Source organism: Rhinoraja longicauda, chromosome 38 (assembly GCF_053455715.1).
Source record: "Rhinoraja longicauda isolate Sanriku21f chromosome 38, sRhiLon1.1, whole genome shotgun sequence".
In the NCBI taxonomy this organism is placed as follows: domain Eukaryota; kingdom Metazoa; phylum Chordata; class Chondrichthyes; order Rajiformes; family Arhynchobatidae; genus Rhinoraja; species Rhinoraja longicauda.
Window position 1 is genome coordinate 7181315 of NC_135990.1, and position 72089 is coordinate 7253403.

Here is a 72089-nt window from a genome sequence, read left to right on the forward strand (position 1 = left end):
ACTCAGGTTCGATCCCGACTACGGGCGCTGTCTGTACGGAGTTTGTACGTTCTCCCCGTTACCTGCGTGGGTTTTCTCCGAGATCTTCGGTTTCCTCCCACACTCCAAAGACGTACGGGTATGTAGGTTAATTGACTGGGTAATATGTAAAAATTGTCCCTAGTGTGTGTAGGATAGTGTTAATGTGCGGGGATCGCTGGGCGGCGCGGACTCGGTGGGCCGAAGGGCCTGTTCCCGCGCTGTATCTCTAAATCTAAATCTAAAAATAAGTCGGTTGAGGTTAGACTCTGTTTAGTGATTAAAGCTGATATGGCCTTGCGCTAATTCTCCACCAAAAGTACACCTCCTTGCTGACAGGTAGTGTAAGAAAATAACTGCAGATGCTGGTACAAATCGAAGGTATTTATTCACAAAATGCTGGAGTAACTCAGCAGGTCAGGCAGCATCTCAGGAGAGATGGAATGGGTGACGTTTCGGGTCGAGACCCTTCTTCAGGCTGACCCTCAGACTAACTTGATCTATGTCTCGAGGTATTTGCCACTAGACTTGAGATGGATGGTTAACTAATTTTCCAAAATTAATCACCGGGAGAGCTGAAATGATAGTTTTTAACCATACAGATTTATGCATAAAAGAATATAAGGATGCACTTACTAACTTCATACCAAATATGTTTAATAATCGCTCCTTCCCATCCATTTGCAAAATGTAACCACTTATAACCCTGAAGAGCTAATTACAGCAAATCAACCATGATATCCCTGTTGTGAAAATCGTTGCTGTATCTGATTTCCATTCATAATACATTTAAATGGATCTAATTATATTTGTCTCCCTGAGAATGATAACCAGCAGTCTGCAAATACGGGACAAAATTTCACAAAGACTTTGGGTAATACGTACTGGGGATTGAATAGCTTGCTGCTTTTTGTCAGACATACTTTGGGGAAACACCAATTTATTACCAGGCTCTTTTGCCTTTGCTTCTGGGCATTGTGCAATCTGGGTCAAGACCTTTTTGGGGCCAGCACTGCTAAATCCAGTCTAGATGGGCAGGTTAAAAATGTCTCGTTTCTGCTTTCCTGACAGCTGTTAAATGCATCGTGGAAATATTTGGACAGTTTTAAATGAATCCCCGGGGACTGCTTTATCGGAGTTCCATCTGGTCTATAACTGACTTAGCTATCTTGCTTTGCAATGTAGAGCCATTAAGTATATTGACAAGGGAAGTAAAGTTCGACTGCTTTTCCGAACCTTTCGCGCAAGTTGTTGAAAAGAAGCCAGTGTCTGCTGTGGGCGGACGAATGTGTGTACGTGTACGTGACCAAAATGCACGCATGTGCACACATCCATGCCTCCGATTGAAGGCCTACACACTCTCATTTTGTTACTACCATCGGGGTGAAGGAACAGGGGCTTAATCCCTTCGATGGTGGGGAAGTCGATCCCAGGATTGGACCGTGCAACGTCTACCACCTTCTGAAGCCACCTTCGTTCTTGAGTGTTCAGATTACCAAAGCAGGCCCTTAATACAAACGGTCAGTGTGCTTGCTGGCCACCGTACAGCTAGAGAAATTCAATGGATTATTTGATGACATTCAGAATCTCCTCAAACCTTTGAGGAAGTTGAGGCATTGGTAAACTTTCTTTGTGATTGCAACTTTCGTGTTGTGTAAGAAAATAACTGCAGATGTTGGTACAAATCGAAGGTATTTATTTCACAAAATGCTGGAGTAACTCAGCAGGTCAGGCAGCATCTCAGGAGAGAAGGAATGGGTGACGTTTCGGGTCGAGACCCTTCTTCAGACTTTCGTGTTGGTTAGTCGGCTAACTGGGCGCCACGGTAGCGCAGCGGTAGAGTTGCTACCTTACAGCGAATGCAGCGCTGGAGACTCAGGTTCGATTCTGACTACGGGCGCCATCTGTACGGAGTTTGTACGTTCTCCCCGTGACCTGCGTGGGTTTTCTCCGAGATCTTCGGTTTCCTCCCACACTCCAAAGACGTACAGGTTTGTAGGTTAATTGACTGGGTAAATGTAAAAATTGTCCCTAGTGTGTGTAGGATAGTGTTAATGTGCGGGGATCGCTGGGCGGCGCGGACTCGTTGGGCCGAAGGGCCTGTTTCCACGCTGTATCTCTAAATCTAAAAATCTAAAAACTGGCTGCTGTGAATTGCACTTGGTGTTGGTGGGTGGTTGAAGAATCATGAGTTAATGTGAGAGAGAGAGAGAGAGAGAGAGAGAGAGAGAGAGAGAGAGAGAGAGAGAGAGAGAGAATAGGTTAATGGGAAATGGAGGTGGGAGAATGGGACTGCCCTGAAAGCTGGCATAGATTTGATGGGTAGAATAATCCTGTCCTGTGTCACAAGGAAATATGAGGAGAGTGGAAACAGAAATGGTTGCCATTTTGGAAAACACAAGAGACTGCAGTGGCTGGAATTTTGAATCAAATAACAAGGTGCCGGAGGAACTCAGCAGTCAGGCAGTAACTGGGGAAGGAATGGACAGGTGACGTTTCAGGTCGGGACTCGTCCTCGGAGAGGTGACCCTCAACATCGACTGTCCTTTCCCTCCCCAGATGGCAATAGACAATAGACAATAGGTGCAGGAGGAGGCCATTTAGCCCTTCGAGCCAGCACCACCATTCAATGTGATCATGGCTGATCATTCTCAATCAGTACCCCGTTCCTGCCTTCTCCCCATACCCCCTGACTCCGCTTTCCTTAAGAGCTCTATCTAGCTCTCTCTTGAATGCATTCAGAGAATTGGCCTCCACTGCCTTCTGAGGCAGAGAATTCCACAGATTCACAACTCTCTGACTGAAAACTTTTTTCCTCATCTCCGTTCTAAATGGCCTACCCCTTATTCTTAAACTGTGGCCCCTGGTTCTGGACTCCCCCAACATTGGGAACATGTTTCCTGCCTCTAACGTGTCCAACCCCTTAATAATCTTATACGTTTCGATAAGATCCCCTCTCATCCTTCTAAACCCCAGTATATACAAGCCTAGTCGTTCCAGTCTTTCACATACGACAGTCCCGCCATTCTGGGAATTAACCTAGTAAACCTACGCTGCACGCCCTCAGTAGCAAGAATATCCTTCCTCAAATTTGGAGACCAAAACTGCACACAGTACTCCAGGTGCGGTCTCACTAGGGCCCTGTACAACTGATGCTGCCTGACCCGCCGAGCTCCTCCAGAACGTTACGTTTCCCGGTTTGCTTGTTAATTAATTCTACTCCATTGTGACAGTATTATCTGATCTCTTGCCACTGGATGGTGCTGCAGGAAAGCGTGCTTTACAGTATCTTGTACCACTTGTAACACTAGAGGTTATTTCAGTGTGGAAGGTTGCCACAGTGCTGCTCACAATCAGAGTGTAGTTACCACTGCAAATGAAAATCATCTGTGATTGATCCTGGATTTTCTGTTTGTAATAAAACTGGGTCATTTCGAGCCACAAGAAAATTGCTCAGTAGTTTTCTCCTGTTCTCTGCAGGAGGGAAAAGAAGAATTGCATTCCTACAATACCACATCTCTCAGGCTTTTCTATAGTGTCACATCTCTCATTCTTTTGCATACGGTGAATTTCTTTGAAGTGCGTGTTCTGTCATGTGATCTGGCAGTCATCTAGCATTCCCTGAGAAACATAATTCATAAAGAATAAGACAGGCATGTCACAATTGCTCTCTCGAGCAGGCACTGAATAATGGAGGAAGGAAGGACTGGAACAAAACGCTTGAAATTCCCAGCAATTTGGGTGGAGTGAGAACGGGGCAAATGTTAACATGAAACATTAACTCTCTCCCTCCACAGGTGCTGTTCAACCTGCTCAGTTTTTCCAACGTTTCCTGCTTTGGTTTCAGGTTACAGAAAGGCTAAAATAGAGTGGATGTGGAGAGGATGTTTCTATTAGTGGGAGAGTCCAGGACCAGAGGCCTCAGAATAAAAGGACATACCTTTAGAAAAGAGATGAGGATATTCTTTAGCCAGAGGGTGGCTAAATGAATCTGTGGATTTCATTGCCACAGACGGTGGTGGAGGACGAGCATTGGGTATTTTTAAAGCAGTGATTGATAGGTTCTAGATTAGTAGGGGTATCAAAGGTAGGATGGGGTTGAGGGAGAAAAATAGATCAGCCATGATGGAATGGCTGAGTAGACTCGAGGGCTGAATGGCCTAATTTTGCTCCAATGCCTTATAGACAATAGACAATAGGTGCAGGAGGAGGCCATTCGGCGCTTCGAGCCAGCACCGCCATTCAATGTGATCATGGCTGATCGTTCTCAATCAGTACCCCGTTCCTGCCTTCTCCCCATACCCCTTGACTCCGCTATCCTTAAGAGCTCTATCCAGCTCTCTCTTGAATGCATTCAGAGAATTGGCCTCCACTGCCTTCTGAGGCAGAGAATTCCACAGATTCACAACTCTCTGACTGAAAAAGTTTTTCCTCATCTCTATTCTAAATGGCCTACCCCTTATTCTTAAACTGTGGCCCCTGGTTCTGGACTCCCCCAACATTGGGAACATGTTTCCTGCCTCTAACGTGTCTAACCCCTTAATAATCTTGTACGTTTCGATAAGATCCCCTCTCATCCTTCTAAACCCCAGTGTATACAAGCCTAGTCGCTCCAGTCTTTCAACATATGACAGTCCCGCCATTCCGGGAATTAAGCTAGTAAACCTACGCTGCACGCCCTCAATAGCAGGCTCCGCTGTGCATTGTATTTGCATTTATAAATGGATATATGTCTTTGAGCTAAGGCTGAACGTATTGCTTTTTATTTAATGCAAAATAAAAGAGAAGTTAGTGCCCCATTAATATGGGGTTTTTTTTCTCTGAAATCTGTTGGCCTGATTGGGTAGACACTAGGAATTCAACATCATTGTCAATGGGGTCCTCCAGGTGACTAACTAGTGCTTTTCTTTGTGATGGGTAGAGATACACAGTACCTGTAAAAGGTTAACTGGATTGATGTGCAGGAAGGAACAGCAGATGCTGGTTTAAACCGAAGATAGGCACAAAAAGCTGGAGTAACTGGAGAAGGCAGGAACGGGGTACTGATTGAGAATGATCAGCCATGATCACATTGAATGGCGGTGCTGGCTCAAAGGGTCGAAGGGCCGAATGGCCTCCTCCTGCACCTATTGTCTATTGTCTAACTCAGCGGGATAGGTAGCGTCTTTGGAGAGAATGCAGAAAGATTTACTGTAATCCAAGCATTCCTTCTCTCCAGAGATGCTGCCTGTCCCGCTGAGTTACTCCAGCTTTTTGTGCCTAACAACTAGATTGATGTTGCTGCCAACTGCATTGCACGAACTGTTATATGTGTGGTAACACCTAATTGTCTACAAATCTACAACGCCTTATTGTCTGCAAAGCAGTGGTCCTGACTAACATCACCGGAAGACTGATTACCCATGCGACCAAACCTTACGAATGCCCTGAAGCTCACGGCACGATTAAGATTTTTATCGTTTGGTTTTTCCTCTCCTAGGTCTTCATGATAACCCAGACCTACGCACTGTCCTCCTGTTTGGATACAACACTTATAAGCCTCCGGCAGCTGATTTCATACAGCAACTCACCAAGCCTATCAACGTGAGGAACACCATTGTAGTAGGCGGTCTTGTCGACCGAGTCTTTTCACCCAGTTCTGAAAGGTGGGTTTAATGTTAACGGCGCGGCCTTTGTCTGTCCTTGTAGCTTATTAACATTGAAAAGAAAATGTTTCTCTTCAGTCTTCATGCAATTCATCCATTCCATTCCTGAAAATGAACCGTGTGTGCAACAGGATGATTCCTTTTAGTATTTTAGATTTAGAGATACAGCGCTAAAAACTAAACTGAACAGTCATGTTGAATCCACGAGGAATGTAGAAGTAAGGAACTGCAAATGCTGGTTTGCGGGGAAGAAAGGCACAACGTGCTGGAGTAACGCAGCAAGTCAGGCAACATCTCTGGAGAACGTGAATGGGTGATGTTTCGGGTCGGGATGCTTCGACAGAGTCCATAATATTAAGGTACCCGGTTTGGAAATAACCAAGGAAGAGTTCGTTTTTTTTAGATTTAGAGATACAGCGCGGAAACAGGCCCTTCGGCCCACTGAGTCCGCGCCGCCCAGCGATCCCCGCACATTAACACTATCCTACACACACTAGGGACAATTTTTACATTTACCCAGTCAATTAACCTACATACCTGTACGTCTTTGGAGTGTGGGAGGAAACCGAAGATCTCGGAGAAAACCCACGCAGGTCACGGGGAGAACGTACAAACTCCGTACAGACGGCGCCCGTAGTCAGGATCGAACCTGAGTCTCCGGCGCTGCATTCGCTGTAAGGCAGCAACTCTACCGCTGCGCCACCGTGCCGCCTGGGGGAAGCAAGATGCCCCCAGCCTGGAATTGCGGCTGTGTTCAGCTAAGTCGCCTGAAGAAGGGTCTCGACCCAAAACATCATCCTTCCTTGTCCTCCAGAGATGCTGCCTGACCCGTTGACTCACTCCAGCACTTTGTGTTCTTTTCTGTAAACAGCAACTTAGTTCTACTGTTTATTTAGTTCGATTTGGTGTGTTTATTCAACTGCTTGTTCTAGGCTCAGTGGTTTATGTTTTGTGTTCTTTATTTTTTAATTTATCGTGTAATAATAATTTTACATTTATTATGTTGATAAAGTGATCAACGTGTCATCATTAACAGTGTAGCCTTTGAAAAGGTTTGCTTCAGTATAGATCTGCATCTTAAAGCTTTAAAGAGCCTCCTTTCACAATGAGATGTTCCCATGTTCGTAGGTACTGCTCCCATTTTGTGGGAAATGTGGTCATCGTGTTTTTAAATGTCAATTGCTTGTTAGAACTTGCTCAAAAATGAGTCAGTGCACCTTGCACCTAATGGAATGGGAACATCCAGTGAATGAACAAACCTTAACAGTACAAGGCAGCAGTTAGAGTTGATGGTTTCAAGTGAAACATTTTTTTTTGTAAGTGGAATTACTTTCTTGACAATAAGCAGCCGAATCTGTAGATAAGAGATGGTCTTGGCATCATGTTCGGCACAGACATTGTGGGCTGATGAGCCTGTTCTTGTGCTGCACTGTTCTACATTCTATATCTAGTATTCTTTCTAATTCATAGCCATACTTACATGTGGTTATCAAAACAAGGGACACGGAATGCTGGAGTAAATCAAACATCAGGCATCATCTCTAGAGGACGTGGATGGGTGACATTTTGGGGTTGTGCCCTTTTTCAGTAGTGGTTCATGTTCCCCAAATTTTTAGTTGATGAGGAAAGTCATTTTCCAAGTTTGTTTCAGATTCTTTCCTGTCTGGGATCACCTATTTACTTTCTTCCAGTGTCTCAATGTGATGCGAATGTTGCCTAAAGCAGGGAGGTTTTGTTATAAACTATTCCCCTCGACCACTTGCTGAGTGGGGTGACGTAGATTCAGCAGGTAGCTTGGACTAGAGAAGTAGTCTAAGAAGCAAGATAGCGATTGGAAATTGCTGGTCAAGATGAGAGATAATAGACAATAGGCGCAGGAGGAGGCTATTCGGCTCTTCGAGCCAGCACCGCCATTCAATGTGATCATGGCTGATCATTCTCAATCAGTACCCCGTTCCTGCCTTCTCCCCATACCCCCTGACTCCGCTATCCTTAAGAGCTCTATCTAGCTCTCTCTTGAATGCATTCAGAGAATTGGCCTCTGCCTTCTGAGGCAGAGAATTCCACAGATTCACAACTCTCTGACTGAAAAAGCTTTTCCTCATCTCAGTTCTAAATGGCCTACCCCTTATTCTTAAACTGTGGCCCATTATTCTGGACTCCCCCAACATTGGGAACATGTTTCCTGCCTCTAACGTGTCCAACCCCTTAATAATCTTATACGTTTCGATAAGATCTCCTCTCATCCTTCTAAATTCCAGTGTATACAAGCCTAGTCGCTCCAGTCTTTCAACATATGACAGTCCCGCCATTCTGGGAATTAACCAAGGGGATGGGGAGTGGGATTTCATTCTGAGGAGAGCCCATGGTCTTCAGAAAACCCTTTAGATGCCATGCATTCAGATGAGGAAGACTTCCTTCCACTCCCCCCAAAACAATGAGCTTCACCTCTCCACAGAGCACCTCTTATTTCGAAAGTAGGCAATATTTCTAGCGGATGGTTGCAACCTTTATTGCTATTGAAGATAGACACAAAAAGCTGAAGAGGCAGAACAGGCAGCATCACTAGACAGAAGGAATGGATGACGTTTCGGGTCGAGGCCCTTCAGACTGAGCGTCAGGGTAGAGGGAGTTACAGAGATAAGGAAGTGCAAGAGATCAAAAGAGATGCAGATGAAGGCAAATGTAGAATAGACCATTGTTAGCTAGGACAGTGCTTCTTAAACTGCTGAATGGTTCACCCAAGGGTGAATGAAATTATTTGGGGGTGAATGAAACTAGAAGGGTGAATGACTTAATATATATAAAATTATACACAATGGAGAATAAGACGAAAATTACCAAAGCACATAAGAAAATTTAGTCGAGGGTGAATGAGATTTTGTGATTAAAGGGTGAATGACACTGAAATAGTTTAAGAAAATAACTGCAGATGCTGGCACAAATCGAAGGTATTTATTCACAGAATGCTGGAGTAACTCAGCAGGTCAGGCAGCTTCTCAGGAGAGAAGGAATGGGTGACGTTTCGGGTCGAGACCCTTCCTCAGTCTGAGGAAGGGTCTCGACCCGAAACGTCACCCATTCCTTCTCTCCTGAGATGCTGCCTGACCTGCTGAGTTACTCCAGCATTTTCTGAAATAGTTTAAGAAGCACTGGCTAGGAGAAGGTGTCAACAGAGCAGACATCTAATGTAATCAGAGGTACAATCAGACTTGTCGGAGAACTGGGAAGGGGGAGGGGTGGTTGAATGGGAAGGGGGAGGGGGGGATGAAGGGGGAGGGGGGTGAATGGGAAGGGGGAGGGGGGATGAAGGGGGAGGGGGGTGAATGGGAAGGGGGAGGGGGGATGAAGGGGGAGGGGGGTGAATGGGAAGGGGGAGGGGGGGGTGAATGGGAAGTGGGAGGGGGGGTGAATGGGAAGGGGGAGGGGGGGTGAATGGGAAGGGGGAGGGGTGGGTGAATGGGAAAGGGTATTACTGCCACATGTTATTCTCTTTGATTGGGACTCTGCAACCAGCCTGTCATGCCTCAGAGAGAGATTGATTCTAACAGCGGTCTCTGATGTGAAAGACAACAGCCTCTTGATTGCAAGAGACTGTTCCTCTTTAGAAACGCTTTTGCTTGGACCCAGCGCAGTGCAATCAGTAACTCACCACAGAACCATTTTCCATCTCCGCGCATAAAGCAATGAGCATCTGGTCAGTTATTTTACAACTGCTTGTACTTGGCTCTCTCTGGATCAAGTTTCGATGATCTATATTTTGATGATCTATATTTCGATGATCTATGATCTATATCATCCACACCTTCATCACCTCCCGTCTGGACTACTGCAACAGCCTCCTCTATGGCGCACCCTCAAAAATCATCAGTAAACTTCAATACATTCAAAACTCCGCTGCCCATCTACTCACCCACACCCCGATCCGTGACCATATCACCCCCGTCCTTTACAAACTCCACTGGCTCCCCATCCCCCCAGAGAATCCAGTACAAAATCTTCCTCATGACCTACAAAGCCCTCCATAACCTGGCCCCATCCTACCTGACTGACCTCCTTCACAGGCACACTCCCACCTGCACCCTCCGCTCTGCCGCTGCCAATCTCCTATCCCCCCCCCCTCCGGACCAAACTCAGATCCTGGGGGGAGAGGGCTTTCTCCATCGCTGCTCCCACCCTATGGAACTCACTACCCCAAACCGTCAGAGACTCCTCCTCACTCACCACATTCAAAACATCACTGAAGTCTCACCTGTTCAGTACTGCCTTCAACCACTGAAGGTCACCTCACCTTCTGTCTCCTTTCTCTGTTCGTTTACTTATTTATCTATTTATTCACTTCCCTATGTTCTTTAAATCCCTGTAAAGCGTCTTTGAGTATATGAAAAGCGCTATATAAATGTAATGCATTATTATTATTATTATTATTATTATATTCTACTTTTATCCCCCAACTCCTTTCTAGTATTGATGCCCGGCACATGTATGGCACAGTGGGCCTGTCGTTCAGTGGCAAGCAAATCCAGGCAGCATCTATTCTCCTCGACGAGGACATGGTGTCGCCCGAGAACGTAGAGGCTGCGATGAAGCGCCTCAAGGCGGCCAACATCCCCGAGCACAACACGGTGGGCTTCATGTTTGCCTGCATTGGCCGGGGCCAGAACTACTATTCCATGATGGAGAACGTGGAAGCAGACGCATTCCGGAAGCAATTCCCAAACACGCCGCTCTTCGGCTTTTTTGGTAATGGAGAAATTGGCTGTGATCGTATCGTGACTGAGAACTTCTCACTGAGGGAATGCAGCTGCTCTCTGGAATACGATGAGTTAATTCATGGTTACACAACCGTCATGGTGCTTCTTCACCTTGGCCCTCTTAAATAATGAACGCCTTCACGAGGCCCGCCAAGGATTGATGATTGCCCAAGAACAAGCAAATTCGGGGTCATTCTTTCCCCCTCAAATACTCACGTGCAGCGATATAAATTTGCTCAGGCCAAGAACATCTCCAAAGTTGGCCTGTAGAGTAATCGTTTAGTAATCTCTAAAAAATCTGTTCAAACATTGAGTAGGAGCTCAACTCGACTTTCTCAATTCAATCAATTATGTAGTCTTTGGTGATCTTGTTTTTCATCAGTATTACAATAAATGTAAGACTAATCATGGTTAAATAATCCAATGATTGTTTCATGACCTCTGTGAATGAAAACAATGCAAAGGGGCTGTGAGATGTGAGATAGGAGGGGCATTTTAACGTTGGAAAATGACGGTCGGTTGAGTCTTGGCTGTATAGCCACGTTGCCCTGGTTTGTTTGGTCTCGCTCGGTAAGGCTTCAGTCAACTGCAACTGGGCACAGTAGTGAAATACTTCAGATCCATAGACAATAGATAATAGGTGCAGGAGGAGGCCATTCGGCCCTTTGAGCCAGCACCGCCATTCAATGTGATCATGGCTGATCATTCTCAATCAGTACCCCGTTCCTGCCTTCTCCCCATACCCCCTGACTCCGCTATCCTTAAGAGCTCTATCTATGGTTTAATGCTGACCATGGATGCTCAGTGCATGCAGTTTGCACATTCTGTGCCTTGACAACCATATAGTCATAGAATCATTGGCCCTTCGGCCCAACTTGCCCATGCCGACCACATGCCACGTCTATACTAGTCTACCTGCATTTGGCCCACGTCCCTCTAAATACCAGGAGAGCAGCGGAAGGTTCTCCTCAAGGGTCCAGGGCTGTGGCAGAGGCTGCAGTCTTGCCCTGTGTGTTGGTCATGACTGGGGTGGGGTAAGAGTGATCCACGGGTGGTCCTGAGGAGCACGGGCAGCTTCGCTGTGGAGATTGGGGAGGGGGGGGAGGGTGCAGTTTTGAGTGGTGGGGAAATCAGGAGGGGTAGGGCTAGATAGAGCTCTTAAGGATAGCGGAGTCAGGGGGTATGGGAAGAAGGCTGGAACGGGGGTACTGATTGAGAATGATCAGCCATGATCACATTGAATGGCGGTGCTGGCTCGAAGGGCTGAATGGCCTCCTCCTGCACCTATTGTCTATTGTCTATTGAGATGCTGACTCAATACTGAGATGGTTAGACACCACGTAACGCTTTGTCCTGCCTCTCCCCTCTTCCAGTTATCTTCCCCCCCCCCCCCCAATCAGTCTGAAGAAGGTTCTCAATCCAAAACGTCACCTATCCATGTTCTCTAGAGATGCTGTCTGACCCGCTGAGTCACTCCAGCACTTTGGGTCCTTTTGTGTATTAACCAGCATCTGCAGTTCCTGGTTTCTACAGGTGAGATTGTGTTTTGGGTCAGGATACGGTGGCACAGCGGTAGAGTTGCTGCCTTACAGCGAATGCAGCGCCGGAGACCCGGGTTCGATCCTGACTACGGGCGCCGTCTGTACGGAGTTTGTACGTTCTCCCCGTGACCTGCGTGGGTTTTCTCCGAGATCTTCGGTTTCCTCCCACACTCCAAAGACGTACAGGTATGTAGGTTAATTGGCTGGGCAAATGTAAAAATTGTCCCTAGTGGGTGTAGGATAATGTTAATGTGCGGGGATCGCTGGGCGGCGCGGACCCGGTGGGCCGAAGGGCCTGATAGCGGAGTCAGGGGGTATGGGGAGAAGGCAGGAACGGGGTACTGATTGAGAATGATCAGCCATGATCACATTGAATGGCGGTGCTGGCTCGAAGGGCCGAATGGCCTCCTCCTGCACCTATTGTCTATTGTAGGGTTCAGCTGGAAGCAGGGTGAGGACTGGGGAAACCGGGGCACAGGTAGAGAAACTGAGGGAGAAACTAATTAAAAAGGAACTGCGGTAAAAAATCTGAGAGTGGGGAACAAAGAAAAAAACAGAGGATAAGACTGACTGTCTGCAGAAAGGCACAAAATGCTGGAGAAACTCGGCATGTCAGGCAGCATCAGTGGAGAACATGAATAGGTGACGTTTCAGGATGGGAGCTTTCTTCAAGAGTTAGATTTAGCTCTTAGGGCTGAGGGAATCAAGGGATATGGGGAAAAAGTCGGAACGGGGTACTGATTTTGGATGATCAGCCATGATCATATTGAATGGTGGTGCTGGCTCGAAGTGCCGAATGGCCTCCTCCTGCACCAATTTTCTATGTTTCCCACTGATGTCTGTCTACACCCATGTATGTGGTCAGAGTGCATCAGCGTGTGCTTGGCATGTGTGTGTGTGTCCATGCAGGTGTGTGCTATGACGGGTTGCCCATCAACTTGGAAACCGAGACACAAAATGCTGGAGTAACTCAGCGGGACAGGCAGCATCTCTGGAGAGAAGGAATGGGTGACGTTTCGGGGTCGAGACCCAGCAGGCCCTCGGTCTGAAGATGGGTCACGCCCGGAAACGCCACCCATTCCTTCTCTCCGGAGATGCTGCCTGTCCCGCCAGCATTCTGTGTCCATCTTCGATGGTGGCGCAGCGGTAGAGTTGCTGCCTTACAGCGAATGCAGCGCTGGAGACTCAGGTTCGATCCTGACTACGGGCGCCGTCTGTACGGAGTTTGTACGTTCTCCCCGTGACCTGCGTGGGTTTTCTCCGAGATCTTCGGTTTCCTCCCACACTCCAAAGACGTACAGGTATGTAGGTTCATTGACTGGGTAAATGTAAAAAATGTCCCTAGTGTGTGTAGGATAGTGTTAATGTGCGGGGATCGCTGGGCGGCGCGGACTCGGTGGGCCGAAGGGCCTGTTTCCGCGCTGTATCTCTAAATCTAAAAAAAAAAAAAATCTAAACCAGCATCCGCAGTTCCTTCCTACACATCTTGGAAACGTACATGCCTCTCCCGCTCAAGACTGCACAGTTTATGCAGAGCACTGTGTGTTAAAATGAATCACAAACAAGAATCTTCCACTCCACAGAACTGGGGAGGGACTGACTGTTTGCCCTGCCATCCTTCGTACAATTCTGGTCCTTGTGTGAGCAGGTGGAGGTGTGTTGTGATGAGTTAACTACTTGCGTTAGTGCAGGTGTGACCACTTTGGTGTTGCATGAGGGATCATTATCTGAATTGGAAGAACTTTTGTTCCTGTAATTAAAGTTGCTAATTATATTCATTAAATTTATTTAATAACAGTGAAAGATCTAAAATAAATGCATGCAAACTGACAATTATCACTGCCTTTTCTCGCTGTAGAAAATTGAAATAATGGTGTCAACACACGAATATGATTCTTTCCCAAAAATAAGAACACAGATTCACAGACACTGATTGAATTAGTGGTAAATCCCTTGGAAGGAATGGCAGATGCTTGTTTAAACCGAAGAATAGGCCTTAGACAATAGGTGCAGGAGGAGGCCATTCGGGCCTTCGAGCCAACACCACCATTCAATGTGATCATGGCTGATCATTCTCAATCAGTACCCCATTCCTGCCTTCTCCCCATACCCCCTGACTCCGCTATCCTTAAGAACTCTATCTAGCTCTCTCTTGAAAGCATCCAGAGAATTGGCCTCCACTGCCTTCTGAGGCAGAGAATTCCACAGATTCACAACTCTTTGACTGAAAATGTTTTTCCTCATCTCCGTTCTAAATGGCCTACCCCTTATTCTTAAACTGTGGCTCCTGGTTCTGGACTCCCCCATTGGGAACCTGTTTCCTGCTTCTAATGTGTCCAATCCCTTATTAATCTTATATGTTTCAATAAGATCCCCTCTCATCCTTCTAAATTCCAGTGTATACAAGCCTAGTCGCTCCAGTCTTTCAACATACGACAGTCCCGCCATTCCGGGAATTAACCTAGTGAACCTACGCTGCACGCCCCTCAATAGCAAGAATATCCTTCCTCAAATTTGGAGACCAAAACTGCACACAGTACTCGAGGTGCGGTCTCACTAGGGCCCTGTACAACTGCAGAAGGGTCTTGACCCGAAACGTCACCTATTCCTTTTCTCCAGAGATGTTGTCTGACCTGCTGAGTTACTCCAGCTTTTTTGTGTCTATCTTTAGTGATAAATCTTGTAGTTTGCAAGTGAGAAGGAATCGTTTACGGAAAGGTCGGTCTAGTTTGCTGGAGAATTTGTTCCTTTCACAGGCTGTTTATTTACAGTGGGAACTAAACTGTGCAATAGGAAGTCTGGATTTTATTAACGTAGTGTATATATAAGCAGGGAAGTCATGCTTCGAAAGCATTAGCTCAGCATCAACTGGAATATTGTTTAATTCTGATGGCCATTTTGTAGGCAAGATGTAAAGGCGTTAAAGAGGGTCCAGAAATGATCTCGAAAAAGAAAAGACTAGACTTACAGTAGATTTGATCGACATTTATCACATGCTGAAGTATGTGGACATAGTGGATAATGGGAGGCTTGAGCTAAACACTGAGCTGAGGAAATCAGTGGGTCAGGCAGCTGCTGTGGAGAGGGTGGACTGGACCTGCCTATTCAGGTCTAAACACAAAATGCTGGAGTAACTCAGCGGGACAGGCAGCATCTCTGGAGAGAAGGAATGGGTGACGTCTCGGGTCGAGACCCTTCTTCAGACCAGAAACGTCGCCCATTCCTTCTCTCCAGAGTTACTGCCTGTCCCGCTGAGTTACTCCAGCATTTTGTGTCTATCTTTGGTTGAAACCAGCATCTGCTGTTCCTTCCTACACCTTTTCGGGTCTGGACCCTTTTTCAGGCTGGTTGGTGTCGGTGGGGGGGGGGGGGGTGAGAAAGAGGTGGAGGAAGCTGGAAGAGAAGGCGGTTTGGACAAAGCCTGGCAAGTGATAGGTGGATACAGATGAGGGAGGGGTTTGTAGAAACAAGAAACTCCCGATGCTGGTTTACAGTCGGCCACCCTTTTATCTCCTTTTAGTTAAGAGTTAGCTCTTCGGGCTAACGGAATCAAGGGATCTGGGCAGAAAGTAGGAACAGGGTACTAATTTTGGACGATCAGCCATGATCATGTTGAATGGCGGTGCTGGCTCGATGGGCCGAATGGCCAACTCCTGCACCTATTTTTGTATGTTTTCAAGTCTAGCCTTTGTCACTTACTCCACATATCTATCCTTTAACCCTCTCCCTCAGAAGAATACATGGAGTGCCGGAGTAGCTTAGCAGCATCCCAGGACAACATTGTACCGGTAACGGTTCAGTTCGGGACCTTTCCACATACTGATTCAGTCTGAAGAAGGCCCCCAACCCAAAACGTCGCCTATCCATGTCCTCCTCAGATGCTGCCTGAGTTACTCCAGCACTTGGTGTCTTCTTTAGTAAACATGCATAGTTATGGAGATACAGCTCCAGAACCAGGGGCCACAGTTTAAGAATAAGGGGTAGGCCATTTAGAACTGAGATGAGGAAAAACTTTTTCAGTCAGAGAGTTGTGAATCTGTGGAATTCTCTGCCTCAGAAGGCAGTGGAGGCCAATTCTCTGAATGCATTCAAGAGAGAGCTAGATAGAGCTCTTAAGGATAGCGGAGTCAGGGGGTATGGGGAGAAGGCAGGAACGGGGTACTGATTGAGAATGATCAGCCATGATCACATTGAATGGCGGTGCTGGCTCGAAGGGCCGAATGGCCTCCTCCTGCACCTGTTGTCTATTGTCTATTGAAACAGGTCCACTGGGCTACTGAGTCGAAGGTGACCATTGACTACCCACGTACACTAATCAATACAATTTTATACTCTTCATATTATCATCCCTACTCCCCCTTCCCCAATCAATCACCCACCTGGACGTTACGGGCAATTTACAGCGGCCAATTAATTTACCAACGCACGTGTTTGGGGTGGGGAAAAAACTGGAACACCTGGAGAACATTGGAAACTCCACACAGACAGCAGCTTGCAGAGATATTCAAAGAGGAAACCTACACCGTATACGGTATGATTTTATATATACTGCAGATGCAACAAAATACTTTGAATATATATTTTTTTGCAAGACATATTGTCCTTTTATTTAGCAAAACGACTATTATGGAATTTAAATATATATTCGCAAGCAACCGACGCAAATGGAAGCGTTCACGGTGGAGTTGCAGTAATCAAAATGGCAGTGCGTGCTGGAGCCGAGACCCGAAACGTCACCTGTTCCGTGTCCTCCAGAGATGTTGGTTGACCTGCAGCAGGTTACTCCAGCACTGTGTGTCCTTTTGAGGTGTGGTAATGTAAGCTGGCGTGCGCAATGCTGGAGTAACTCAGCGGGACAGTCAGCATCTCTGGATAGAAGGAATGGGTGACGTTTCAGGTCGAGACCCTTCTTCTGACTGAGAGTCAGGGGCGATGTATTCAGCTAGATATAGCTCTTAGGACTAACGGAATCTGGGGATATGGGGAGAAGGCAGGAACGGGGGTACTGATTGAGAATGATCAGCCATGATCACATTGAATGGACGTGCTGGCTCGAAGGGCCGAATGGCCTACTGCTGCACCTATTTTCTTTAGATTTAGATTTTAGATTTAGAGAAACAGCGCGGAAACAGGCCCTTCGGCCCACCGGGTCCGCGCCGCCCAGCGATCCCCGCACATTAACGCTATCCTACACCCACTAGGGACAATTTTTACATTTACCCAGTCAATTAACCTACAAACCTGTACGTCTTTGGAGCGTGGGAGGAGACCGAAGATCTCGGAGAAAACCCACGCAGGTCACGGGGAGAACGTACAAACCCCGTACACACGGCGCCCGCAGTCAGGATCGAACCTGAGTCTCTGACGGCACTGCATTCGCTGTAAGGCAGCAACTCTACCGCTGCGCCACCGTGACCGCCCTTTGTGACGGCTCAAGGAAACAACACCCGAGCAGATGGGCCCGAGGTTTTAGTGTCCGCTGAGCGATTCGCATTGAGAAACGCGTGATCCCTTTATGGATGCCGGATCAACCTGTTCCATAACCACTTGAACCGCCTTGGTATGGTTCTGGTTCTGGTTGATTACTGCGCAAACACCTCATAAGTTACTCGCGCAGGTCGGAGTGGAGTAGCGACTACATTTTGAAGTAGACAATAGACAATAGGTGCAGGAGGAGGCCATTCGGCCCTTTGAGCCAGCACCGCCATTCTATGTGATCATGGCTGATCTTTCTCAATCAGTACCCCGTTCCTGCCTTCTCCCCATACCCCCTGACTCCGCTATCCTTAAGAGCTCGATCCAGCTCTCTCTTGAATACATTCAGAGAATTGGCCTCCACTGCCTTCTGAGGCAGAGAATTCCACAGATTCACAACTCTCTGACTGAAAAAAGTTTTTCCTCATCTCAGTTCTAAATGGCCTACCCCTTATTCTTAAACTGTGGCCCCTTGTTCTGGACTCCCCCAACATTGGGGGCCTTTTTGACCAAGTTAAGGAGATCCAGTTGCTCAATCCCCTTTTTAAATGACTTAACATCGGGAGCAGCACCCATTGTGTTGGGTGGTAACAGATTCCATTCCCTTATCACCCTTGGGGGAAATGGAATATTGGTAGCAAGGTTTATTGAAATTTAGCGAGTCGATGATGTCGAGATGATGTCTTGTTTCATGGCGGTTGGTGCTCTGGGATGACGGAGGATTCACCACCGCTTATTCAATAACATTTTGACCATGTCTATCTGACCCACCTCCTGTAGAATAAATTAAAGAAGAAACAGTGGCTTGGCCTGCATTCTTGCACAGCACGGACGAGTTTTATCGTTGGAGGGAACTGTGTCACCCTGTTGCTAAGGCTGAAGCCACCAATAACAGTAGTAATGCAAAGAGCAACATTGTTCCCAGCGGCATCGTTAACATAGAAACATAGAAAATAGGTGCAGGAGTAGGCCATTCGGCCCTTCGAGCCTGTACGCACCGCCATTCAATATGATCATGGCTGGTCATCCAACTCAGTATCCCGTACCTGCCTTCTCTCCATACCCCCTGATCCCTTTAGCCACAAGGGCCACATCTAACTCCCTCTTAAATATAGCCAATGAACTGGCCTCAACTACCCTCTGTGGCAGAGAATTCCACAGATTCACCACTCTGTGTGTGAAAAAAAACGTTCTCATCTCGGTCCTAAAAGACTTTCCCCCCTTATCCTTAAACTGTGACCCCCTGTTCTGGACTTCCCCAACATCGGGACAATCTTCCTGCATCTAGCCTGTCCAACCCCTTAAGAATTTTGTACGTTTCTATAAGATCTTAGCATGCTGTGAGAAGCCCAATTATAGTACTTCCAAACAGTAATCATTATAATTCAGATGGGGAGGAACCTGGTTGAATACTCCACCATAGTCATCCTTTCAGGCCCCTCCCTGTGTTACTTTGAGATATGGAGGAAGGAACTGCAGATAGACACAAAATGCTGGAGTAACTCAGCGGGACAGGCAGCATCTCTGGAGAGAAGGAATGGGTGACGTTTCGGGCCGAGACCCTCCTTCAGACTGAGATTCTGGGGGTGGGGGTGGGGGGGGAGACACAAAGAGATAAGGAAGGGTGTGGTGTGAAAACAAGGCATCAAAGGGGATGCGGAATTAAGGAAAATGTAGAATAGATCATTGTTAGCTAGGAGAAAGTGACAACGCAGCATACGGAGATATAAATTTAATCAGGGGAACAGTCAGACTGGTCGGAGAACTAGGAGGGGGAAGGGGGAGGGATGGAGAGAGAGGGAAAGCAAGGGTTCCCTTAACATAGCCAGGGTTCTGTGGGTAACGAAGGAGCAACGCTACAAGGACACAAAATGCTGGAGTAACTCAGCGGGTCAAGGAACATCTCTGGAGAAAATGGATGGGTAACATTTTGGATCCAGACCCTTCTTCAGACTGATTGTAGTAGAGAGTATACCAAAGACAGTACCTTTTACAGACAAAAAAAACAAACTGCTGGAGGGACCGTATCAGTCTGAAGAAGGGTCAGACCCAGATCGTCGTCTGTCCATTTTCCTCCACAGATGCTACCTGACCCGCTGAGATCTCCAGCATTTTTTCGTGTTGATCAAACGTCCAGCACATGCAGTCTCTAGTATCTCCTAAGCGTTCAGATAGAGCTCTTAAGGATAGCGGAGTCAGGGGGTATGGGGAGAAGGCAGGAACGGGGTACTGATTGAGAATGATCAGCCATGATCACATTGAATGGCGGTGCTGGCTCAAAGGGCCGAATGGCCTCCTCCTGCACCTATTGTCTATTGTTCTTGCGTTTGTTCTTGCGCTTTGGAGATGAGTTCTTTTCAGTCCAAGGTCCCAGCTGGACATTTCACTTTATTGCTGAACGGAAGGATCTGAGGATCTGTGCTTAAAACGGAAAGGCCCGGGGTGGAGATTCCTTCTGATCCGGTGGTTGGCTGGAGCTTTGTGTGTGTGTGTGTGTGTGTGTGTGTGTGTGTGTGTGTGTGTGTGTGTGTGTGTGTGAGAGAGAGAGCTCGTCCTTTCAGTCATCTCGGCGATGAGTTTATTGTTTATTTGGCTCGTGCTTCCTGGCGGCGAATGTCTCCTCGATGTCGATGCTTCTGTGCCTGGCCACGACGTGGTACACACTCCGGCCCTGCTCCTTCATCCTCTTCAGCCTCTGCTTCCTGAAACACAACAGCAAGCCCAGAGTAACGTGGGAGCACCACTCGCACAATGGATATCTTTAAGGCAGAGATAGATAGATTCTTGACTTGTACGGGCGTCATGGGGTTAAGGGGAGAAGGCAGGAGAATGGGGTTAGGAGGGAGAGATAGATCAGCCATGATTGATGGGTCGAATGGCCTCATTTGCTCCAGCACTTATATATATGGGGGGTAATTATTCTCAAAATGCTGGAGTAACTCAGCAGGTCAGGCAGCATCTCGGGAGAGAAGGAATGGGTGACGTTTCGGGTCGAGACCCTTCTTCAGACTGAGAGTCGAGGGGGGGGGGGGGGGGGGGGGGGGGGAGACACAAAGAGATAAGGGTCTGAAGAAGGGTCTCGACCCGAAACGTCACCCATTCCTTCTCTCCCGAGATGCTGCCTGACCTGCTGAGTTACTCCAGCATTTTGTGAATAAATACCTTTGATTTGTACCAGCATCTGCAGTTACCTTCTTATATATATGGGGGGGTTGGGAGGGAGACTCCCGGCTATTTTCATTACAGACAATAGGTGCAGGAGGAGGCCATTCGGCCCCTCGAGCCAGCACCGCCATTCAATGTAATCATGGTTACTCCAGCATTTTGTGATACCTTCATTGTGGTGTCCAGTCTCCTACAGAGAAACCCTGTGGAGACCAGTTTCCAGAGAGTTGCCTAGAAATTCCCTCCGGTTGCTATTAAACACACTACAGTAGCGTTAATGTTAATAGACAATAGGTGCAGGAGGAGACCATTCGGCCCTTCGAGCCAGCACCGCCATTCAATGTGATCATGGCTGATCATTCTCAATCTGTACCCCGTTCCTGCCTTCTCCCCATACCCCTGACCCCGCTATCCTTAAGAGCTCTATCCAGCTCTCTCTTAAATGCATTCAGAATAGACAATAGACCTCCTGATTAATTTGACTGCTGGCTCCTTGCCACCTCTTTGCCCCACCGAGTCCAGGCCGACCATCGGTCACCTGTTCTCACCAGTTCTGTTCTTCCACTCCCTGCACACTCGGGGCCAATTTACAGAGGCCAATCAACCTGCGAACCTGCATGCCTTTGGATGTGGGAGGAAACCGGAGCACCCGAAGGAAGCCCTCGCAGTCACGGGGAGAACGTGCAAACTCCACACAGGTAGCGCCCAAAGTCAGGATCGAACCTGCGTTGCTGGCGATGTGAGGCAGCAGCTCTACTATCTGTGGCACTGTAATGGAGAAACTAGAACTGCACACAATTTTCCAATGTATTGGGAGCTTGCTGTGTACAACCTGGATGCACTATTCCCTATATTACAACAATGATTACACCATAGTGTGGAAATGGCCCTTCAGCCCAACTTGCCCATGCCGACCAACATGCCCCATCTACACTAGTCCCACCTTCCTGTGTTTGGCCCATATCCTTCTAAACCTCTCCCATTCATGTACCTGTCTAAATGTTTCTTAAAAGTTGCGATAGTCCCTTCCTCAACTACCTCCTCTGGCAGCTTCTTCCATACACCCGCCACCCTTTGTGTAAAAATGTTACCCCTCAGGTTCCTATTAAATCTTTCGCCCCTCACCTTAAACCCAAGTCCTCTCATTCTCCATTCCTCTGGGTGAAAGACTCTGTGCTTTTACCTTAGCTATTCCTCTCATGATTTTGTCTACCTCTATAAGGTCGTCATCCTTCATCCTCCTGCGCTCCAAGGAATAAGGTCGCAGTCTGCTCAACCTCAGGCCCTCGAGTCTTGGCAACATCCTCGTAAATCAACTGCACTGCATTTTATTTAGATAAGCCAGCCTGTATCTGGAAATCTCGGAAGGCACATTCGGAATGTACGCCCTGTCACACGCCCAGATGAACAAATTACGAAGGGCAAAATACCAGCCAAAGTTGTAATTTTTGTCCAGTGATCTAGCAAGATATGTCTGCACCAGACCTACATGATCGAACATGGACAACTACAGCTACATATAGAGGTGGAGGAGAGTTGGTAACATCGTTATGACCTCAACAAATGTTTCTTGCCTTTGGAAGACTTGGAAGAGCATTAAAGATCAAGGCAGATCATTTTGCCTCATTCCTTGCTTGATTTAGACTGAGGCCATTTAAGTCCATAAATCACTATGCATGGCAGATGCAATATAATGTGGATAAATGTGAGGTTATCCACTTTGGCGGCAAGAACAGGAAAGCAGAGTATTACCTGAATGGTGACCGATTGGGAGAAGGGGAGATGCAACGTGACCTGGGTGTCATGGTGCACCAGTCATTGAAAGCAAGCATGCAGGTGCAGCAGGCAGTGAAGAAAGCGAATGGTATGTTGGCATTCATAGCAAGAGGATTTGAGTTTAGGAGCAGGGAGGTTCTGCTGCAGTTGTACAGGGCCTTGGTGAGACCGCACCTGGAGTATTGTGTGCAGTTTTGGTCTCCTAACCTGAGGAAAGACGTTCTTGCCTTAGAGGGAGTACAGAGAAGGTTCACCAGATTGATCCCTGGGATGGCGGGACTTTCATATGAGGAAAGACTAGATAGACTGGGCTTGTACTCGCTGGAATTTAGAAGACTGAGGGGGGATCTTATAGAAACATATAAAATTCTTAAGGTGTTGGAGAGGCCAGATGCGGGAAGATTGTTCCCGATGTTGGGGGAGTCCAGAACCAGGGGTCACAGCTTAAGGATAAGGGGGAAGTCTTTTAGGACCGAGATAAGAAAACATTTCTTCACACAGAGAGTGGTGAGTCTGTGGAATTCTCTGCCACAGAAGGTAGTTGAGGCCAGTTCATTGGCTATATTTAAGAGGGAGTTAGATGTGGCCCTTTTTGCTAAAGGGATCAGGGGGTACGGAGAGAAGGCAGGTACGGGATACTGAGCTGAATGATCAGCCATGATCATATTGAATGGCGGTGCAGGCTCGAAGGGCCGAATGGCCTACTCCTGCACCTATTTTCTATGTTTCTATGTTTCTATCACAGGAGCAGAATTAGACCATTCGGCCAATTGAGTCTACTCCGTCATTCAAACATGGCTGATCTATCTTTCCCTCTCAACCCCATTCTCCTGCTTTCTCCCCATAACCTTTGACGCCCTTACTAATCAAGAACTTGTCAATCTCCGCTTTAAAAATACCCACTGACTTGGACTTCACCGCTGTCTGTGGCAATGAATTCACCACCCTCTGACTAAAGAAATTCCTCCCGCATCTCCTAAAGGTGTCGGAAGGAACAGCAGATGCTGGTTTACACCGAAGATAGACACTAAAGCTGGAGTAACTCAGCGGGACAGGCAGCATCTCTGGAGAGAAGGAATGGGTGATGTTTCGGGTCGAGACCCTTCAGGCTGATTGAAGTAAGAAGTGTACGAAAAATAGTGCCATTCACAGACATAAACCAAAACGCTGGAGGGACTGAATCAGTCTGAAGAAGGGGCAGACTCCTTTAGACTCCTTTCAAAAGACACGTCCTTTTACAGTGAGCCTGTGCCCTCTGATTGTAATTTGGGGCAGCACAGTGTCGCAGCGGGGAGAGCCACTATCTCTCAGCTTCAGAGTCCCAAGTTCGATCCTGACCTTGGGTGCTGCCTGTGTGGAGTTTGCACATTCACCCTGTTTCCCCCCACATCCCAAAAATGTTCACAAGTTCATTAGTCATAGGAGCAGAATTAGGTGCTTCGGCCCATCGAGCCTAGGCACTTTGGCCCATGCGGTGCTAGCTCGAAGGGCCAAATGGCCTCCTACTGCACCAATTTTCTATATCTACTCCGCCATTCAATCGCGGCTGGTCTATCTCTCCCTCCTAACCTCATTCTGCTCCCTCCTCCCCATAGACCCCTGACGTGTGGGTTTGTGGATCAATTGTAAGAAACCACTAGTACGTAGTAAGTGGATGAGAAAGTGGGATAACATAGAACTCATGTGAAAAGGTGATCGATGGTCGGCATGGACTTAGTGGGTACCTCAATGGGCACCTCAACTCTGTCTCCTTACTTCGGTTCAATTGCAGTTGATTTTTTAGATTTAGAGATACAGCACGGAAACAGGCCCTTCGGCCCACCGAGTCCGTGCCGCCCAGCGATCCCCGCACATTAACACTATCCTACACACACTAGGGACAATTTTTACATTTACCCTGTCAATTAACCTACAAACCTTTACGTCTTTGGAGTGGTCCGAGACTCTCCCACTGCTGGAATAATCCTCTCCACATTCACTCGATCCACGCCTTTCCCTATTTGGTAAGTTCGAATGAATTTGGGCCACCCTCATTCTTCTAAACACCAGCGAGGACAGGCCAAGAGCTGTCAAACGCTCATTATTTTGGTCCACTGAGTTTATTCCAGCTCTCAGAATAGTCTCATTAATCCTCCCACACCCCCGGCTTATTTCTGAAGAAGGTCTCGACCCAAAACATCAACAATCCACGTTCTCCCGAGATGCTGCCTGACCTGCTGAGTTACCCCAGCACTTTGTGTCTTCTTTTGTAAACCAGCATCTGCAGTTCTGTGTTCCTACATCCATCTGCCTATTCCCTTGGAGTCTCTTCTCTCATACATTCCCTTTAACCCGATTTCTCCGCCAGACACCTCCACCAATTTGGTGGCCAGTCAACATGCCAGCATGTCTTATGTATGTAAGGAGACCTGGTCAAGCACCTGGAGAAGACACCTGGGCAGGTACATGGATAGGAAAGGTTTAGAGGGATATGGGCCAAACACGGGCAAATGGGACTCGCTTTGATGGGGCGTCTTGGTTGGTATGGATGAATTAAGCTGAAGTGCCGGTTTCCATGTTGTTTGACTGAGGTTGACCAGATTCTTGATGAGAGCGGGTGCCGGGTTATGTGGAGAAGGCAGGAGAATGGGATTTTTAGACATAGAGATCAGCCGTGATTGAATGGCAGAGTAGACTCGATGGGCCAAATGGCCTAGTTCTACTGTAACCCGTGAACTTGTGAATGGCGGAGTAGACTCGAAGGGCGAAATAGCCTAATTCTGCTCCTAAAACTTATGAACTGGTCATGCAGGAAAAAGTGCACACTGCACGTAGACCACACACAGATCGTTGGACGTGAGAGAAAGCTGCACTACCTGCAAGTAGGACGCCGAGGGGCTTATATCGTTCCTCCTTTCCTCCGCTCCTCCCCAGCCCCCCCAACCCCCAGCTTGTCCTTGGGCAGATGGTCAGCTGTGATTGATGTGGGCTCACCGGCAATAGCAGTAGGTCCTTCCCGTGACCACAAGTAAGACGATGAGCAGGGTGACTGCAATGACAATGACCAGCCACGAGCTCCCAACTGTCCTCTCCGGCTGCTGGCTGAGCAGCAAGAATTCCTGGCATCGGTTTCCTTTGAAGCTGTCGTTACACCTGCGCAAGATAGAAGGGTCACCCGGTCACACAACAGGGAAATTGGGCCAATTTCCCCTGAGGATTAATGTCATCGGAAATATCCCACACAGTAAGGGTGGCGGATTTACGTCTCTGCGATTTGATCCCACCGTTCAATTTACTCCGACCAAGAGAAAAGTCGGAGGATAAAAAAAAATTCCATCAGAGTGCTGCAACCCTCTTTCAGTTTAGAGATGCAGAGTGGAAACAGGCCCATCGGCCCACCGAGTCCATACTATCGGTATAATAAAATAACTGCAGATGCTGGCACAAATCGATTCATTCACAAAATGCTGGAGTAACTCAGCAGGTCAGGCAGCATCTCGGGAGAGAAGGAATGGGTGACGTTTCGGGTCGAGACCCTTCTTCAGACTGACAGTTGGGAGCTCGTGGCTGGTCATTGTCATTGCAGTCACCCTGCTCATCGTCTTACTTGTGGTCACGGGAAGGACCTACTGCTTCTTCAGACTGAAGAAGGGTCTCGACCCGAAACGTCACCCATTCCTTCTCTCCCGAGATGCTGCCTGACCTGCTGAGTTACTCCAGCATTTTGTGAATGAGTCCGTACCATCCTTTGATCACCCGTTCTACACCCTGTTCCTGCACTCTCCCCATATCCCTTGATTCCGATAGCCCTGGGCTAATACCTAGTTGAATAGCTCAGCATAGAGTATCCCCCAGCCAAAAACCAGGTGTAAACTCAATATGTGAAGGATGGAACTGCAGATGCTGGTTTACACTGAAGATAGACGCGAAATGCTGAAGTGCTCAAAACTTCCAGTACTCAATAACCTATCGTCAATAGATGGTGTGTGTCACTGGCTCTTCCATCCTCTGTATCTGAAACAGACGATAGGATGAGGTGGTGGGAGAGGATATTATGGAGTGCGAGACCCATAGCTGCCTGCCCCAGCCGGTAACAATGCAACAAACTCAATACTGACGTGTGGGGAAAAAAAAACTGCAGATGCTGGTTTAAATCGAAGGTAGACACAAAATGCTGGAGTAACTCAGCGGGTCAGGCAGCATCTCTGGAGAGAAGGAATGGGTGAGGTTTCGAGTCGAGACCCATCTTCAGACTGTGAATCTGTGGAATTCTCTGCCTCAGAAGGCAGTGGAGGCCAATTCTCTGAATGCATTCAAGAGAGAGCTAGATAGAGCTCTTAAGGATGGCGGAGTCAGGGGGTATGGGGAGAAGGCAGGAACGGGGTACTGATTGAGAATGATCAGCCATGATCACATTGAATGGCGGTGCTGGCTCGAAGGGCCGAATGGCCTCCTCCTGCACCTATTGTCTATTGTCTATTGAGATGCTGACTCAATACTGAGATGGTTAGACACCACGTAACGCTTTGTCCTGCCTCTCCCCTCTTCCAGCTATCTTCCCCCCCCCCCCCCAATCAGTCTGAAGAAGGTTCTCAATCCAAAACGTCACCTATCCATGTTCTCTAGAGATGCTGTCTGACCCGCTGAGTCACTCCAGCACTTTGGGTCCTTTTGTGTATTAACCAGCATCTGCAGTTCCTGGTTTCTACAGGTGAGATTGTGTTTTGGGTCAGGATACGGGCGGCACGGTGGCGCAGCGGTAGAGTTGCTGCCTTACAGCGAATGCAGCGCCGGAGACCCGGGTTCGATCCTGACTACGGGCGCCGTCTGTACGGAGTTTGTACGTTCTCCCCGTGACCTGCGTGGGTTTTCTCCGAGATCTTCGGTTTCCTCCCACACTCCAAAGACGTACAGGTATGTAGGCAAATGTAAAAATTGTCCCTAGTGGGTGTAGGATAATGTTAATGTGCGGGGATCGCTGGGCGGCGCGGACCCGGTGGGCCGAAGGGCCTGTTTCCGTGCTGTATCTCTAAATCTAAAAAATCAACGGCAATTGAACCGAAGTAAGGAGACAGAGTTGAGGTGCCCGTTGAGGTACCCACCAATTCCATGCCGACCATCGATCACCTTTTCACATGAGTTCTATGTTATCCCACTTTCTCATCCACTTACTACGTACTAGTGGTTTCTTACAGACAATTGATCCACAAACCCACACGTCAGGGGTCTATGGGGAGGAGGGAGCAGAATGAGGTTAGGAGGGAGAGATAGACCAGCCGCGATTGAATGGCGGAGTAGACATAGAAAATTGGTGCAGTAGGAGGCCATTTGGCCCTTCGAGCTAGCACCGCATGGGCCAAAGTGCCTAGGCTCGATGGGCCGAAGCACCTAATTCTGCTCCTATGACTAATGAACTTGTGAACATTTTTGGGATGTGGGAGGAAACAGGGTGAATGTGCAAACTCCACACAGGCAGCACCCAAGGTCAGGATCGAACTTGGGACTCTGAAGCTGAGAGATAGTGGCTCTCCCTGCTGTGACACTGTGCTGCCCCAAATTACAATTATTTTGTTATTGTCCTTTGGTGTTGTTACTTAAGGGTGGCCCTTCTGTGGGAAGTTGTTTCCACCAGAACTGCGCTTATCCAGCCAATTTCACTTCAATCCTTAACAGTAAATGGAACACGCAATCTTTCAACTGAGCACAGAATCGCAATTCCAAAGGGGGTCGTCAGTGACTGCAGTTTTGATCTGCAGTGTGGCCTGGCTGATTTAATTTAGTTTAGAGATACAGCGTGGAAACAGGTCCTTTGGCCCACTGAGTCCGCACTGACCAGCGAACCCCGCACACTAACACCACCCGACACACACACACCAGGGACAATTTTTATCAAGCCAATTAACCAGGGCTTAACCAGTTCCAGTACCAGGGGTCGCAGCTTAAGAATAAGGGGGAAGTCTTTTAGGACCGAGATGAGAAAACGTTTCTTCACACAGAGAGTGGTGAGTCTGTGGAATTCTCTGCCACAGAAGGTAGTTGAGGACAGTTCATTGGCTATATTTAAGAGGGAGTTAGATGTGGCCCTTGTGGCTAAAGGGATCAGGGGGTATGGAGAGAAGGCAGGTACGGGTTACTGAGCTGGATGATCAGCCATGATCATACTGAATGGCGGTGCAGGCTCGAAGGGCTGAATGGCCTACTCCTGCACCTATTTTCTATGTTTCTATGTAACCTACAAACCTGTACGTCTTTGGAGCGTGGGAGGAAACCGAGGATCTCGGAGAAAAACCACGCAGGTCACGGTGAGAAGGTACAAAACCCCGTTTATTCACAAAATGCTGGAGTAACTCAGCAGGTCAGGCAGCATCTCGGGAGAGAAGAAATGGGTGACGTTTCTTCAGTCTGAAGAAGGGTCTCGACCCAAAATGTCACCCATTCCTTCTCTCCCGGAATGGCGGGACTGTCGTATGTTGAAAGGCTGGAGCAATTAGGCTTGTATACACTGGAATTTAGAAGGATGAGGGGGGATCTTATTGAAATATATAAGATAATTAGGGGATTGGACACATTAGAGGCAGGAAACATGTTCCCAATGTTGGGGGAGTCCAGAACAAGGGGCCACAGTTTAAGAATAAGGGGTAGGCCATTTAGAACGGAGATGAGGAAGAACTTTTTCAGTCAGAGAGTGGTGACGGTGTGGAATTCTCTGCCTCAGAAGGCAGTGGAGGCCAGTTCGTTGGATGCTTTCAAGAGAGAGCTGGATAGAGCTCTTAAGGATAGTGGAGTGAGGGGGTATGGGGAGAAGGCAGGAACGGGGTATTGATTGAGAGTGATCAGCCATGATCGCATTGAATGGCGGTGCTGGCTCGAAGGGCTGAATGGCCTCCTCCTGCACCTACTGTCTATTGTCTATTATTGTCTCCCGAGATGCTGCCGGACCTACTGAGTTACTCCAGCATTTTGTGAATAAATCGATTTGTACCAGCATCTGCATTTATTTTCTTATAGGTACAAACTCCGTACAGACAAGCGCCCGTAGTCAGGATGGAACCCGGTCTCTGGCGCTGTAAGGCAGTAGCTCTACCACTGCACCACCTTTGGTTCGTTACACTGCAAGAATGCGACTTACCAGCAGAATGGAGTGGATATTAGAATGTAGCAGGTGCCTCCATTAAAGCAGTAGGAATTGTAGCTGTCTGGACAGAGTTCTCCATGTGCTAAGAGGATTAAGAAAGAAGATCCAAAATTAGGGATTGACGTACAAAATGTTCCAAAAACAATCGATGTAACGGAGTACGTATTTTAGCTTTGGTTTGCACTGGCATTTTCAGTACATGCAGGCATTTCTATCGCTTCTGCTTTGTAAGTGTGGCACAGAGACAAAGCTTGTAGAGAGCTGAGGCCTCACAGCTCCAGTAACCCAGGCTCAGTGCTGCCTGTGTAGAGTTTGCACGTTCTCCCCGTGACCGCCTCGGTTTTCTCGGAGATGAGGAAGAACTTTTTCAGTCAGAGAGTGGTGAAGGTGTGGAATTCTCTGCCTCAGAAGGCAGTGGAGGCCAGTTCGTTGGATGCTTTCAAGAGAGAGCTGGATAGAGCTCTTAAGGATAGCGGAGTGAGGGGGTATGGGGAGAAGGCAGGAACGGGGTACTGATTGAGAGTGATCAGCCATGATCGCATTGAATGGCGGTGCTGGCTCGAAGGGCTGAATGGCCTACTCCTGCACCTATTGTCTATTGTCTATTGTTTATTGCTCTGCTTTCCTCCCACATCCCTAAATCGTGTGGCTCTTGTGGGTTAATTGGTATCTGTAGATTTCCACCCCCCCCCACCCCCCGCTCCCAAAGTGTTGGTGTGCAGTTGGTGGGAATGTGGTGAGAATAAAATGTGTTAGTGTCAGATTATTGTAAAAACGGGTCCTTGATGGGCAACTTTTTCCCCGCAGAGGGTGGTGGGTATGTGGAGCGAGCTGCCTGAGGAAGTAGTCAAGGTGGTTTCACAATTCACAAGACATGATGTTAAAGATAGTCATAGTCAAGAGAAGCTTGTCCTTCATGCCATCAAGTCCACACGCACCATCAAACGAGGACAAGTCCAGCCAAGTGCTTTTAAGGTCTATTCGTCGTTATAATGTGCAAAAATCGAAGTGCTTGGAGGAACTTAGTGAACCTGTGCAGGGACGAGATGGAAGACATTTTGAGGTTCAAAGTTTAGAGATACAGCGCGGAAACAGGCCCTTCGGCCCACCGGGTCCGTGCCGACCAGCGATCCCTGCACACTAACACTATCCTACACACACCAGGGGACAATTTACACTTACACCAAGCCAATTAACCAACAAACCTGCACGTCTTTGGAGTGTGGAAGGAAGTTGAGGTACACGTCATTGCTGTAATAGAAACATAGGAACATGACAAATAGGTGCAGGAGTAGGCCATTCGGCCCTTCGAGCCAGCACCACCATCCAATATGATCATGGTTGATCATCCAAAATCAGTGCCCCGTTCCTGCTTTTTTCCCCCACATCCCTAGATTCCGTATATTCCTAATGATGGAATAGATTCAAAGGGCTCACACTTCATTCGGCTCACACAAACATATCAATTAGGAGCAGGAGGTGACCTCTCAGGGTGATTCCTCGATCAACAAGACTGATCTAATTATAATCTACATCCAAGACCGTAAAGAAATTGCAGCGAATTGTGGACGCGGCCGAGACCATCACACAAATCAACCTCCCTTCCATTGATTCCATTCATACCTCACGCTGCCTCGGCAAGGCCAGCAGCATAATCAAGGACGAGTCGCACCCTGGCCACTCCATCTTCTCCCCTCTCCCATTGGGTAAAAGGTACAGAAGTGTGTGGTCGGCACGGTGGCGCAGCGGTAGAGTTGCTGCCTTACAGCGAATGCAGCGCCGGAGACTCAGGTTCGATCCTGACTACGGGCGCCGTCTGTACGGAGTTTGTACGTTCTCCCCGTGAACTGCGTGGGTTTTCACCGAGATCTTCGGTTTCCTCCCACACTCCAAAGACGTACAGGTTTGTAGGTTAATTGGCTGGGCAAATGTAAAAATTCTCCCTAGTGGGTGTAGGATGGTGTTAAGGAGCGGGGATCGCTGGGCTGCGCGGACCCGGTGGGCCGAAGGGCCTGCTTCTGCGCTGTATCTCTAAATCTAAAAATCTAGAACGCACATCTCCAGATTCAGGGACAGTTTCTTCCCAGCTGTTATCAGGCAACTGCGAGAGTGGTCCTGAACTACTATCTACCTAATTGATGACCCTCGTTCTAAATGGCCGACCCCTTATTCTTAAACTGTAGAAGGGTCCTGACCCAAAATCTCACCTGCCCATGTTCTCCAGAGATACCACCTGACCCGCTGAGTTACTCCATCACTTTGTGTCTTATATGAGCAACATGATCTGTGTCTAAGGGCGGCACGGTGGCGCAGCGGTAGAGTTGCTGCCTTACAGCGAAAGCAGCGCCGGAGACTCAGGTTCGATCCTGACTACGGGCGCCGTCTGTACGGAGTTTGTACGTTCTCCCCATGACCTGCGTGGGTTTTCTCCGAGACCTTCGGTTTCCTCCCACACTCCAAAGACGTACAGGTATGTAGGAAAATTGACTGGATAAATGTAAAAATTATCCCTAGTGTATGTAGGGTAGTGTTAATGTGCGGGGATCGCTGGGCGGCGCGGACCCGGTGGGCCCAAGGGCCTGTTTCGCGCTGTATCTCTAAATCTAAATCTAAAAAAATCAAAATCACCCTCTTACAAGAACACTCCACTACTCTAAGCATTTCTAGCATGTCTCGACTGGGCTCTTTGGCAATCCGATAACTACCACAAATGACTTCAGTGCATGACCTGCGTGGGTTTTCTCCGAGATCTTCGGTTTCCTCCCACACTCCAAAGACGTACAGGTATGTAGGTTAATTGGCTGGGTAAATGTAAAAATTGTCCCTAGTGGGTGTAGGATAGTGTTAATGTACGGGGATCACTGGGCGGCACGGACTTGGAGGGCCGAAAAGGCCTGTTTCCGGCTGTAGATATATGATATGATATGATATGATAAACAATTTCCAATGCCGAGACACCACACACACACCTCCCCTCAGGGAAACAGATCCGAGACGATGAGCCCAGTATCAGGAAGGATTAAAAAGGCCGAGAAGAGTTCATATTTGATATATTTGTCATATTTGATTGACAAAATATTTCACGTTTGCCTCATTGTCCGTAACTCGTCTTCACCTTGCCCACAACTAACAATGGTCCTTTTCCTTGATCGTCGTTACTTTTTTGCACATTATTTATTCACAAAATGCTGGAGTAACTCAGCAGGTCAGGCAGCATCTCGGGAGAGAAGGAATGGGCGACTTTTCGGGTCGAGACCCTTCTTCAGACTTTTTTGGTACTTTTTTGCATGTCTTTCATTCATTTGTTCTATATATCTCTCTCTATCACTGGCTGTATCTCTCGTTTCCCTTTCCTCTGACTCTCAGCCTGCAGAAGGGCCTTGCCTATTCCTTCTCTCCAGAGATGCTGCCCGTCCCGCTGAGTTACTCCAGCTTTATTGTGTCCATCTTCAAGTCAAGTCAAGTTTATTTGTCACATGCACATACACGATGTGCAGAGAAATGAAAGTGGCAATGCCTGCGGATTGTGCAAAACAAAAGAATTACAGTTACAGCATATAAATTAAAGTTAATACAGAGAAGACAAAATTTGGTCCCTGGAGTTATAATAGTTAACAGTCCTGATGGCCTGTGGGAAGAAACCCCGTCTCATCCTCTCCGTTTTCACAGCGTGACAGCGGAGGCGTTTGCCTGACCGTAGCTGCCGGAACAGTCCGTTGCTGGGGTGGTAGGGGTCCCCCATAATCTTGCTTGCTCTGGATCTGCACCTCCTGATGTATAGGTCCTGCAGGGGGGGTGAGTGTAGTTCCCATGGTGCGTTCAGCCGAACGCACTACTCTCTGCAGAGCTTTTCAGTTTAAACCAGCATCTGCAGATACTTCTTACTCATCTTTGATTGCCTTGAGCACAGTTGGGAAAAGGCATGACTTTAGCAACCATGGCCAAATATCACCTTTCTTAAAACAAAGTGCTGGAGGAACTCTGTGGGTCAGGCAGCATCTGTGGAGGGAATGGACCGGCACGGTTTTGGGTCAGATAGGTCCCAACCCAGAATGCCATCTGTCCATTCCTCCACAAATGCTGCCTGACCCGCTGAGTTCCTTTGCTTTTTGCTCAAGGTTCCAGCATCTCCAGTTTATTGTGATCCACATTTCTCAATCTGATTTCCAAAACTCCACTGCTCATGATGATTCCCCCATGAAGAAGGGTCTCGACCCGAAACGTCACCCATTCCTTCTCTCCTGAGATGCTGCCTGACCTGCTGAGTTACTCCAGCATTTTGTGAATAAATACCCCCATGAACTGTGGTTACTTGGCTTCCGATCGCTAAACACCTTTACTTAGATCTCTCAGCTTTCTCGATCTCCCCCCTCATGACCTACAGTTTTCTATGATTTGTATCGTCCTCCAACTATATTCTTTGAACTTCATGATTTTAGTTTACAGTAGTTTAGTTTAGAGATACAGCGTGGAAACAGGCCCTTTCGGCCCACCGGGTCCGCACCGACCAGCGATCCCCGCACACTAACACCATCCTATGCTCACTAGGGACAATGTTTACATTTACCAAGCCAGTTAATCTACATACCTGCACGTCTTTGGAGCGTGAGAGGAAAATGAAGATCTCGCAGAAAACCCCACGCAGGTCACGGGGAGAACGTACAAACTCCGTACAGACAGCACCTGTAGTCGGGATCGAACCTGGGTCTCCGGCGCTGCATTCGCTGTAAGGCAGCAACTCTACCGCTGCGCCACCGTGCGCAGTGGATTTATCCCCAGTTGCCCTGCCACTGGAGCCCACTGCCTCGCCCTGGAACCGTGGGATTATCTTGTGGAACCTCTTTGCACCTCTACCCTGCTTCCAACGTTATTTCAACACAAGGACACAAGAAACTGCAGATGATGGAATCTTGAGCAGAAGACAAGATGCTGGAGGAACACAGTGGGTCAGGCAGCATCTGCGGAAGGAATGGGCAGATGGCATTTAGGGTTGAGATCCTTCTTCAGACTCCAGATTGGTTCAGTACGGCTTAGTTTATTGTCACGTGTACTGAGGTACAGTGAAAAGCTTTTTGTTGCTTGTTCACCAGTCAGTGGAAAACCAATACATGATTTCAATTGAGCCATTTTCAGTGTGCAGATACATGATAAGGGAATAACGTTTAGTGCAAGATAAAGCCAGTAAAGTTCAGAGATACAGTGAGGAAACCTTCGGTTCACCGGGTCCACACCGACCAGCGATTCCTGCACATTAACACTATCCTACACACACTAGGGACAATTTGTACATTTACCCAGCCAATTAACCTACATACCTGTACGTCTTTGGAGTGTGGGAGGAAGCCGAGAATCTCGGAAAAACCAAGGCAGATCATGGGGAGAACGTACAAACTCCCTACAGACGGCACCCGTAGTCGGGATGGAACCCGGGTCTCCAGCGATGCATTCGCTGTAAGGCAGCAACTCTGCCGCTGCGCCACCCTGATCGATCAAAGATAGTCCGAGGGTCATCAATATCCGATCAAAGATAGTCCGAGGGTCATCAATGAGGTAGATAGTAGTTCAGGACCACTCTCGCAGTTGCCTGATAACAGCTGGGAAGAAACTGTCCCTGAATCTGGAGATGTGCGTTCTAGATTTTTAGATTTAGAGATACAGCGCAGAAGCAGGCCCTTCGGCCCACCGGGTCCGCGCAGCCCAGCGATCCCCGCTCCTTAACACTATCCTACACCCACTAGGGAGAATTTTTACATTTGCCCAGCCAATTAACCTGCAAACCTGTACGTCTTTGGAGTGTGGGAGGAAACCGAAGATCTCGGAGAAAACCCACGCAGTTCACGGGGAGAACGTACAAACTCCGTACAGACGGTGCCCGTAGTCAGGATCGAACCTGAGTCTCCGACGCTGCATTCGCTGTAAGGCAGCAACTCTACCGCTGCGCCACCGTGCCGACCACACACTTCTGTACCTTTTACCCAATGGGAGAGGGGAGAAGATGGAGTGGCCAGGGTGCGACCCTCGGACTATCTTTGATCGGATATTGATGACCCTCGGACTATCTTTGATCGATCAGGGTGGCGCAGCGGCAGAGTTGCTGCCTTACAGCGAATGCATCGCTGGAGACCCGGGTTCGATCCCGACTACGGGTGCCGTCTGTACGGAGTTTGTACGTTCTCCCCATGATCTGCCTTGGTTTTTCCGAGATTCTCGGCTTCCTCCCACACTCCAAAGACATACAGGTTTGTAGGTTAATTGGCTGGGTAAATGTACAAATTGTCCCTAGTGTGTGTAGGATAGTGTTAATGTGCAGGAATCGCTGGTCGGTGTGGACCCGGTGAACCGAAGGTTTCCTCGCTGTATCTCTGAACTTTACTGGCTTTATCTTGCACTAAACGTTATTCCCTTATCATGTATCTGCACACTGAAAATGGCTCAATTGAAATCATGTATTGGTTTTCCACTGACTGGTGAACAAGCAACAAAAAGCTTTTCACTGTACCTCAGTACACGTGACAATAAACTAAGCCGTACTGAACCAATCTGGAGTCTGAAGAAGGATCTCAACCCTAAATGCCATCTGCCCATTCCTTCCACAGATGCTGCCTGACCCACTGTGTTCCTCCAGCATCTTGTCTTCTGCTCAAGATTCCATCATCTGCAGTTTCTTGTGTCTTCTTGTGTTGAAATAACGTTGGAAGCAGGGTAGAGGTGCAAAGAGGTTCCACAAGATAATCCCACGGTTCCAGGGCAAGGCAGTGGGCTCCAGTGGCAGGGCAACTGGGGATAAATCCACTGGGCACGGTGGCGCAGCGGTAGAGTTGCTGCCTTACAGCGAATGCAGCGCCGGAGACCCAGGTTCGATCCCGACTACAGGTGCTGACTGTACGGAGTTTGTACGTTCTCCCCGTGACCTGCGTGGGGTTTTCTCCGAGATCTTCGGTTTCCTCCCACGCTCCAAAGACGTGCAGGTATGTAGATTAACTGGCTTGGTAAATGTAAACATTGTCCCTAGTGGGCGTAGGATGGTGTTAGTGTGCGGGGATCGCTGGTCGGTGCGGACCCGGTGGGCCGAAAGGGCCTGTTTCCACGCTGTATCTCTAAGCTAAACTACTGTAAACTAAAATCATGAAGTTCAAGGAATATAGTTGGAGGACGATACAAATCATAGAAAACTGTAGGTCATGAGGGGGGAGATCGAGAAAGCTGAGAGATTTAAGTAAAGGTGTTTAGCGATCGGAAGCCAAGTAACCACAGTTCATGGGGGTATTTATTCACAAAATGCTGGAGTAACTCAGCAGGTCAGGCAGCATCTCAGGAGAGAAGGAATGGGTGACGTTTCGGGTCGAGACCCTTCTTCATGGGGGAATCATCATGAGCAGTGGAGTTTTGGAAATCAGATTGAGAAATGTCGTGGAGACACAATAAACTGGAGATGCTGGAACCTTGAGCAAAAAACAAAGGAACTCAGCGGGTCAGGCAGCATTTGTGGAGGAATGGACAGATGGCATTCTGGGTTGGGACCTATCTGACCCAGAACCCTGCCGGTCCATTCCCTCCACAGATGCTGCCTGACCCACAGAGTTCCTCCAGCACTTTGTTTTAAGAAAGGTGATATTTGGCCATGGTTGCTAAAGTCATGCCTTTTCCCAACTGTGCTCAAGGCAGTCAAAGATGAGTAAGAAGTATCTGCAGATGCTGGTTTAAACTGAAAAGCTCTGCAGAGAGTAGTGCGTTCGGCTGAACGCACCATGGGAACTACACTCACCCCCCCTGCAGGACCTATACATCAGGAGGTGCAGATCCAGAGCAAGCAAGATCATGAGGGACCCCTACCACCCCAGCAACGGACTGTTCCGGCAGCTACGGTCAGGCAAACGCCTCCGCTGTCACGCTGTGAAAACGGAGAGGATGAGACGGGGTTTCTTCCCACAGGCCATCAGGACTGTTAACTATTATAACTCCAGGGACTAAATTTTGTCTTCTCTGTATTAACTTTAATTTATATGCTGTAACTGTAATTCTTTTGATTTGCACAATCCGCAGGCATTGCCACTTTCATTTCTCTGCACATCGTGTACGTGCATGTGACAAATAAACTTGACTTGACTTGAAGATGGACACAATAAAGCTGGAGTAACTCAGCGGGACGGGCAGCATCTCTGGAGAGAAGGAGTAGGCAAGGCCCTTCTGCAGGCTGAGAGTCAGAGGAAAGGGAAACGAGAGATACAGCCAGTGATAGAGAGAGATATATAGAACAAATGAATGAAAGACATGCAAAAAAGTACCAAAAAAGTCTGAAGAAGGGTCTCGACCCGAAACGTCGCCCATTCCTTCTCTCCCGAGATGCTGCCTGACCTGCTGAGTTACTCCAGCATTTTGTGAATAAATAATGTGCAAAAAAGTAACGACGATCAAGGAAAAGGACCATTGTTAGTTGTGGGCAAGGTGAAGACAAGTTACGGAGAATGAGGCAAATGTGAAATATTTTGTCAATCAAATATGACAAATATATCAAATATAAACTCTTCACGGCCTTTGTGATTCCTTCCTGATACTGGGCTCATCGTCTCGGATCTGTTTCCCTGAGGGGAGGTGTGTGTGGTGAGTCGGCATTGGAAATTGTTTATGCACTGAAGTCATTTGTGGTAGTTATCGGATTGCCAAAGAGCCCAGTCGAGACATGCTAGAAATGCTTAGAGTAGTGGAGTGTTCTCGTAAGAGGGCGATTTTGATTTTTTTAGATTTAGATTTAGAGATACAGCGCGGAAACAGGCCCTTCGGCCCACCGGGTCCGCGCCGCCCAGCGATCCCCGCACATTAACACTACCCTACACACACTAGGGATAATTTTTACATTTACCCAGTCAATTTTCCTACTTACCTGTACGTCTTTGGAGTGTGGGAGGAAACCGAAGATCTCGGAGAAAACCCACGCAGCTCAGGGGGAGAACGTACAAACTCCGTACAGACGGCGCCCGTAGTCAGGATCGAACCTGAGTCTCCGGCGCTGCATTCGCTGTAAGGCAGCAACTCTACCATGCCGCCCTTAGACACAGATCATGTTGCTCACATAAGACACAAAGTGATGGAGTAACTCAGCGGGTCAGGTAGCATCTCTGGAGAACATGGGCAGGTGAGATTTTGGGTCGGGACCCTTCTACAGTTTAAGAATAAGGGGTCGGCCATTTAGAACGGAGATGAGGAAAAACTTTTTCAGTCAGAGAGTTGTGAATCTGTGGAATTCTCTGCCTCAGAAGGCAGTGGAGGCCAATTCTCTGAATGCATTCAAGAGAGAGCTAGATAGAGCTCTTAAGGATAGCGGAGTCAGGGGGTATGGGGAGAAGGCAGGAACGGGGTACTGATTGAGAATGATCAGCCATGATCACATTGAATGGTGGTGCTGGCTCGAAGGGCCAAATGGCCTACTCCTGCACCTATTGTCCATTGTCTACAGGGGTGGTGGGGGATGGAAAGAAGGTTTGAAGAGGACAAGCAGGGACAGGACAAAGCGTGGCAGGTCAAAGGTGAAAACAGGTAAGGGGGGGTTGTTTGATGCCTGGACTAGGGTCAGAGATGAACACGGTGGCGCAGCGGTAGAGTTGCTGCCTCACAGCGCCACAGATGCGGGTTCGATCCCGACTACGGGTGCTGTCTGTACGGAGTTTGTACGTTCTCCCCATGCCCACGTGGGTTTTCTCCAAGATCTTCGGTTTCCTCCCACACTCCAAAGACGTACAGGTTTGTAGGTTAATTAGCTTGGGTTTGTATACTTGGTAGAAGTGTAAATTGTTCCCAGTGAGTGTTTGTAGGCTTATGTTAATGAGTGGGGATCGCTGGTCAGCGCGGACTCGGTAGGCCGAAGGGCCTGTTTCCGAACTGTATCTCTGAAAACTAAAAAAAGTATTTAAAAAATAACGTGTGAACAAATGGATTAGAGAGTTGCTGGTTGTGAAGCTGGAGGATTGATGAGGTGCAAATAGATCAGGAATGTGGAGAACGTACAAACTCCATACAGACAGCACCTGTAGTCAGGATTGAACCCAAGACTCCGCCGCTGTAAGGCAGCAACTCTACCGCTGCGTGGGTTTTGTTTAGAGATACAGCTCTTTCATTTAGAGAAACAGCTTGGAAACAGGCCCTTCAGCCCGCTGAGTCCCCGTGCCGACCAGAAATCCCTGCACACTAACCAAGCCAATTGGCCTACAAACCTGTACGTCTGTGTGCAGTTTTGGTCTCCAAATTTGAGGAAGGATATTCTTGCTATGGAGGGCGTGCAGCGTAGGTTCACTAGGTTAATTCCCGGAATGGCGGGACTGTCGTATGTTGAAAGGCTGGAGCGATTGGGCTTGTATACACTGGAATTTAGAAGGATGAGGGGGGATCTTATTGAAACATATAAGATAATTAGGGGATTGGACACATTAGAGGCAGGAAACATGTTCCCAATGTTGGGGGAGTCCAGAACAAGGGGCCACAGTTTAAGAATAAGGGGTAGGCCATTTAGAACGGAGATGAGGAAGAACTTTTTCAGTCAGAGAGTGGTGAAGGTGTGGAATTCTCTGCCTCAGAAGGCAGTGGAGGCCAGTTCGTTGGATGCTTTCAAGAGAGAGCTGGATAGAGCTCTTAAGGATAGCGGAGTGAGGGGGTATGGGGAGAAGGCAGGAACGGGGTACTGATTGAGAGTGATCAGCCATGATCGCATTGAATGGCGGTGCTGGCTCGAAGGGCTGAATGGCCTACTCCTGCACCTATCGTCTATTGTCTATTGTCTATTGTCTTTGGAGTGTGGGAGGAAACCGGAGCACCCGGAGAAAACCCACGTTGTCACAGAGAGAACGTATAAACTCTGTTCAGATCTGTAGGCAGTAGCCAGGGTCAAAACTGGGTTTGTTGGCAGCAACTCTACCACTGTGCCACCGAGCCACCCTCCATATGCCACCCCTTGTGTCTCTACACAAGTACCAGTACTTGGTGCCACGATCATAATTGAGGAAGAACAAAATAAATGCAGATAAGCCTTCCCATGAAAGATTCCCTGCACGTAAGCATAACATTTAATTATCAGACACACACAGATTCTCTGACGTTGAGAGTGGAAATGTCACCGGTGCAATAGGGAGCATCCCGAGACCATAATTTGGATGACACTTGGGTGAATGAACAACATCCTTCATCGCACACCATCGACAACCCTTACCTCATGACCACAACGTCTCCGAACACACAGAAACAGTGGGATCATCTTAAAGAGCACCAAACCCTTGGCGGCACGGTGGCGCAGCGGTAGAGTTGCTGCCTTACAGCGCTTACAGCGCCAGAGACCGGGTTCGATCCTGACTACGGGTGCTGTCCGTACAGAGTTCATGCGTTCACCCCTTGACCTGCGTGGGTTGTTTCCGAGATCTTCGCTTTCCTCCCACACTCCAAAGATGTGCAGGTATGTAGGTTAATTGGCTTGGTATGAATGTAAATGTAAAATTGGTCCCAGTGTGTGTTGGGTAGTGTTAAGGTGCGGGGATCGCTGGTCGACGCGGACCCGGTGGGCCTAAGGGCCTGTTTCTGCGCTGTTTCTAACTCCCTCATTGGCTATATTTAAGAGGGAGTTAGATGTGGCCCTTGTAGCTAAAGGGATCAGGGGGTATGGAGAGAAGGCAGGTACGAGATACTGAGTTGGATGATCAGCCATGATCATATTGAATGGCAGTGCGTACAGGCTCGAAGGGCCGAATGGCCTACTCCCGCACCTATTTTCTATGTTTCTATGTATCTCTAAAACTAAAACTAAAACTAAAGAGCACTAAATTTATTTGCTCAGGTTCAGAGCCTTGGGAGTTCACTTTTCAATCCTTTAGGGCTTCAGATTTTCACACAGCAAGGTCCCGCGACCAGCAGACATGGTGAACTATGGATCAGTGCATTGATAGCTGGCTGTGGAAGGTACATTGTCCAGCTCCCTGCGGAACCCCATTCCCTCCTTTGATAAGCACCAACTGGTTGACAGGTTTTATCATATCATATCATATCATATATATACAGCCGGAAACAGGCCTTTTCGGCCCACCAAGTCCGTGCCGCCCAGCGATCCCCGCACATTAACACTATCCTACACCCACTAAGGACAATTTTTACATTTACCCAGTCAATTAACCTATATACCTGTACGTTTTGATTGAATGTTTCACCGAAACCCAATGCCTGTGGCAACGCAACATTACTGAAGCTGTACGATCACAACCCACGCCCTCTTGACATTAGAATCCTATAAATTATATATTCTGGCAGAATTTGCTTGCATCATCCAATTCTTGTCAATCAACTGTACGGCCGCGGGGCCTTCCATCGCCCGGCTCGGCCGTGGGATGTTTCAGCGCCCGGTGTGGCTCGGCCGCGGGGACTTGGGCGTGGGGAAGAGAGCGGAAGTTTTGTTGCCTCCATCACAGTGAGGGGGTGTTTGGAGTCACTGTGATGGATGTTTGTGTTGGGGTCATGTGTATTGTGTTTCTTTTTTTGTGTGACTGCTGGTAACGTAATTTCGTTCGGTACCTCGGTACCGAATGACAAATAAAGGCTCTGTATTCTGTATTCTGTATGTATTTCTCCATGGGGCCACGTTTCCCATCCAGTTTTAAGTAATTTAGTTCAGTTTAGCGATACAGCGTGGAAACAGGCCCTTCGGCCCACTGAGTCCGCGCCGCCCAGCGATCCCCGCACATTAACACTATCCTACACACACTAGGAACAATTTACAATTTTACCAAAGCCAATTAACCTACAAATGATCAGCCATAGAAAAACATAGAACCATAGAAAATAGGTGCAGGAGTAGGCCATTCGGCCCTTCGAGCCTGTACGCACCGCCATTCAATATGATCATGGCTGATCATCCAACTCAGTATTCTGTACCTGCCTTCTCTCCATACCCCTTTAGCCACAAGGGCCACATCTAACTCCCTCTTAAATATAGCCAATGAACTGGCCTCAACTACCTTCTGTGGCAGAGAATTCCACAGATTCACCACTCTCTGTGTGAAAAAAAACGTTCTCATCTCGGTCCTAAAAGACTTCCCCCTTATCCTTAAACTGTGACCCCTTGTTCTGGACTCCCCCAACATCGGGAACAATCTTCCTGCATCTAGCCTGTCCAACCCCTTAAGAATTTTGTAAGTTTCTATAAGATCCCCCCTCAATCTTCTAAATTCCAGCGAGTACAAGCCGATTTTTGAGAAGCCATGATCACATTGAATGGTGGTGCTGGCTGGAAGGGCCTGTCTATGAACCTGTACATCTGTACACTTTTAAACATTTATACCAAGCCAATTAACCCACACACTTGTACGCCTCTGGACGGTGGGAGGAAACCGGAGCACCCAGAGGAAACCCACAAGGTCACAGGGGGAACATACTAACTCCTTGCCGACAGCACCCGTCGTCGGGATCAAACCCGGGTCTCTGGCGCTGTAAGCACTGTAAGGCAGCAACTCTACTGCTGCGCCACCGTGCTGCCCAAAGTAGCCAGCAGGCAATACTGGGTGGAGGGTAGGTATTGGCCACTGCAGGCACAGAACCAGCAGGACCATGAAGGCCAGGTCAATGAATTTAGAGATAGATAGATTCTTGTTCAGCAAAGGTGTCAGCTGTTATGGGGAGAAGGTCCATAACCAGGTGGAATTCTCTGCCTCAGAAGGCAGTGGAGGCCAATTCTCTGAATGCATTCAAGAGAGAGCTGGATAGAGCTCTTAAGGATAGTGGAGTCAGGGGGTATGGGGAGAAGGCAGGAACGGGGTACTGATCGAGAATGATCAGCCATGATCACATTGAATGGCGGTGCTGGCTCGAAGGGCCGAATGGCCTCCTCCTGCACTTATTGTCTATTGTCTAAGGCTTGAGAGGTGAAGATAGATCAGCCATGATTGAGTGGCGGAGTAGACTTGATAGGCCGAGAGGCCTAATTCTGCTCTGATCACTTATGAACATAAACCAGTAGAGCTGCTGCCTCTCAGCTCCAGTTACCTGTGTTTAACCCTGAAGTGCTGTCAGCGTGGAGTTTGCATGTTCTTATTGAGACCCACGTGGGTTTCCCCCTGGTGCTCGGGTTTCCTACCACATCCCAAAGGTGGGTGGGTTGGAGGGTTAATTGATAGTTTAGTTTAGTTTAGAGATGCAGGGTGGAAACAGGCCTTTGACTCACCAAGGTGTTCAGAGAGCTGAGGGACGCTCTGAAGCTTGGTGCAGCCAACGTCAAGGCCCTGTGGGGGAGGACCACAGTCTAGGGTCCTTCCGCTGCTGGACATGGAGGGGGCAGGGTGTGGTGGAGAGAGACGCCCCTCCAAATAAGGGATACTGGGTAAATGTCTAAATGTAAGTAAATGTCTAAGTGAATGTCTGTACCAAATGTAACCTCCGGAAATGTCGGATGGGCTTGTTTAAGAATATGTTTTGTGAATGATATTTATTATTTGAATAAAGTATTTTTTGATAAAAAAAAAAAAAGTTCAGAGAGCAAGACAGGGTAAGAGGGAACTGTGCCAACTCCAGACAGATTTGCAGCAACTGCTCCTTCTGCAGAGGAGAGGGGTGGATGTGAGGGAGGAACTGAGAGAGTTGAAGGGCCGGCAAGCTCGGCTCTTTACCTCTGAATCCTCCAAGATCATCTTCCGGTCCAGGTTGCATTGAACCCTTTGCCGAATCCATCAGGAAGGATGCGAGCATAAGAGGAGTGACATTGCCAGGCAGTGGGGGCACTCAGGTCAAGGCCTCCCTGTATATGGACGATGTCGCCGTCTTCTGCTCGGATCCAGGGTCGGTCCGCAGACTGATCAGCGTCTGCGACCAGTTTGAGTTGGCCACAGGGGCCAGGGTAAACCGCAGGAAGAGCGAGGCCATGCTCTTTGGCAACTGGCCCGACCGATCTTCCATCCCCTTCACCATCAAGCCTGACTTCCTGAAGGTGCTGGGGATCTGGTTCGGGAAGGCTGAGGCATGTAACAAAAATTGGCTGGAGCGGATAGCCAGGGTGGGGAAGAAGCTGGAGCTGTGGAAGCAGCGCTCCCTCTCCATCACGGGGAAAAACCTGGTCATCAGGTGTGAGGTGCTCTCGGGGCTGCTGTACTTGGCGCAAGTGTGGCCCGTCCCTCCCTCCCACGCCAAGGGGATCACCTGGGCCGTCTTCCGCTTCATCTGGGGGTCGGCGATGGACCGGGTGCGACGATCCACAATGCACAAGTCGGCAGACAACGGGGGTAAAGACGTGCCCAACGTCGCCCTCATCCTGATGGCCACTTTCGTGTGTGGCTGCATCAGGCGGAGCGTAGAGCCAAGGCATGTGGGCACCAAATGCCACCACCTGCTGAGGTTCTACCTGTCCCCGGTGTTGCGAAGGATGGGCCTGGCGCAGATGCCACGCAATGTGCCAGTCAGCTGGACATTGCCGAACCATCTGTCGTTTGTGGACAGGTTCTTCCGGACCAACACCTTTGACCACAAGTCCATCGGGCAGTGGTCAGCACGGAATGTCCTGCAGGCACTGCAGGGGAATGACTCCATGGATCCTGTGGCGTGGTTCCCAGAACAGACAGCCCAGCTTGTCTGGCAAAATGCCTCATCGCCAGTACTCACCAACAAGCACCAAGACCTGACTTGGCTGGTGGTGAGGGGAGCCCTCCCAGTCAGATCCTTCCTGCACCGCCGAAACCTCACTACCAGCGCACTCTGCCCTCGGGACGGCTGCTACGGAGAGGAGACGGTGGCCCACCTCTTCACAGAGTGTGGATTTGCCAAGAGAGTCTGGAGAGGTCTGCAGGGGTCCCTGTCACGATTCATTCCGAGCAGCTCCGTCACAGAGGACTCTGTGATCTACGGACTGTTCCCAGGGACGCATTCAGAGACTGACATCGAGTGCTGCTGGAAGGTCATCAACTCGGTGAAAGACGCTCTTTGGTCTGCCCGACCCTTGTTGACCTCCCAGCGGAGCGAGCTGTCCGTGGGGGAATGTTGCCGACTGGCCCGCTGCAGACTGCAGGAGTACGTGCTGAGGGACGCTCTGAAGCTTGGTGCAGCCAACGCTAAGGCCCTGTGGGGGAGGACCACAGTCTAGGGTCCTTCCGCTGCTGGACATGGGGGGCAGGGTGTGGTGGAGAGAGACGCCCCTCCAAATAAGGGATACTGGGTAAATGTCTAAATGTAAGTAAATGTCTAAGTGAATGTCTGTACCAAATGTAACCTCCGGAAATGTCGGATGGGCTTGTTTAAGAATATGTTTTGTGAATGATATTTATTATTTGAATAAAGTATTTTTTGATATAAAAAAAAAATAAAAATAAAAATAAATAAAAATTAATTAAAAAAAAAAAAAAAAGCCGACCAGCAATCACCCCATACACTAGTTCTACCCTACGCACTAGGAACAATTTACAGAAGTCAATTAATCTACAAACCTGCACGTCTTTGGAATGTGGGAGGAAGCCGGAGCACCCGGAGAAAACCCACGCAGTCTCAGGGACAACGTGCAAACTCCGTGCAGGCAGCATCCATAGTCAGGATCGAACCCAGGTCTCTGGTGTTTTGAGGCAGCAACTCTACCAATGCGCCACCATGCCACCCACTGCTGTAGAAAGGAGCCCTGACGTGTAGGTGAGTGGTAGAATCTGGGGGGAATATGGAGAGAATAAAATGGCCTAGGGTAGGATTAGTAATAATGGCTAGTTTGTGGTCAGCAGAGAGGTGGTCGGCATGTTTCCCTGCTGCATATTCAATGATTCCATGAGGATTAGCTCCAAAAGCCAAGTGAAAGTGGTTTTCTGAAAATTAAATCTTGTTTGAGCTGTAAAGGGGAATCCTATCCTGATGCAACTTAACCCTGCCCAAGACCGCAAGAAATTGGAGAGAGTTGTGGACGCCATCGTGTAAAGTAGCTTTTTCCCCATCGATTCCACACTGCCTTGGGAAAGCAGCCAACATAATCAAGGACCACTCACACCTCTGTCATTCTCTCCTGTTGGAGATAGAAAAGCTTGAAAGCCCATACCACCAGATTCAAGAAACAATTTCTTCTCCACGTTATCTGCCTCTTGAACGGACGTCTCTTCGGCAAAGGATAAATCCCGATCTTCCATTCTACCTCACTATGATCCTTGCGCTTTCGTTTAATCTGTACTTGCCCAGTAACTCTACTACTATATACTGCACTCTGCATATTTTGTCTTTTGCAATACCTGTTAGCTCATTTGTGGTATGATGTGCCTGGATAGGACCCAACACAAAGGTTCTCACTGTATCTTGATGCATGTTTCAATACTAACCCTATGCCCACACGATTTCCAGAAGGGATTTGGTAACATGCCTCGAAGGTCATTGTGGAAATTTCAAAATACTGATGCATGAGGTAATGTATTGGTGTGAACAGAAGATTGGCTGGCTTATAGGGAAGAGAGAACAGACACAATTGGTCTGTTTATAAATTCACGTTCGTAAGTCACAGGAGCAGATTTAGGCCATTTGGCCCATTGAGTCTACTCCACCTTCAATCATGGCTGATCTATCATTCCCCCTCAACCCCAATCTCCTGCCTTTCCTGCTCGGCGGGGGCTTCAATGTCGGGAGCCACGACCGCCCCGACGTGCAACGGCGGCGTCTTCGCTTGGGTCGGCCCGCTGCGGACCTTTCACCGTCCGGCGCGGCCTGGAACGTGGCAACTTCAACAGCCTGACCGCGGGAGAAGATGGCAGGGGAAGGGAAAAGACATTCTGGCCTTCCATCACAGTGAGGAGGTGACTGGAGGAGGCTCACTGTGATGGATGTTTCTTTTTTTTTCTTTTGTGTTGGTTTGTGGTTGTGTAATAGCTTATTTTATTGCTCTTACTGTTGGACTGTGGGTGACGAAATCTCGTCCAAAAGACTTGATTTTTTGGATGACAATAAAGGTAATTCTGATTCTGATTCTGATAACCCTTAACACCCGTACAAATCAGGAGTCTGTTAATCTCCGCCTTAAAAATACCCTCCACAGCCATCGGTGGCAATGAATTCCACAGATTCACCACCCACTGACTAAAGAAATTCCTCCTTGCCTCCTTTCTAAAGGTACATCCTTTTATTCTGAGGCTGTGCCCTCTGGTCCTAGACTCTCCCACTAGTGGAACCATCCTCTCCACATCCACTCTATCCAGGCCTTTCACTATTCGGTAAGTTTCAATGAGGTCCCCCCTCATCCATCTAAACTCCAGCGAGTGCAGGCCCAGTGCCTTCAAATGCTCATCATATGTTAACCTAATCGTGCCCGGGATCGTTCTCGTAAACCTCCTCTGGACCCTCTCCAGTGCCAGCAAATCCTTCCACAGATACGGGGCCCAAAACTGCTCACAATACTCCCAATGCCCGTCTGACCATCGCCTTTTAAAGCCTCAGCATTACATCCATGTTTAAAAGAGTGGCAAGATAGTGCTTCACAGTGACGTGGCAGTCACCTGGTTCAATCACAGGAGGTCACAGTGACGCAGCGGTAGAGTTGCTGCCCTACAGCGAATGCAGCGCCGGAGACCCGGGTTCCATCCCGACTACGGGTGCTGTCTGTACGGAGATTGTACGTTCTCCCCGTGTCCTGCGTGGGTTTTCTCCGAGATCTTCGGTTTCCTCCCACTCTCCAAAGACGCGCAGGTTTGTAGGTTAATTGGCTTGGAATAAATGTTTTAAAAAATTGCCCCATGTGGGTGTAGGATGGTGTTAACGTGCGGGGATCGCTGGTCGGCGCGGACCCGGTGGGCCGAAGGGCCTGTTTCCGCGCTGTACCTCTAAACTAATCCTGTCCTCCAGAGCTGCCTGTGTGGAGTTTGCACGTTTTCCTGAGACCCTGTGGGTTTCGTCAGGGTACTCCAGTTGCCAGCCCAAGGTGTGCGAGTTGGCGGGTAAACCTGTCACTGAACTGCAGTTAGTTTGCAGGTGAGTGGATGGCTCTGTGGCATGTGGAGAGAATAAAATGGGACCAGTGTTGCATTGGTGTCAATGGATGCTTGATGGTGGAATGGACTCGGTGAACCAAAGGGATTGTTTCCCTGCTGTATGGCTGAATGATTGTAATATTTTCCAAAATTTCAATCGTGCCGATGAAATTTACTACATAGAAATCGAAGCACATTCCGATCCCACTAATCGCCCCCAAGTCGGCAGCATTCATTTTTTGGCATATCTTTCATTAATTTGTTCTATATCTCTCTACATCACTGTCTATGTATAGTCACAGAGGCATAGAGTGATACAGTGTGGAAACAGGCCCTTCGGCCCAACTTGCCCACACCGACCAACATGCCCACACCAGCCACCTTCGCCCGTTTGGTCCATATCCCTCCAAACCTGTCCTATCCATGTACCTGTCTAACTGTTTCTTAAACGTTGGGATAGTCCCAGCCTCAACTACCTCCTCTGGCAGCTCGTTCCATACACCCACCACCCTTTGTGTGAAAAGGTTACCCCTCAGATTCCTATTAAATTTTTCCCCCTTCACCTTGAACTCATGTCCTCTGGTCCTCGATTCCGCCACTCTGGGCAAGAGACCCTGTGCACCTACCCGATCTATTGCTCTTATGATATCTCTCGTTTCCCTTTCTCCTGACTAGGCTAGGCTTGTATACACTGGAATTTAGAAGGATGAGGGGGGATCTTATTGAAACATATAAGATAATTAGGGGATTGGACACATTAGAGGCAGGAAACATGTTCCCAATGTTGGGGGAGTCCAGAACAAGGGGCCACAGTTTAAGAATAAGGGGTAGGCCATTTAGAACGGAGATGAGGAAGAACTTTTTCAGTCAGAGAGTGGTGAAGGTGTGGAATTCTCTGCCTCAGAAGGCAGTGGAGGCCAGTTCGTTGGCTGCTTTCAAGAGAGAGCTGGATAGAGCTCTTAAGGATAGCGGAGTGAGGTGGTATGGAGAGAAGGCAGGAATGGGGTACTGATTGAGAGTGATCAGCCATGATCGCATTGAATGGCGGTGCTGGCTCGAAGGGCTGAATGGCCTACTCCTGCACCTATTGTCTATTGTCTATTGACTGAAGAAGGGCCTCAGCAGGATAGGTAGCATCTTTGGAGAGACGGAAATGGGTGACGTTTTGGGTCGAGACCCTTCTTCAGACCCGTCCCGACCCAAAACGTCACCCATTCCTTCTCTCCAGAGAATGCTGCCTGTGTGCCGCTGAGTTACTCCAGCATTTTGTGTGTAACATTCCCTACCTGGTGTCTCCATGTCACTGCGGTCCTTTCGAATCAGGATCCGACCTAAAAGGAATAAAAGTTTGATATTAGTGGGTTTCAGGAATGGGGATTGTTGGCTTTTGCAACGTTGGGTGCATTAAATCAGCTGGGAGGCAGCAGATGCTGCTTGCCGACTGAGAACGACAGACTCTCCACATCAGAGGCACAGACTACATCTGGTGGAAAAAGCACGGGGAACTTTGGGCAAAGGCGCAAGTAAGGCTGCGTGGAACGGGCAATAGAAATAGTGCAGGAGTAGGCCATTCGGCCCTTCGAGCCAGCACCGCCGTTCATTATGATCACGGCTGATCATCCAAAATCAGCACCCCGTTCCTGCTTTCTCCCCATATCCCATGATTCCTTTTATTCACAAAATGCTGGAGTAACTCAGCAGGTCAGGCAGCATCTCGGGAGAGAAGGAATGGGTGACGTTTCGGGTCGATACCCTTCTTCAGACTGAAGAAGGGTCTCGACCCGAAACGTCACCCATTCCTTCTCTCCCGAGATGCTGCCTGACCTGCTGAGTTACTCCAGCATTTTGTGAATCAATCGATTTGTACCAGCATCTGCAGTTATTTTCTTATCCCATGATTCCTTTATCCCTAAGAGCTAAATCCAACCGTCTCTTGAAAACATCCAGCGAATCGGCCTCCACTGTCCTCTGTGGCAGGGAATTCCACAGATTCACAACCCTCTGGGTGGAAAAGATTGGTGGAGGGAGATGGGGAGGGCGGCGGAGGCTGCAGTAAGAAGAACTGGGGGGGTTCTTCCCTTCCGCACCTTCGATGCCCACACCGGGGAATAAGGGCTGAAGAGGGTCCACAGCCATGAATGAATGGTGGAGGGGACTTGATGGGCCGAATCACCTCTCCAATCCGATCACCTCTCACTGTTTCTACTGCCCGCATACAAACCCCTCATCCGCAAGACCAAACCCACAATAAAGACGGTCAAAATATGGCCCGAGGATGCCACCCTACAACTCCAGGACTGCTTTGATCGCACCGACTGGGACCTGTTTGCACAACAGGCCACCTACGGTTCAGAGGTAGACTTGGAGGAATACGCATCCACTGTGCTCTCCTACATCAACTGCTGTGTGGAGAATGTCACGGAGGACAAGGAGATAAAGATGTTCCCAAACCGGAAACCCTGGATGAACAAGGAGGTGAAGAACCTGCCGAGGGCACGCAACAATGCCTTGAAATCTGGTGACACTTCAGCATACAGTGTTGCCAGGTCAAACCTGAACAAAGGTATTAAAAGGGCCAAAGACACCCACAGGCAACGGGTGGAAGACCACTTCAACACCACGGACACCAGAAGCATGTGGCAGGGTGTCAGGGACATCACTGGCTACAAGAGCAGCCCTGCCTGCCCCCACAGCGATATGGCACTGACCAACGAGCTTAACACCTTCTTTGCCCGCTTTGAAACTGGCAACACCACCTTGAGTGAAAGAACCCCAGCCGAGGCGGTGGGACAGGTCTTGCAACTGAGCACACAGGAAGTACAACGCGCTCTGCAAAGGGTCAACCCACGCAAGGCTGCAGGACCGGATGGAGTTCAAGGAAGGGTACTGAAGGACTGTGCTGAACAGCTGGCTGAGGTATTCACCAGGATCTTTAACCTGTCATTATCTCTGGCTACGGTCCCCAAGTGCCTGAAGTCGGCTATCATAGTTCCGGTGCCGAAAAAAGCAAAGATCTCCAACCCGAATGACTACCGCCCGGTTGTCCTAACGCCAATAGTCATGAAGTGCTTTGAGAGGCTGGTCCTCTCACACATCAAATCCAGCATCCCTGACTCACTGGACCCACATCAATTTGCATACAGGGCAAATAGATCCACAGAGGACGCCATCTCTCTGGCTCTTCACACTATCCTGACTCACCTAGAGAGACAGGGCACGTACGTGAGGATGCTATTCATAGACTATAGCTCCGCCTTCAACACGGTCATCTCCACCAAGCTCATCACCAAACTCCACCAGCTAGGCCTCAGCTCGTCATTATGTGACTGGATCCTGGACTTCCTGCTGGAGCGACCGCAGGCAGTGAGAATGGGCCCGCACCTGTCCTCCACTATCACCCTGAGTACCGGCACACCACAGGGCTGTGTTCTGAGCCCCATGCTCTACTCCCTCTTCACACACGACTGTGTTCCTGCATTCGACACCAACACCATTGTCAAGTTTGCAGACGACACAACGGTGATCGGGCTTATCACCAACGGGGATGAAACAAACTATAGAGCGGAGGTGCAGAACCTGGCGGACTGGTGCTCGGATAACAACCTGTCCCTAAATACCACCAAGACCAAGGAGCTGATCATCAACTTCCGTAGGTCACATAACGGGGAATATGCCCCGATCTCTATCAACGGGGACAGTGTGGAGAGAGTGTCCAGCTTCAAGTTTCTGGGCACTCACATTTTGGAGGACCTAACATGGTCCAATAACACTGCTGCGCTGGTCAAGAAGGCACAACAAAGACTGTTCTACTTAAGAACACTGAAAAAGTCTGGTCTACCCCAACAGCTGCTGACGACCTTCTACCGCTGCACCATAGAGAGCATCCTAACGCATGGCATCCCTGTGTGGTACCTCAGCTGCACGGAGGCAGAAAGGAAAGCTCTACAGCGGGTAGTCCATAGAGCTCAGAGGGCCATCGGAACACAGCTACCAGACTTGGAGGGCATCTACAACACACGATGCCTCATAAAAGCCACCAGCATCCACAAAGACTCTTCACACCCCTGCAACAGTCTGTTCGAACTCCTTCCATCGGGCAGACGATACAAGGCCTTCTATGCCCGCACCTCCAGACTCAGGAACAGCTTCATCCCCAGGGCCATAGCTGCTATGAACCGGTCCTGCTGAGCCGGATGGCCACAACGCATAGACCAACTTGCACTTTACCCTGTCTAAAACAACTGTTACAATTGTTTCGTTTTGTTGGGTTGCTGTTAATTACTTAAATTATTGCATCGTATGGGAGGCGCATTCCCAATCTCGTTGTACCCCTGGGTACAATGACAATAAAGATATATTGTATTGTATTGTATTGTATGGCCTAATTCTACTCCTATAACCTGTGGACCAGGCGTGTAGAGGGGCATCGGTTCGTGGGGCGACTGCGAAAGGATGGAGGCAATGGCTAAAGTGAGCCTTTCTTCTGCTCCTCCTCCTCTCCTCCAGCTTTCTCACCAACCCCTAACATAATCAGTCTGAAGAAGGGTCCTGACCCAAATCATCACTGATCCATGTTCCGAGAGACTCTGCCTGACCCGCTGAGTTACTCCAGCACTTTGTGTACCCTTTTTAAACATGAAGCCTGACCAGCGAGGCTTTTCCTCTCTGAAGAAAATAAGGGCCTCTCATTGAAGAAGGGTCTCGACCCGAAGCGTCGCCCATTCCTTCTGTCCAGAGATGCTGCCTGTCCCGCCGAGTTACTCCAGCATTTTTGTGTCCATCTATAAGGGACTGGTTGGATTTGTACGCCGATCCAATTGTTTCTTGGCCACCATTACTGGCAGTAACTTTTACCTAATGCGCTGTGTTTGAACGCTCCAGTAGGCCATGGTAGGATTTGAACTCACATTTCCAGATTATTAATTAAGGCAAAACACAAAGGTGCCGGAGGAACTCAACAGATCAGGCAGCACCTGGGGTGGGAATGGACGTTTCAGATCGTGACCCTTCTTAAAATGGTAACCACGACTCAGTCTGAAGAAGGGTCTCGACCTGAAACGCCACAGTTTAAGAATAAGGGGTAGGCCATTTAGAACGGAGATGAGGAAAAACGTTTTCAGTCAGAGAGTTGTGAATCTGTGGAATTCTCTGCCTCAGAAGGCAGTGGAGGCCAATTCTCTGAATGCATTCAAGAGAGAGCTAGATAGAGCTCTTAAGGATAGCGGAGTCAGGGGGTATGGGGAGAAGGCAGGAACGGGGTACTGATTGAGAATGATCAGCCATGATCACATTGAATGGTGGTGCTGGCTCGAAGGGCCGAATGGCCTCCTCCTGCACCTATTGTCTATTGTCACCCATTCCTTCTCTCCAAAGATGCTGCCTGACCCGCTGAGTTACTCCAGCGTTTTGTGTCTATCTCAGCTATATCCACCTATCACTCGCCAGGCTCTGCCACAATCCCACTCTCTTTTCCAGCTTTCTTCCCCTTACTCCCCTTTAGGGGCGGCACGAGTTGCTGCCTTACAGCGCCAGAGACCCGGTTCGATCCTGACTACGGGTGCTGTCTGTGCAATGTTTGCACAGTGACCGCGTGGGTTTTCTCCGGGTGCTCCGGTTACCGCCCACATTGCAAAGACGTGCAGTTTTGCAGGTTAATTGGGTTCTGTAAACTGTAAATTGTCCCTGGTGCGTGTTAGATAGTGATGGTGCTTGTGTGCGGGGTGATCGCTGGTCGGCGCGGACTCGGTGGGCCGAAGGGCCTGTTTCCGTGCTGTATCTCTAATGTCCAAAGTTTAAAATCTATCGGACTCTTCTTTCAGTCTCAGTTTGGGTCGCGACCAGAAAGGTCGCCTGTCCACTCCCTCCACAGATGCTGCCTGACCCTTTGGTTCCTCCAGCACTTTGCACTTTGCCCGTGATTCCAGTATCTGCAGTCTCTTGTATTTCCTTAGCAATTGAGGTCTTCTGGAGTACCATTAGAGACCATCTAAACCCTCCCCCCCCCCCCTCCATCCCCCCCTCCCTCCACCCCCCCTCCCTCCACCCCCCCTCCACCCCCACCCCCCCTCCCTCCACCCCCCCCCCCCCCCCCCATCGTTCCCCAGCAAAGACACAGAAGCTCTCGACTTACCTGGGGGCGGCCCCGGTGGCGCAGCGGTAGCGTTGCTGCCTTATCAGCGAATGCAGCGCCCGGAGCCCCGGGTTCGATCCCGACTACGGCCGCTGTCTGAGATAATGGTAAGCCAGAGGATGACCTCAATTCGTAATGGAGTTTGTACGTTCTCCCCGTGATCCGTTCGGTTTCCCTCCCACAACTCCAAAGACGTACACGTACAGGTATGTAGGTTAATTGGTAAATGTAAAAAATGTCCCTGGAGGGGGACAGTGTGGGGGGGGGGGGGGGGGACTGTAATTATCTCTAAACCCCTGTAGACCTGTATCTGCTACCTGCGATGGCTTCTCTGAGGTCCTTTGAAGTCAGCTTGTGGCACAATCATCCTTGCAGAAGAAGTGCGTATGGAAGTTGAGGTTGAGTTTGTTGAAATAGTTTTTCCACGCCTTTAATGGAAGAATCTCCTGCTCCAAAAGGGACAGGGGGGGGTGGATTCAGCCTTGTTTTTGGGACCTTGAGTGTACCACCCTGATGGGGGGGATTCTTCTGCAGAACCTCCTTGCTCTGACTGTGTCTGACAGCCGACAGAGAGCCTCTTCCAACCCGCGATACTTCCTTGTTCGAGCACTGCCCACTTTGGCCGACGGCCCAGATCAATCAAATCCATTTCCTACCTTTTCCCCCCTGAGATCCACTCAGGGAACGAGCCCTGATTAAAAGTGTGAAATTAACCTCGTCGACCCAGCACGATAGGAATGTTTACCCCGGGCTGAAATGTTTTGGAAGTCAGTTCACAACGGATGGTGAAAGAAAGGTCTCCCTATTGGGACATGTGTAACTAGTTCGTACAGGTAGCCGGCAGCCTGTTTGAGACAGGTTCGTACAGTCACTTCAGTTCAGCAAACGTGTCTGACTTCAGTCCACACACCTTCCTGGCTGTGGCCCTCACATGATGTCTTCCTTTTCTCAAAATGCTCCCAATACGTTTTAAAAATTTCATCCAGGGACGCCGGATTTTCCATTGAAACAACTGTTGGGAGCAATAGTACCCCTCACACAGTATTAACAACCCCCCCCCCCCCCCCCCCCCACCACCACCTTCACAAAGGCACAAAGGCACCCAGCCTTATTGAAACATATAAGATAATTAGGGGATTGGACACATTAGAGGCAGATAACATGTTCCCAATGTTGGGGGAGTCCAGAACAAGGGGCCACAGTTTAAGAATAAGGGGTAGGCCATTTAGAACGGAGATGAGGAAGAACTTTTTCAGTCAGAGGGTGGTGAAGGTGTGGAATTCTCTGCCTCAGAAGGCAGTGGAGGCCAGTTCGTTGGATGCTTTCAAGAGAGAGCTGGATAGAGCTCTTAAGGATAGCGGATTGAGGGGGTATGGGGAGAAGGCAGGAACGGGGTACTGATTGAGAGTGATCAGACATGATCGCATTGAATGGCTCGAAGGGCTGAATGGCTTACTCCTGCACCTATTGTCTATTGTCTATTGCCACAATAATCCACCCCCCCCCCCCCCCCACACACACACACACACACACACATACACACACACACACACACAGTGGCGATGAGAAGGCCTACCGGGAGGAGGTGGCTGATCTGGCACTCTGGTGTCAGGACAACAGCCTCCTCTTGAACGTCACAAAAACTAAGGAGCTGATTGTGGACTTTAGAAGGGCTCAACATCCGAGGACGTACACGCCACTGGAGATAAACGGGTCTACTGTGGATAGGGTGAGCAGCTTTAAATACCTGGGAGTCCACATCACAGAGGATCTGACATGGGCAACGCACATTGCCGCACTGGTGGGTAAGGCAAGGCGGCGCCTTTACCACCTCAGACAGCTGAGGAAATTCAGAGTGTCTCTGAGGATCCTTCATTGCTTCTACTCTGGGGCTGGAGAAAGCATCTTGACCGGCAACATCTCAATCTGGTTTGGGAACAGCTCTGCCCAGGACAGGAAGGCTCTGCAGAGAGTAGTGCGTTCGGCTGAATGCACCATGGGAACTACACTCGCCCCCCTGCAGGACCTATACATCAGGAGGTGCAGATCCAGAGCCAGCAACATTATGGGGGACCCCTACCACCCCAGCAACGGACTGTTCCAGCTGCTACGGTCAGGCAAACGCCTCCGCTGTCACGCTGTGAAAACGGAGAGGATGAGACGGAGTTTCTTCCCACAGGCCATCAGGACTGTTAACGATTATATCACCAGGGACTAATTTACTGTATTAATTTATTTTTTGCGTTGTGTCTTTAAAAAATAAATAATTCTATTCCGTTTTGTAGTTTAGCACAATCCGCAGGCATTGCCACTTTCATTTCACTGCACATGATATATGTGTATGTGACAAATAAACTTGACTTGACTTGAAGCGGTAGAGTTGCTGCCTTACAGCGCCAGACCCGGCTTAGATCCTGACCACGGGTGCTGTCTGTACGGAGTTTGTACGTTTTCCCTGCGACGGCGTGGGTTTTCTCCGGGTGCTCCGGTTTCCTCCCACATTCCAAAGACGTGCAGGTTTGTAGGTAAAATGGCTTCTGTAAATTGTCCTTAGTGTCTTGCTATTGAGGTCGTGCAGCGTAGGTTTACTAGGTTAATTCCCGGAATGGCGGGACTATCATATGTTGAAAGACTGGATCGACTAGACTTGTATACACTGGAATTTAGAAGGATGAGAGGAGATCTTATCGAAACGCATAAGATTATTAAGGGGTTGGACACGTTAGAGGCAGGAAACATGTTCCCAATGTTGGGGGAGTCCAGAACAAGGGGCCACAGTTTAAGAATAAGGGGTAGGCCATTTAGAACGGAGATGAGGAAAAACTTTTTCAGTCAGAGAGTTGTGAATCTGTGGAATTCTCTGCCTCAGAAGGCAGTGGAGGCCAATTCTCTGAATGCATTCAAGAGAGAGCTGGATAGACCTCTTAAGGATAGCGGAGTCAGGGGGTATGGGGAGAAGGCAGGAATGGGGTACTGATTGAGAATGATCAGCCATGATCACATTGAATGGCAGTGCTGGCTCGAAGGGCCGAATGGCCTCCTCCTGCACCTATTGTCTATTGTCTATTGTGTCTAGTTGGCGTGGACTCACTGGGCAAAAGGGCCAGTTTCCACACTCTCTAAATCGTTGGAATTCTCTATTCAAGAAGGCCATGGAGTCTCAGTCACTGAGTTTATTCAAGATAGAAACTGATATATATTTTTTAATAATTACAGAATCAAAGGATATGAGATTAATATATGAAAACAGTGCTGATTAAACCAGCTTATTGGCTGGAAGAGGTAACACAAGAGGCCATGTGGCCTTTCGTGATATTATCAGTAATCATAGAAACATAGAAACATAGAAAATAGGTGCAGGAGTAGGCCATTCGGCCCTTCGAGCCTGCACTGCCATTCAATATGATCATGGCTGATCATTCAGCTCAATAGCCTGTACCTGCCTTCTCTCCATACCCCCTGATCCCTTTAGCAAAAAGGGCCACATCTAACTCCCTCTTAAATATAGCCAATGAACTGGCCTCAACTACCTTCTGTGGCAGAGAATTCCACAGACTCACCACTCTCTGTGTGAAGAAATGTTTTCTCATCTCGGTCCTAAAAGACTTCCCCCTTATCCTTAAGCTGTGACCCCTGGTTCTGGACTCCCCCAACATCGGGAACAATTTTCCCGCATCTAGCCTCTCCAACCCCTTAAGAATTTTATATGTTTCTATAAGATCCCCCCTCAGTCTTCTAAATTCCAGCGAGTACAAGCCCAGTCTATCCAGTCTTTCCTCATATGAAAGTCCCGCCATCCCAGGGATCAATCTGGTGAACCTTCTCTGTACTCCCTCTAAGGCAAGAACGTCTTTCCTCAGGTTAGGAGACCAAAACTGCACACAATACTCCAGGTGCGGTCTCACCAAGGCCCTGTACAACTGCAGCAGAACCTCCCTGCTCCTATACTCAAATCCTCTTGCTATGAATGCAAGATGATCAAATATGCAAAGAAATTTTTTTTGGCCGACAATACACTTGTCATGCAGGTGATATGTAGATGTGGGTGGAATATTGCAAAAGAACACAATACTGTGAGTGGAGAATGGTGTAGAGAGGATGATTGTCGGAGATCATGTTGGGAGGAGTTGAATGTGGGTGTTGGTATGGGTGGGGTATGTCTGGGGTACTGTAATGGGTGGGTTTGTGGGGGGGGGGGGGATTGCTATGGGTGCTGTTTGTCTGAAAGGTTATTGTATGTAAGGTTAATGGGGAAGGATTAGTTTAGTTTTTAAGTTTAGTTTCGAGACACAGAGCGGAAACAAGACCTTCGGCCCACCGAGTCCACACCGACCAGCACATTAACACTATCCTACACACACACACACGCACACAAGGGACAATTTACTCTTATACCAAGCCAATTAACCTACAAACCTGCACGTCTTTGGAGTGTGGGAGGAAACCGAAGATCTCGGAGAAAACCCACGCAGGTCACGGGGAGAACGTACAAACTCCGTACAGACGGCGCCCGTAGTCGGGATCGAAAACGGGTCTCTGGCGCTGTAAGCGCTGTAAGGCAGCAACTCTACCGCTGCGCCACCGTGCCGAATAACTTTTATTTTTTTCCTACTTCATACTTAAGCATTTTAAAAGTGCACAGGCAATACAATATTTATTGTTTAAATTATGCAGCATTGCATCAGTGGCTTCTGTGACTAATTTTAGATTCATTCCCAGACAAATCCTTCAAAAGAATTATCACCTCAATAAAACTCAATCACCACACAGCATTTTCTTACAATAACTCCTATTCAATAACCTGGATTTCTCCTCTCACTTCCCCACAATCTTTATGGAAAGGCATTTTTTATTCATCCTTGCTACAGGGACAGGATAATTTGTGTGTGCGTGTGTGTGTGTGTGTGTGTGTGTGTGTGTGTGTGTGCGTGCGTGCGTGCCTGTGTGTGTGTGTGCGTGCGTGTGTGTACAGATATCTGCATACATGCCTAGCTTTCAATGAGTCTTTATGTGTATATGTCTGTGTGTGTGTGTGTGTGAGGCATGTGTGTGCGCATGAGCATGCATATGTATGTGTGAGTGTACGTGTGTGTGTGTGTGTATATGCATGCCTGCCTACAGATATTTGCCTAGTTTTCTATGAGACTTTTTCTGTATATGTGTGTGTGCGTGCCGGCATGTGTGTTTGTATGTTCGCATGTGTGTGCGCACGTGTGTGCGCGCATGCTTGTGCGTGTGCATGCGTGTGCGTGCACATGTGAAGGTGTGTGAGTGTGCACTCACGTGCGTGTGTGCATGTGTGTGTGTGCATGTGTGAATGTTTGTGTGTGTGAGTGTGTGTTCACGTGCACGTGTGCGTACGCGCGTGTGCGTACGTGCCTGCGTCTAGTAAAACCTGATCTCAAATCATCCTCTACTCCCTTTACAATGGACGAAGACTTTTGTTCCGTGCACCAGCCAGTGTACAGTGGCCAGCCCACATTAAAACATTAAGGCATAGGCAATGCCAACCCTTCCAAATGAAATTCAGTGCTGGAATATCAGTGCCCAATGAACAGCTCCCAGGGGCAGGGCCATCTTTACAGCATTATGGGCCCCGGGCAAAGCAGTGTACTGGGGCCCCTACGACAACTACTCTCCCCCAGACCAATTGTTACTCTCCGCCACCCCCCTTTCCCCAGCAACCCCATTTCCCCCACTATCTCTTCCCCCCCACCACCAACCCCCACCCTTGCTGTCCCCCTCCCCAGTCCCACTCTGCCTCCTCCCACCCCCACTCTCTCCTCCTCCCACCCTCCCCGTCGCCCCCACCGTTACTCTCCCACAACCCCCTTTCCCTACCAGCCCCCCCCCCCTGTCGTGCCGGCGAAAAGCACTTACCGAAAAGCACTTAGCGATGGACTTAGGGTGCTACATTGTTGCGAAAAGCACTTACAGATCGCTGTGAGAAGCACTTAGGGATGGAAAATGTTGCGAAAAAAACCCTTACGGACTGAAAATGATGCGAAAAAAGCACTTATTGAACCTACATTTTTAAAGTAGTATTTATTTATTGCAAGTCACTTAACATACACAGATCAGCATGGGGCCCCTATGCTCGTGGGGCCCCGGGCAAGTGCCCATCAGGCCCATGCGTTAAGACGGCCCTGCCCAGGAGCAAAAGATCTAAATGTCCCTCTACCCTTACAACTTGGCAGGAATAAGAAGATAGACACAAAATGCTGGAGTAACTCAGCGGGACAGGCAGCATCTCTGGACAATAGACAATAGACAATAGATAATAGGTGCAGGAGGAGGCCATTCGGCCCTTCAAGCCAGCACCACCATTCGATGTGATCATGGCTGATCATTCTCAATCAGTACCCCGTTCATGCCTTCTCCCCGTACCCCCTGACTCCGCTATCCTTAAGAGCTCTATCCAGCTCTCTCTTGAATGCATTCAGAGAATTGGCCTCCACTTCCTTCTGAGGCAGAGAATTCCACAGATACACAACTCTCTGACTGAAAAAGTTTTTCCTCATCTCCGTTCTAAATGGCCTACCCCTTATTCGTAAACTGTGGCCCTTGGTTCTGGACTCCCCCAACATTGAGAACATGTTTCCTGCCTCTAACGTGTCCAACCCCTTAATAATCTTATACGTTTCGAGATGGAATGGGTGGCGTTTCGGGTCAAGATCCTTCTTCAGACTGATGTCAGGGGAGTGGGCGGTACAGAGATAAAGTGTAGTCAGAGACAGTAAGACTAGTGGGAGAACTGGGCAGGGGGACGGGATGGAGAGAGAGAGGGAAAGCAAGGGCTACTTGAAGTTAGAGAAGTCAATGTTCATACTGCTGGGGTGTAAGCCAGGAATAAGAAGTCCATTATAATAAGCGAGTTTGGTATCTCGACTGCACAAGCCCAGGTCATAGGTCACCTGTGCTAAACATTCTCGCTGGCTGAGCTGCCGTGTGTGTACAGACCTGCGTTTCATCCGTATTTTCCAGTTTTGTTTCTTCGAGGGAAGAAAATACGCATGGCTCTGCCCAGTAACAGATAAAAACAAGATAAATAACAAAGTCAATCATATGTTAATTCAAAGAGGTTCCTGTGAGCATGTCCATTACATACAAGTTACAAAGCAAAATAAAATCGTCACGATCTCGCTCACTCACCGAAGCAAAAAGCAATAAAACCAACTGAATCACCATAGTTTTGTCCAAATTAACCATGAATACACCCAGTTAATAGTTTTGAAAGCAGTATTTTCTTCCTTCAAAACTATTAACTGGGTGTATTCATGGTTAATTTGGACAAAACTACGATGATTTAGTTGGCTTTATTGCTTTGTGCTTCGGTGAGTGAGCGAGATCGTGACGATTTTCTTTTGCATTGTAACTTGTACCAGTATGTAATGGACATGCTCACAGGACCCTATTTGAATTAAGATATGATTGACTTTGTTATTTATCTTGTTTATATCTGTTGCTGGGCAGAGCCATGTGTATTTGTGTAACGTTGGGCTGTGGGAGTAGAACGTATCACCTGAATAATTGGATGCAGAGTGTGTGTGTGACAACCACGACTGTCAATTTGCAATGGGAACCTGTTTCTGCCCACCTCCCTTCAAACTCGAGGGAAAAAACTGCTGATGCTGGTTTAAATCGAAGGTAGACACAAAATGCTGGAGTAACTCAGCGGGTCAGGCAGCATCTCGGGAGAGAAGGAATGGCTGACGTTTCGGGTCGAGACCCTTCTTCAGACGTCTGGAGAATAAGCGAGTTTGGTATCTCGCTTCTTCAGTCTGAAGAAGGGTCTCGACCCGAAACATCACCCATTCCTTCTCTCCAGAAATGCCGCCGGTCCCACTGAGTTACTCCAGCATTTTGTATCTAACACTCAAGAAACACCACACCATCCTGGACAAAGTAGTCGGCTCAATTAGTAGTCCACTATACTGCCCTCAATATTCATTCTCTTCACTAACAGTGCATAGTGGCTGCAGTATTAACCATCTCTAAAATGTACCACAGCTCGTCACTACCAGGTAGCGCAGCGGTAGAGTTGCTGCTTTACAGCGAATGCAGCGCCGGAGACTCAGGTTCGATCCTGACTACGGGTGCTGCACTGTAAGGAGTTTGTACGTTCTCCCCGTGACCTGCGTGGGTTTTCTCCGAGATCTTCGGTTTCCTCCCACACTCCAAAGACGTACAGGTATGTAGGTTAATTGGCTGGGTAAATGTAAAAAAAAAAAAAATTGTCCCTAGTGGGTGTAGGATAGTGTTAATCTACGGGGATCGCTGGGCGGCACGGACTTGGAGGGCCGAAAAGGCCTGTTTCCGGCTGTATATATATGATATGATATGATATGATATGATACCAGACACAACAATCTCTTCTACCAAGAAGAACAAGAGTTGCTGGTGTCAGGAAAACTACCGCACACAGCTCCACCTTTAAGTCGCACGTCTTCCTGATTTGGACATATGTTGCTGGTCCTTCCCCATGGTAGGGTATAAATCATGGAACATCCTCACGACCAGAGTGGGTGGCAGAGTGGTACAGCGGGTAGACCTGCTGCCTCACAGGGTTCGATCCTGACCTCGGGTGCTGCGTCTGTGTGGAGTTTGCACGTTCTCCCTGGGACCACGTAGGCTTCCTCAGGGTGTCCAGGTTTTTTCTCCCAAATTGCCAAGACGTGGAGGTTTGGAGGTTAATTGCTCCTCTGTTAATTGCTCCAGTGTGTGTAGGGAGTGGATGTGGGACAACAGAGAACCAGCATGAATGTCTGATTGATGGTCAGTGTGGACCCGATGGGCCGAAGGGCCTGTTTCCATGCTGCATCCGTAAACCAAACCAAACCAGTAGAGTGGGATCACCTCTAGAGTGGGATCACCTCTACAAGAATAGACAATAGACAATAGGTGCAGGAGGAGGCCATTCGGCCCTTCGAGCCAGCACCGCCATTCAATGTGATCATGGCTGATCATTCTCAATCAGTACCCCGTTCCTGCCTTCTCCCCATACCCCCTGACTCCGCTATCTTTAAGTGCTCTATCCAGCTCTCTCTTGAATGCATTCAGAGAATTGGCCTCCACTGCCTTCTGAGGCAGAGAATTCCACAGATTCACAACTCTCTGACTGAAAAAGTTTTTCCTCATCTCCGTTCTAAATGGCCTACCCCTTATTCGTAAACTGTGGCCCCTGGTTCTGGACTCCCCCAACATTGAGAACATGTTTCCTGCCTCTAATGTATCCAACCCCTTAATAATCTTATACGTTTCGAGATGGAATGGGTGGCGTTTCGGGTCAAGACCCTTCTTCAGACTGATGTCAGGGGAGTGGGCGGTACAGAGATAACGTGTAGTCAGAGACAGTAAGACTAGTGGGAGAACTGGGAAGGTGGACGGGATGGAGAGAGAGAGGGAAAGCAAGGGCTACTTGAAGTTAGAGAAGTCAATGTTCATACTGCTGGGGTGTAAGCCAGGAATAAGAAGTCCATTATAATAAGCGAGTTTGGTATCTCGACTGCACAAGCCCAGGTCATAGGTCACCCACGCTAAACATTCTCGCTGGCTGAGCTGCCGTGTGTGTACAGACCTGCGTTTCATCCGTATTTTCCAGTTTTGTTTCTTCGAGGGAAGAAAATACGCATGGCTCTGCCCAGTAACAGCTAAAAACAAGATAAATAACAAAGTCAATCATATGTTAATTCAAAGAGGTTCCTGTGAGCATGTCCATTACATACAAGTTACAAAGCAAAAGAAAATCGTCACGATCTCGCTCACTCACCGAAGCACAAAGCAATAAAACCAACTGAATCACCATAGTTTTGTCCAAATTAACCATGAATACACCCAGTTAATAGTTTTGAAAGCAGTATTTTCTTCCTTCAAAACTATTAACTGGGTGTATTCATGGTTAATTTGGACAAAACTACGATGATTTAGTTGGCTTTATTGCTTTGTGCTTCGGTGAGTGAGCGAGATCGTGACGATTTTCTTTTGCATTGTAACTTGTACCGGTATGTAATGGACATGCTCACAGGACCCTATTTGAATTAAGATATGATTGACTTTGTTATTTATCTTGTTGATATCTGTTGCTGGGCAGAGCCATGTGTATTTGTGTAACGTTGGGCTGTGGGAGTAGAACGTATCACCTGAATAATTGGATGCAGAGTGTGTGTGTGACAACCACAACTGTCAATTTGCAATGGGAACCTGTTTCTGCCCACCTCCCTTCAAACTCGAGGGGAAAAAACTGCTGATGCTGGTTTAAATCGAAGGTAGACACAAAATGCTGGAGTAACTCAGCGGGTCAGGCAGCATCTCGGGAGAGAAGGAATGGCTGACGTTTCGGGTCGAGACCCTTCTTCAGACGTCTGGAGAATAAGCGAGTTTGGTATCTCGCTTCTTCAGTCTGAAGAAGGGTCTCGACCCGAAACATCACCCATTCCTTCTCTCCAGAAATGCCGCCGGTCCCACTGAGTTACTCCAGCATTTTGTATCTAACACTCAAGAAACACCACACCATCCTGGACAAAGTAGTCGGCTCAATTAGTAGTCCACTATACTGCCCTCAATATTCATTCTCTTCACTACCAGTGCATAGTGGCTGCAGTATTAACCATCTCTAAAATGTACTAAACTGTTGGCGGCGCTGCCATAGCAGCTGCGGCTTACCTGCGGTCCATTTGTCTTTTTGTTGTTTTTTTATCTTAATTGTAGTTGTGATGTGGTGTTTTTGTGTTTGTGTACTATGTGTGTATGTGGGGGGGGGAGGGGGGAACTGTAACATTGTAAATATGTGTCCCTTCCGAACGGAGACCCGACCTTTGTTTTCTGGGTGTTGTCTCCGTTCCTGCTGCGGCCTACCATCGGCCCAACTCCTGGAGCTGGCGGCCTACAGGGGGCTCTGGTTCGCTGAGCCCGCGGACCGGACTTACCATCAGCGGAGCCGGCTGTCCTCGGAGGCTGCGGGAGCGGCTGCGACTTGCCTTAGGCTCGGGCCGCGTGGATGCCGACATCGGGAGCTCCAGCAGCGGCAGCGTGTTCGCCCGCCCCGGATCGCGGGGCTTGGGTCGCGGACATTTCACCGTCTGGCGCGGCCTAAAATATGCCGTGGGATTTTTCTCTGCTGGGCGGGGGCTTCAATGTCGGGAGCCACGACCGCCCCGACGTGCAGCAACAGCGGCAGCGTGTTCGCCCGCCCCGGATCGGACTTATCATCGGCGGAGCCGGCCGTCTTCGGAGGCTGCGGGAGCGGCTGCGACTCGCCTTAGGCTCGGGCCGCTGCGGACCGTCCGGCACGGCCTCCAACCACAACAACCTGACTGCGGGAGAAGACGGCAGGAGAAGGGAAAGACATTGTGGCCTTCCATCACAGTGAGGAGAGGACTGGAGGAGACTCACTGTGATGGATGTTTCTTTGATGGATGTTTCTTTTTTTGTGTGTTTTTGGGGTTGTGTAATTTTAATGCCTATTTAATGCTTTTATTGTTGGACTGTGGGTGACTGAATTTCGTCCAATATTGGATGACAAATAAAGCTATCTTGTATCTTGTATCTTGTACTACAGCTCGTCACTACCAGACACAACAATCTCTTCTACCAAGAAGAACAAGAGTTGCTGGCGTCAGGAAAACTACCGCACGTCTTCCTGATTTGGACATATGTTGCTGGTCCTTCCCCATGGTAGGGTATAAATCATGGAACATCCTCACGACCAGAGTGGGCGGCAGAGTGGTACAGCGGGTAGACCTGCTGCCTCACAGGGTTCGATCCTGACCTCGGGTGCTGCATCTGTGTGGAGTTTGCTCGTTCTCCCTGGGACCACGTAGGCTTCCTCAGGGTGTCCAGGTTTTTTCTCCCAAATTGCCAAGACGTGGGGGTTTGCAGGTTAATTGCTCCTCTGTTAATTGCTCCAATGTGTGTAGGGAGTGGATGTGGGACAGCAGAGAACCAGTATGAATGTCTGATTGATGGTCAGTGTGGACCCGATGGGCCGAAGGGCCTGTTTCCATGCTGCATCCGTAAACCAAACCAAACCAGTAGAGTGGGATCACCTCTAGAGTGGGATCACCTCTACAAGAATAGACAATAGACAATAGGTGCAGGAGGAGGCCATTCGGCCCTTCGAGCCAGCACCGCCATTCAATGTGATCATGGCTGATCATTCTCAATCAGTACCCCGTTCCTGCCTTCTCCCCATACCCCCTGACTCCGCTATCCTTCAGAGCTCTATCCAGCTCTTTCTTGAATGCATTCAGAGAATTGTCCTCCACTGCCTTCTGAGGCAGAGAATTCCACAGATTCACAACTCTCTGACTGAAAAAGTTTTTCCTCATCTCCGTTCTAAATGGCCTACCCCTTATTCTTAAACTGTGGTCCCTTGTTCTGGACTCCCCCAACATTGGGAACATGTTTTCTGCCTCTAACGTGTCCAACCCCTTAATAATCTTGTACGTTTCGATAAGATTCCCTCTCATCCTTCTAAATACCAGTGTATACAAGCCTAGTCACTCCAGTCTTTCAACATATGACAGTCCCACCATTCCGGGAATTAACCTAGTAAACCTACGCTGCACGCCCTCAGTAGCAAGAATATACTTCCTCAAATTTGGAGACCAAAACTGCACACAGTACTCCAGGTGCGGTCTCACTAGGGCCCTGTACAACTGCAGAAGGACCTCTTTGCTCCTATACTCAACTCCTCTTGTTATGAAGGCCAACATTCCATTGGCTTTCTTCACTGCCTGCTGTACCTGCATGCTTCCTTTCAGTGACTGATGCACTAGGACAACCAGATCTCGTTGTACGTCCCCTTTTCCTAACTTGACACCATTCAGATAATAATCTGCCTTCCCATTCTTACCACCAAAGTGGATAACCTTGGTGGTAAGAAGGTTTAGAGAAGATGATTCACCACCTCCGCAAGGGCAGAAAATGTTGACTTTGCCACAAATGTTCTTTAAAAGAATAAAGAAAAAGATAGGCTTATCTATTTTTATAGAAGACAAGGCTCTGGTGAGTGTACACCGAAGCCAAACTAATGGACCCAAGAACCCATCGAGATTCCTTCGGGTCAGGCATTGATTATGAACCTTTGAGTTTGGGATGGGCTGGTCAGCGCAAAAATTTCTAAACAAGCTTAGTAATTTCAAGTATTTTCTCGGCTTCTCGATAAACTCCTCCCAAAATTGCTTCTGACTTTGTTAGAGTTTCCCCATATCTGTGATAGTATGTTTTATGTTTTTATAGTCAGGTTTAGTTTAGCTTAGTTTCGAAATGCAGCTGGGAAACAGGCCCTTCGTCCCACCGAGTCCACGACGACCAGTGACCTCTGTACACGAGCACTGTCCCACACTACACCAGCGACAATCTACAATTTTACCAACAAACCTGCACGTCTTTGGAGTGTGCGATGAAACTGGAGCACCCGGAGAAAATCCATGCGGTCACGGGGAGAACTTGCAAACTCCGCACAGACACCCCCGGTAGTCGGGATCGAACCCGGGTCCCTGGCACTGTGTGGCAGCAACTCTACCGCAGCTCCACTGTGCTGCCCTTAGGCAGAAAACATAGGGACCAGGTTGGAATATGGGTTGACCATGGTTGGTAAGTGGTTTTAATTTTATATTCAGGCAGTTCATCATACCGAACACCTTTCTTGAAAAGCAGATACAAAAGTGACCTGACTTATGGATTTTATGCAAAATCACCCAAACAATTTAAAATCATTTTTGAAGATAGAAATAATAAGTTCAATAGGTTCAAGTTGAGTTTATTGTAGTGTGCATGAGCACGGTGAATGAACAATATTGTTTGCAGCAACAATAGACAATAGACAATAGACAATAGGTGCAGGAGTAGGCCATTCGGCCCTTCGAGCCAGCACCGCCATTCAATGTGATCATGGCTGATCATTCTCAATCAGTACCCCGTTCCTGCCTTCTCCCCATACCCCCTGACTCCGCTATCCTTAATAGCTCTATCTAGCTCTCTCTTGAATGCATTCAGAGAATTGCCCTCCACTGCCTTCTGAGGCAGAGAATTCCACAGATTCACAACTCTCTGACTGAAAAAGTTTTTCCTCATCTCAGTTCGAAATGGCCTACCCCTTATTCTTAAACTTTGGCCCCTGGTTCTGGACTCCCCCAACATTGGGAACATGTTTCCTGCCTCTAACGTGTCCAACCCCTTAATAATCTTATACGTTTCGATAAGATCCCCTCTCATCCTTCTAAATTCCAGTGTATACAAGCCTAGTCGCTCCAGTCTTTCAACATATGACAGTCCCGCCATTCCGGGAATTAACCTAGTAAACCTACGCTGCACGCCCTCAATAGCAACAACATGGAAACGTGAACTCTGACAACGCACAAAATCTAATTAGACATAAATTGCAAATAAAATTTGAGAAGGTGGAAGACTGTGCAAAAAGCTAGACATTGGTGCAAAAACATAATGAGAAAATGAACCAAGAAACGAAAGCAGTGCAAGAAACCGGCCACTGTGTTCCATAGTCGTGAGAGGATTAAGATTGTGGAGGATAATTTAAGAATTTGGGTGCAGGGAATTGTTGATCTCCCTGTGGTAAGGGTGGAATTGTTAGGAACAATCTTCCTTGTTAGTGCTTGAAAATTGACACGGGGGTTTTAATTTAAGGCACTGATATTGTCAAGCAATGGTGGCGCAGCGGTAGAGTTGCTGCCTTACATTGAATGCAGCGCCGGAGACTCAGGTTCGATCCTGACTACGGGCGCCGTCTGTACGGAGTTTGTACGTTCTCCCCGTGACCTGCGTGGGTTTTCTCCGAGATCTTCCATTTCCTCCCACACTCTAAAGACGTACAGGTATGTAGGTTAATTGGCTGGGCAAATGTAGTGGGTGTAGGATAGTGTTAGTGTGCGGGGATCGCTGGGCGGCGCGGACCCAGTGGGCCGAAGGGCCTGTTTCTGTGCTGTATCACTAAATCTAAAAATCTAAAATCTAAAAAAAGCTTGAAAGGGTGCAGAGAAGATTCACCAGGATGTTGCCAGGACCAGAGGGTCTGAGCTATAGGGAGAGGTTGAGCAGGCTGGGTCTCTATTCCTTGGAGCGCAGGAGGATGAGGGGTGATCTTATAGAGGTGTATAAAATCATGAGAGGAATAGATCGGGTAGATGCAGAGTCTCTTGCCCAGAGTAGGGGAATTGAGGACTAGAGGACATAGGTTCAAGATGAAGGGGAAAAGATTTGATAGGAATAGACAATAGACAATAGACAATAGGTGCAAGAGGAGGCCATTTGGCCCTTCGGCCCTTCGAGCCAGCACCGCCATTCAATGTGATCATGGCTGATCATTCTCAATCAGTACCCCGTTCTTGCCTTCTCCCCATACCCCCTGACTCCGCTATCCTTAAGAGCTCTATCTAGCTCTCTCTTGAATGCATTCAGAGAATTGGCCTCCACTGCCTTCTGAGGCAGAGAATTCCACAGATTCACAACTCTCTGACTGAAAAAGTTTTTCCTCATCTCAGTTCTAAATGGCCTACCCCTTATTCTTAAACTGTGGCCCCTTGTTCTGGACTCCCCCAACATTGGGAACATGTTTCCTGCCTCTAACGTGTCCAACCCCTTAATAATCTTATAAGATCTCCTCTCATCCTTCTAAATTCCAGTGTATACAAGCCTAGTCGTTCCAGTCTTTCAACATATGACAGTCCCGCCATTCCGGGAATTAACCTAGTAAACCTACGCGGCACACCCTCAATAGCAAGAATATCCTTCCTCAAATTTGGAGACCAAAACTGCACACAGTACTCCAGGTGCGGTCTCACTAGGGCCCTGTACAACTGCAGAAGTTGTAGAATCTGAGGGGTAACCTTTTCACGCAAAGGGTGGTGGGTGTATGGAACAAGCTGCCAGATGAGGTAGTTGAGGCTAGGACTCTCCCAACGTTTAAGAAACAGTTAGACAGGTACATGGACAGGACAGGTTTGGAGGGATATGGACCAAGCGCAGGCAGGTGGAACTAATGTTGCTGGGACATGTTGGCCGGTGTGGGCAAGTTGGGCTGAAGGGCCTGTTTCCACACTGTATCACTCTTTGACTCTATGTTTAATTATTTGAGGAATTCAGCGGGTCAGGTAGCGTTTGCTGAAGGGCAGCATAGCAGAGCAAAAGGGTCTCGAAACGTCACCTTTTCCTTTTCACCAGAGTTGCTGCCTGACCCACTGAGTTACTCCAGCTGTTTGTGTCTTGCTGGTACAGCTGCTGCTGCCTCGCAGCGCCAGAGACCAGGGTTCCATTCTGGCCTTGGGTGCTCTCTGTGTGGAGTTTGCATGTTCTCGCTGTGACCATCTGGGCTTCTTCCCGATGCTCCAGTTTCCAACCACATCCCAAAGACGTGCGGGTTTGTAGGTTAATTGTCCTCTGCAAAATTCTCCCCTGTGTTTACATAGAACATAGAACAGTACAGCACAGGAACAGGCCCTTCAGCCCACAATGTCCATGCTGAACATGATGCCAATTTAAACTAATCTCCTCTGCCTGCACATGATTCATAACCTCCTTTCTCTGTATATCTGTGAGCCTATCTACAAGTTTCTAAAATGCCACTGCCCAATCTGCCTTCACCACCGCCCCTGGCAGCATGTTGCAGGCATCTACAACTCTCGAGAACATAGAACAGGAATGGATGAGAAAGTGGGATAACATAGAACTATTCTGAACAGGTGATCGATGGCCAGCAAGGATCTGTTGGGCTGAAGGGCTGATGTCCATGCTATATCTATATACTAAAACTCTCGTTTGTTATCTTGTATGTGACTGAACTTCAGCCAAAACGGTGCACAATAGCGTGACAATTTTAGCCCCACCTTACTCACCATCGTCACTTTAGTGATAATGCCAGTTGTTTTATTCAAATCGGTGTTATATTTTTAGTTATTCACATTTTAAAGTTTAAAAGGAGGGGAGGGGGGGGGAGGGAGGGAGGAGGGAGGGAGGGGGGAGTGGGGGAGAAGGGAGAGGGGAGGGGGGGTTGAGGAGAGAGGGGAGGGGGGGATAATAATAATAATAATAATAATGCATTACATTTATATAGCGCTTTTCAAACACTCAAAGACGCTTCACAGGGATTTCTAGAACATAGAGAAGTGAATAAATAGATAAATAAGTAAACGAACAGAGAAAGGAGACAGAAGGTGAGGTGACCTTCAGTGGTTGAAGGCAGTACTGAACAGGTGAGACTTCAGTGATGTTTTGAATGTGGTGAGTGAGGAGGAGTAGTGAGTTCCATAGGGTGGGAGCAGCGATGGAGAAAGCCCTGTCCCCCCAGGATCTGAGTTTGGTCCGGATGTGGGGGGATAGGAGATTGGCAGCAGCAGAGCGGAGGGTGCAGGTGGGAGTGTGCCTGTGGAGGAGGTCAGTCAGGTAGGATGGGGCCAGGTTATGGAGGGCTTTGTAGGTCATGAGGAGGATTTTGTATTGGATTCTCTGGGGGATGGGGAGCCAGTGGAGTTTGTAAAGGACGGGGGTGATATGGTCACGGATCGGGGAGTGGGTGAGTAGACGG

At 48.5% G+C, this 72089-nt stretch overlaps 2 protein-coding genes across 2 annotated transcripts in view; one reads left to right on the plus strand and one right to left on the minus strand.

The window, feature by feature from the left end:
* Positions 1 to 10827, plus strand: part of fbxo22 (F-box protein 22) — a 25621-nt gene extending 14794 nt beyond the window's left edge. The window contains exons 6-7 of the mRNA XM_078429730.1: positions 5498 to 5663; positions 10129 to 10827. Of these exons, the coding sequence (XP_078285856.1) occupies positions 5498 to 5663; positions 10129 to 10546 (584 nt within the window). The 3' untranslated portion in view covers positions 10547 to 10827. The remainder of the gene's footprint in view (positions 1 to 5497; positions 5664 to 10128) is intronic.
* Positions 10828 to 20011: 9184 nt separating this feature from the next.
* nrg4 (neuregulin 4) lies at positions 20012 to 49745 on the minus strand. The gene is made up of 4 exons (XM_078429835.1): positions 49707 to 49745; positions 29483 to 29570; positions 25348 to 25506; positions 20012 to 20135 (listed from the first exon to the last, which is right to left on the minus strand). Exons 1-4 carry the CDS (start codon positions 49717 to 49719, stop codon positions 20012 to 20014), a joined length of 384 nt encoding a protein of 127 aa, XP_078285961.1. The 5' UTR covers positions 49720 to 49745.
* Between the last annotated feature and the right edge of the window lie 22344 nt (positions 49746 to 72089).

Excerpts from the sequence above, each read along its gene's own strand:
- nrg4 (XM_078429835.1), bottom strand. Across the intron at positions 25,507-29,482 it reads ATATCCACTCCATTCTGCTG|GTGTAACGACAGCTTCAAAG; the intron begins GTAAGTCGCATT and ends TATCTTGCGCAG. Across the intron at positions 20,136-25,347 it reads AGGACCTACTGCTATTGCCG|GAAGCAGAGGCTGAAGAGGA; the intron begins GTGAGCCCACAT and ends GTTGTGTTTCAG.